Source organism: Chenopodium album, chromosome 10 (assembly GCF_948465745.1).
Source record: "Chenopodium album chromosome 10, dcCheAlbu1.1, whole genome shotgun sequence".
Classification (NCBI taxonomy): domain Eukaryota; kingdom Viridiplantae; phylum Streptophyta; class Magnoliopsida; order Caryophyllales; family Amaranthaceae; genus Chenopodium; species Chenopodium album.
In genome coordinates this window covers 61,032,403-61,099,783 of record NC_137843.1, presented here as the reverse complement: position 1 = coordinate 61,099,783, position 67,381 = coordinate 61,032,403, and the positions used below count along the sequence as shown (strand labels likewise).

Genomic DNA, 67,381 nt, shown 5'->3' with positions numbered 1-67,381 from the left:
GAGACTTGTGACTATGGGGTGTGGGCATGTGGGTAAAGGGGGTGCGAGTTGAGGTATAAAGTTGTTGTTTGGAGACAGCTTGAAATAAACTACGTACTCTTTATAATGAAGTTAATGTAAATGGAGGCATTATGTTGATGGTAGTTATTGATAGTGAATTTGGGATGCTAAGGTAGAGCTCGGAATCAAGATTTAGTTTGTATTGTAGCATGTTTTTCAAGGTGAGATTCAAGTGACCATGGAAATAATTATATCTTCTCCGTGATAAAATGGAAAGGAGATTGTTTTAAGTGAGGTTCAAGTCCTCTTGGGCTCAATGTGTTGCTAAATATGTGATAGATCTATTGGCTCTTATAGGAATACCAAAATGATCCACCCATTTTGGCCCCAAGAGGACCTGGGCACAAATCAAAAATTACATCAAGGGTCTGACCAATATAACAAATGTCCTAAGAACCTGCCTAAGGCAAAATGATTGTTAAGGTCCATATAGTTTAATAAGTGTTCTTCAAAAGATATAAACATATAACTAATTGACGTCAATTGTAATTGCACTCTTAAGCTAACAAAATGTGACACCTTAATTACTACACAACTAGCTTAAGATTAAAAGGGGTTTTCTTGGATACGCACATACTTGATGTTAGTATAACTAATTGACATAAGATAGCTAAAACTTCAAAAGCTTAATATAACTAATTGATGTTAATTGTAATTTGACTCTTAAGCTAACAAAATGTGACACCTTAATTACTACTCAACTAGCTTAAGATTCAAAGGGGTTTTCTTGGATACACACATATATACTTGAAGACAGCTCACATGCTTACTTGTGTAGGTTACCGACTCATTGCAATTAGCTTAATAAGGTCTTTTTTTGCTCCATGAGAAGTGAACCTCATTTGAGGTGACTAATTTTAGACAAAAACCTATCTTATCAATAGAGGCTTTTTGTGGAGTGTGCAAATTAGGGTTCAAAAGTCAAAGAAAGGGTTTGTTCACATTTACTTAATTTCAGTTCCAATCAGTTTAATTCAGTTTTGAATTTCTCTCTCTTATAAAATATTCATTTCAGCTCATTTCAATTTAGTTCAGCTCCAATCAGTTCATTTCAGTTCAGTAAATGTAAACAGGCCCGAAGAATAGGGGAATGATTAGATTCTTTATGCACACAAAGAAGCACGCAAGATAAAAGTCAGTGAGGGTTTTACTAGTGTGAATATTACATAAACGTATCAATATTGAGTGTGTTTGTTTGCAAGTAGTAAAAATGCTTTAGGAGATAAAATGGGATGATTATTATTTAGGTATTTTCACTAGATAAGTTCTTTCTCTTGTTTGTATTTTAAATGAATGCTATTTTTATTTAAGGGGGTGGGAGCCCGGGACTAGTGAAGTTGTGCTATGGCACATTTTACACCACTCAATAATCTTAATTGAGTTTGGGCAGGAGGATGTCTTAGAATAATTAAGGATGTAATAGGTTTAGACTTTTTCAGTCATGAAATTCAAAGGCACTACTTGATATGGGCTCCCATCCATTTCATTTTAGATTGTTGTAGCAGGCGACCATGACTTTATGAGGCAATGATAAATATCAAAAATAGGGGTTAGCTTTATTATTACTAGTAGATGTTTAGGATGAGGTTCAAGTGATCGTGGAAGTGACCTTGTCTTCGTGACTTCCTTCCTCACTATGGTGGAATATTGGAATGGAGGGGAGATTGTCATGGGCTAAGCCCAATGCGTGGTAAGATATGATAATTTCATGGCTTTTGTGAATGGGTCTTATATTGTAACTTTACTTGTCTTGTGATAATTCTAATTCTACTTTGGGCCTTAAGCTTTTGCTTCCAAAAGAAAATGGTTTTTGTGGAGTACTAGAGTGTGTGAATTAAAGCCCAAAAGTCAAAGAAACGATACAAAGACAAGGGAGGTTAATTAGTTTTTTTACACACACAAAGAAACATGCAAAAGAGAGAGTTAATGAAGGTTTCATGCTTCAATAATGCATCCATCACGTAAGCAAACACTATTGTGTTTGAGGGGCTAAGAAATGAAAATGTTCTCCCTCGTTGAATTTTTCAACGAGTGTTCTATGTTTGGAGTTAATGGAGGTTAGTGAATCGACTCATGCTACAACTTATATTATCACACTCAGTTATATTACTAGAACTTGGGAAGGAAGGTGTTATATGATTAATAATTGATTAGATATAAATATTAATAATTTAATGTCGGGTATGTGTATGGTGTACCATTTTAGAATATGCTAGTTTCCAACATAAGAACAACCTAACTATTCTCATTAAATGATAAAAAGAGAACGTTTTTTTTAAAGGGGATAACCTTCAAAGAATAGAAGGGTAATTATGGCCATAATTGATCACAAAACTCATTATCTAATTTACCTTGTGAAAGCACTATTGGAAATTAATTATCTTAAACTAGAGATAACTCTTGCATAATCAACGAATAAATCTTTCAATAGCTGTTGTGCAATCATTTTATAAGACGAAGTAATTTACTTACAAGCCTCTATCAATCAATCAATCAATAACATAATATTAAAACAGACACTAGGAATGACACATGTCACTTCCTGGTGTTGTTCTTTTACCTCCAAAATGTTTTTTTTTTTTTTTCACTTCCTTAAAAAAATATTCATTTCTTTATATAGTTGAGATTTTCTTCCAAAAAAAAAAAAATTATTCACCAAATCATATAATTTTGATTTATTTTCTAAAAAAAAATATTCACATATTTTCCATATCTTTTATTTTGTATAAAATATTATTCTATATCTTTTACTCTTTATTTTTTTTTTATTGGTGTTAACCTTGTTCACCCTTTGGGCAATTCGAATTTGGGGGCTTACTTCTGAATATAAATAAAGATTCAAACTTTTTAAATATCATTTAAAAATATGAGGACTATTTTTTGGTATATTATAAATTAATATTATAATTCGTAATAAAAAAAATGTAAATATTGTGCGTGGCACGGGTCTTAATCTAGTGTTAAAATAAAAGGAAGTCACTACATGGAAACAAAAAAAAATGTGCGCCTAGATTATTTGATTTTTTTATGGCAAGTTTACCGTAAACGAGATTTCAATCACATGTTAGATTAGGTATCTATTTCCATAGAATTCTTATTTTGAATGCGTATTAATAAAGCTCATTATTGCACAAAATGGAAGCGACACCCACTTAATGGAAATAGTTGATTTAAAAAAAAGTTTTAAATACTCAATGACTCACCCATATTTTACTAGTTTTAAATACTCAATGACTCACCCATATTTTACTCCTCTAACTAAACAAATAAGTGCAAAAGCTCTCAACTTCTTGAATTTTGGTGTTGACCTAAAAACGTTTGGTTTTCCCTCTAGAGTGCGACTCTTGGGAGGGCTTTTCTAGGTTTCCTAGTTCTTCCTTCTTTGAAGGTGTGATCTCGATTTTTCGAGGCTGTGTGCAATGGCGAATGACGGGATTGTCCCGAATGTCATTCATGAGGTAATTAGTCCGAGCGATGATGAGGAGGGAGTTGACTGGGTGGTGGAGGGCGAGGAGGAAGAGGAAGCTAGAGTCTCTCTTGGGATAGTGGGAAGAATATGGACTGAAAGACATGTCAATTCCAAAGCTCTGATTGACCAAATGAATCGCATTTGGAACCCTAAGCATGGAATGGAGGCAAACTGCATTGAGAAAAACCTTTACATATTCCAATTCCACCATTGGAAGGACAAGTGGAATGTTATGGAGGGCCAACCTTGGCACTTCGACAGACACGTTTTAATCTTGAATGATGTTGAAGGTAATTGTAAACCTTCTGAAGTCTCTTTATTTTTTGTTCCCTTTTGGGTTAGGGTCTATGATTTACCGTTTATGGGGAGGGGTAATTTGACGAATGCTAAGACTATTGGCGATAAACTGGGTACTTTCTTAGCAATGGACCAATCTGGTGATGCGGGTATTAATAAATCGCTGTGAATCAAAGTCAATATTGATGTGCGTTTGCCACTGAAAAGTAAGATTGGCTTGAAGCTGAGGGGTGGAGTGAAGGATTATGTGAACATCAAGTATGAAAAGTTACCTCTGTTCTGCTACGTGTGTGGATTATTGGGGCACGGGGAAAAGGATTGTGAGGATAGTAATGTTGCTGCTCCGATTGTTAGAAAATTCAGTGATGAATTGCGTGTGTCTTCTCCTTGGAAGGTTTTGAAATCGAAGGAGGGTGGAGGAGGTCGAGGTGAGGGTAATGTAGGGTTTTATAGGTACTACGCAGCGGAAATAACATGAATCATATTCATATAGTACCTAATCCAAGGATCTAATGCATAACACATAAAGCACAAATAATCGTACCTTTGAAGCGTGATTCCACGTGCGATCGAGCAAGAACAAAGGGAGATAAAGAACCCCAAGCGTGATTCCTCTACTTGGTCCACGGGCACAAGTTAAACCTCCACTAATGCTAGTTAGTCGTGATTGAACGCTTCAATCAACCTTCAACGGAGAAGAGAGACACGAGCTAACCACAAACCACCACGACGAACACCACGAGCCACCATGAGGGGCGCCGCACGTACGGACGTGAAGGGGAGAGAAGAGGGCCGTGTGTGAGGAGAGTGTTTTAGGGTTTTTGGGATTGGTTGCCTTGATGTCAAAATTCACAGTGTGTGAATTATGACTACTTACTAACAAACCCTAGGCATGGTTCTTATTTATAGATCTCATCTCTAAATAAGAGCCCATGTCAAAAGCCCAAAACCCTTATCCAAAACACACTACTCTAGCCCAACACTCTACATGGTATGTCATAATCTCATGAGGCCCATTAATGGGCCTCTTACTTGTTTAACCCAATACCCTTATGTGTGACCTCATAGGATCCATTCTATAAGGCTTTGGGCTATTTAACTAACCCAAAGATCAATTATCATATCTAGCACCAGATATTGACGACCCTATAGAATGAACTTATTATCTCCATAATAGTGATCCTTGATATATCTAGTAATTGCACTTATCGAAGACATAATTCCTTCAATCTCCCACTTGTCTGAGACAAGTGCGCAATATTCAAATTCCTTAAGTCATTTTGTGTCGATTTGATAATATGATTGCATCTTATGTAATCTATATTAATCTACAAATCATTTCTTGAAATCCGAGTTAGAATTACAAAACAAATGGTTACTATGTAACACATTTGAGCACGGCCATGCATTTTCTGAATTCTCCCTCTTCAAGAGGCCAAAACATGACACATTCCTAATTTAATAGGTAGACTCTATCCAATCTTGTGGCAACCAAAGCTCCCACTCAATTCATGAAGTGACCGGGAAACATCCTTTATAATCCCCATTTACGGCAAGACGTTTGAATGTACCACAGTCAAAACAATCATTGAATAGAATCAGTGTTCCACTCATGTCAAAGGAATCCACTAATATATCCGGAAGTTTTATACTTGAACTTCAAAGTAGGTCTATAGTTCGATCCTGCATCATTCATGCATATCCATGTGATTGACCGAGCCTTATCACTATGCTCCTATAGCCCATGAAACCGAGCTATCCAATCAATCTTACATGCTAGTCCATTCATTGAAATCATTTATGTCCACTTTAATGATTTCGAACTAGGAACTTAAATAATATGTGGATTTTGTTCACCTGTGGGGTTTCATACACCAGGTCTCTATCTGATAGATAACCTGATGAGCCCATCAATCCATAATTATTTTTGGACATTTTATTTAATATTGAAACCACGATTAAATAAGATTGAAACTTTGTTTCAATTGATAAACATAATTCTGCAAGCTAATGTATTTACTTTTGTAATATACTTTCTCAAAACATACACAACTAAAATTACATAACTTGCTTCAATCCAAGAACCTTAGCATGACTTTCATACCTTGGTCATGGAAGGGGTTTTGTAAGTAGAGTTCATGAGACATTCTCATAAACATGAACTTTGCAATTTCTAAATCTTATAATCATTTTCATCTCCATACACTAATAATTTTCCTTCGCCCTTTCGCAAGGAACTTTGGAATTTCTAATTTGTATTCCAACGTTACATTGGATTTCGATTGAAATCTATCATCACTTGTTCTTTAAAACACGTGAATCAAATGGATAAGTATAGTCCATGACATGCATGATGCGTCCTTTGCAAATTGCATAAGGATCATCACTCAAAGTCTTAATTTCATCAACCTTTCTTAAAGTATTGAATCATTAAGCAATGTGCCATGTTACATGGGATTGAAACTCTTTTCAATATAATGTTGAACCCTATAAGAATCTTATCATTATAAGTTTCTTAACCAAACTCAAACATGCTTCGAGACCTGTCTATATAGATCTTGAATCCCAAATGTACTCATCTTCTTCTTCAAGGTTTTCATACAAAATGCAATAGCCATTACTTGATCCTTCATTAATTGCTCTTTGTACTGGGCCAAGAAGACTTCATAGCTCCCACTAAACATCTTGTACATACAAGACCTTTTCTTCATTTTACAAGAACATCAAACGATTTGATTAACTCACAAAATTAAGAACATTAACTCCCTGATGCTAACTTCAATCCAATATGGATCTTTTATGCATCCCTAGGATTATTGGATCTTCAACTTTTGATTGTATCACATACAAATCTTATTTCATGAACAATTTCAAGAAAGTGTTTTGAAATCCATCTACCAAATCTCATAAGGTAGAAATCACTAAAGTATCTTTAATAGATCTTTGCAACATGACTAATGTAAAGGTTTCATCGTAATCATAGTCATACTATGAATTTGTTGAATCCTTTAACAAGTCTTTGCTTTAGTTAGAAAACATTTTTCTTTCTTGTCTGCTTTGCTTATATTGGGTTTCACCCAATTTAGGCAAATTATTCAAGTGTCATACACTTGCTTACAGACTTAGAATCTATTTCAGATTTCCTGGTTTTAAACCACTTGGAGTCATAACTTGTCAAATCATCTTTATTACCTGCATAATCATAATGTTCCAAAATAAATATTTTAGAACTCTTAGTCAATATGAAATCATATTTCTTTGGCTAAGTTTTACATATGCTAGTCATCATTGTGGGTTTTTATGCAACAATTGAAACTCATACAACAACTTTGTTTAGTTTTCAATGAGAAACGACAATAGAGGATGTGCACTTGGAATGTACTACCTTCGACACATGGTTATTAATCCCATTACACTTAATGAGACCACGCGTTGTCATTTGTATCATGAGGTGAATCATGCTCATATTGTTGCTGTTATTCGATAACTTCTCAAATTTCTTCGAGATTTTCGAAATCACTTTTCTTGAACTCTTTCAAGGCTCTCAAACTTTTCGAGATTCTTATACTCCCACTTGCCTTTTGAGGAGGCATATTTAGCATAGGGTGAACCAACCAAGGTTTTGAACCATGTTTGTTTGTTGCTTTTCTCGAACTCTTTTGAGATTTACACTACTCCCACTTGACCTTTTGGAACAATTTCCATAAGGGCACCTATTTGAGCAACAAACATTTTGTGCTAAGTATGGTTTGTGTAGTAGTACCCCGTGCTCTATATAGGAATCGAACGTGCATCAAACGGTTTAATACATGTTTTATTCCTTTCTTTGTAGAAAGACTTAATAAGAACTTTTCTTATCCATATCACATATGAAGCCTTTGCTACATTTGATTTGGCGTATGTAGTTTTTGTTTAGTTTTGTAGCTTATCTTAAAAGTATATCCCTTGAACAATGGTTGGAAGATAGGTAATTTACATCCATTATCAAAATATATCTCATATAGATTGATAGCTTCCTTCATAAACACTTCACAAGGTTTTTCTTTCGGATTTTGTTGTAAAACGATTTTATAACTTTTGGATGTTTTTCAATGTTTTGGCTTAAATTCTCATTATTACGATCATATCGCAATATTTTGAATGTGTTGCCAAGTACATGTCTTGACTTAAATTTTCACAATTACAATCATATTGTAATGTAATCATTTTCTTATCAAGTTGATACTGAACTTCATACTGAACATTTTGAACTTTTCAAAATTTTCACTTCCATGCTTCAACTAAGCATAAGTAGTGATCGTATCACAAATGAAGTTTCGTTGTCGTCTCTAACCTTTGAACCTTTGGTTTTCTTACATCGATATGTATTCGACCTTAAGTTCTCATCATCATTTCTCTAAATGGTGACTTAGTCATAATTTCAAATTAGAATGATAATTACATATATCAATAGATTCATAATCTAATGATATTGAAAGTCCATCCTTTTGGATCTTCCGCATGCAATTTTCATTTTCATTCGAATTAATTGACATATTAGAGACAATTTATATATATAGAAATTGTTTAATTATTTCTATCATATAGAATTTTAAACCTATTTAGCAATTCAAAACACATTATGACTCAAAGAAGCATAGAATAACATTTATTCCACGTTTTTGAATCTTCGATGCTTAGTCAATACTAACATTGAATGGTGTTTTGATAATGGCAAGAATGAATAACATTTATTAAATTCTAGCCAATACTAAGGTAAGGTGAAATATAGATTCTACTTGTAAGTTGCAACTTTTGCTTCCAAACTTGTAGATTCTACTTGTGAAGTAGCAACATTTGCTTCTAAACTTGTAGATTTATTCCTCCTTTAGCTAATTTCTTCCTTTAGTTCAACCAAATTGTGCAATGAGTGATCTAAACAAGACATCATATGTCCAAGAAGTAGCAATATGCTAAATCAATTTCTATAATATAATTCTTAAATTGGAACATTTCCATTCTTTTACCTTCCAACTATATGAGGTAGTATCTAATCAATTGGAATAGATCCATTTAATTAGAAACATTTGTTGTTCATAACAACTTTTAGCATGTAAGTAGTTCTAGGTTTGAGAAGTAGCAACTTGTTTACAATTCTTGGCCTATAACTTCTTAATGCAATCCTCATATATTCCTAAACCCTTCCATTTGAGCCACTTAGAACATTTCTCTTAGGTTCAAAATGATACCTTGCTCAACTACTTTAAGCATTTTTCATGATTTTGCTAAGTCTATTCTATCATTATTTATATTTGAGTTTAATCAAGTATTAAACTCTATATAAAATAGATGAAGAATATTGTCATTTGATCAACTTTTGATCATAGATATTTCCAATCACTTTCTCATATTCAATCATATTGAAGATAAGAGATTTTATTGGATTTCTATACTTGTCTTTTGGAGGATTTGTACCTCCCATCTCATTATATCCCTTGAAACATTTTTCAAAATGAAGATGTGTTGGTATTTTACTCAAACATTTTGAATATAACCAACCTTAGACATGTGACATGAATTTCTAAAACTTGCCTTTTAGAACAATCTTAGCAAAATTGGAATATAGGTTTATGGATTATCTTTTAAACCTTTTGAGAACGATTCTCAACTTTATTTTCAATCGAGGAGATTATATATAATAATAAAATTAGAACGACATGTTACTAATAAGTAAACGCAAAATTCAATTATGTTTATTAAATTTAAAGTACCATAAGCGAATTAAATTGGTAACTTTAAAGCACTCTATTCAATTTAAGTGATCCCAACTTGAATTAAGTGATTCCAAGATCCTTTATTCGTGCAATAATTAACCAGAGTGAAGCTCCGCATCAACCATTACATTTTCAAGGTGAGTAAACTCTTTACTGATTACAACTCTTGTAATTCTTGGTTGAATAATTAACCATCGCATGTTTAATTATTACTCTTAGCTTCAAGGTTCTAAACGATTTAGGTAACCTTGTTGAATATAACCAATTAAAAGTGTAGATATGCGGTTCTACCCCCACTTCCCCAAGATATATTATGATGCTCTGCTGAGTGCTGACCCATCACAAACGATCAAGGTTTTCATCGGGTTTCTAATTGGAAAAGCTGCATCAATATTACTGGGATCTAGATTTATTATGTTGTGATTAAATAGTGAACTGTAGCGCATCATCACAAAACATCAATAAAATCTAACATGCATAAAATACTGAATGCATAAATAAGACATAGCATGGCCCCTAATCCTAAGAAAACTAATAAAGCAAATGCTCCCACTTGAATCATCATGGATCACATCCACCTTGCTCCTTTGGGCCTTCACTTCATGGGCTTCTTGGATTAACTGCAACCTGTAATTCTACTCTATTCTATCTACTACTTAAATAAAATAAAATTACAAAATACTTTATCGGTACGTAGACCGTACTAAGATTACAAAAATACATCACGATGCGCAGATCATATTTAGCAATCTACTGGGCCATACTAGTCATTATATAGCAATAAACAACATCATATATTATAAAATTGCCACATAATAAATCACTCATCATGCTTTCCTAAACTATAACATCTGATGATCATAATTAAGGAAACATGGCATCTAAATATCTCATATTTTAATTAATGTAATTCGATAATATCATATATTATTCATGATCATCAATAAAATATCATATATTCTAAATTAGTCATGAGATAGAATCAAATCTTATTTTAATCTTAAAAAGATAAATCATATTTATCCTCAAAGATTATCCTAACAATGTTAGGAAATTCTATCCTAATTACTAGCCAATCACAATATTTTAAATCAATTATATCCAAAATAATTATGGGATAATCACATTATTTAAATCAATCTTTATCCTTTTGGAATATGCTCGGAATATTCTAAAAAATGCTATCCAAAATTAACAACTTTAATTAAGGATAATTATCAAAAACTAACTTTTGAAATTTGATTTTATCCCAAAATAAAATCAGATTTTATTTTGAAATTATCTTTAAAATAAAATAATTTTAATAAAAACATTTTTTTTTTTTTTTTAAAATGAATCTGCTGCCACGTCAGCCAAGGGAAGCCCAGCCAACGCAGCAGCTGGAATCAGCAACCCGCAACCGCAGCCAGGAGCAAAGCCCAGCCACGGCGCAAGCAGCGGCTCTGACCGGAACATTTCCAGTCCACCAGCTGCCGGAGCCACCTTCTGCGCCTAAATTTATCGCCGTCGCTCGAGGGCTGCCGTGGCAGCTAGGCCGAAGCCCAGCCACTAGCAGAGCTGTACTAGCAGCAGCAAGCGGCAGTGCAACAGTTGCACTTTCGCTGCTGCCGCCTGTCCTCCGCCCACCATCACGCACCCTTTCCGACCTACTGGCAGCCGCCGTGGCCCACCTGACGGTGGTTCGACCACCCAGCCACGGCTGCCCCCTCCCAAGTTTGAATCCCCTTTTTTTTTTTTTTTTTTTTTTGAGAGTTTTAATTTAATTAAACAACTTTTGCAAAATTAAAATAATTAGGTCTTTTGAATTAAAACATAACATTTATGCCCAATTCAATTTTGAAATTAAATTCACAATTCAATTTCAAATCTAGGGTTCTTCACAAAATTAATTCAAATTTAATTTAACTTTTAAATCAAATTATTGATTATACAAAAAATCATATTTTTAGTATCAAATCAAACTAATTAAATTTATGAAGCATAAATTTTCGAAAAACATCAAAATTAAGCACACAAAATCAAAATTTTAGAGCTTTATTCCGATTAAAAACTTCGAAAATACTAGGGCTTATTTCGGATTTTGCTAGAACAATTGAGCAATTAAATCATATTTAATCATATTCCAAAAATTAAATCTCCATTTAATATAAAGAATGAACCATAATTAATTATTCTCCCTCCTAATTGAATTAAAATTGTGGATTATCAAAGAATTATTGGCAATATGCGTAAATGCAATAGGCTAACTGATACCACTGTAGGGTTTTATAGGTACTACGCAGCGGAAATAACATGAATCATATTCATATAGTACCTAATCCAAGGATCTAATGCATAACACATAAAGCACAAATAATCGTACCTTTGAAGCGTGATTCCACGTGCGATCGAGCAAGAACAAAGGGAGATAAAGAACCCCAAGCGTGATTCCTCTACTTGGTCCACGGGCACAAGTTAAACCTCCACTAATGCTAGTTAGTCGTGATTGAACGCTTCAATCAACCTTCAACGGAGAAGAGAGACACGAGCTAACCACAAACCACCACGACGAACACCACGAGCCACCATGAGGGGCGCCGCACGTACGGACGTGAAGGGGAGAGAAGAGGGCCGTGTGTGAGGAGAGTGTTTTAGGGTTTTTGGGATTGGTTGCCTTGATGTCAAAATTCACAGTGTGTGAATTATGACTACTTACTAACAAACCCTAGGCATGGTTCTTATTTATAGATCTCATCTCTAAATAAGAGCCCATGTCAAAAGCCCAAAACCCTTATCCAAAACACACTACTCTAGCCCAACACTCTACATGGTATGTCATAATCTCATGAGGCCCATTAATGGGCCTCTTACTTGTTTAACCCAATACCCTTATGTGTGACCTCATAGGATCCATTCTATAAGGCTTTGGGCTATTTAACTAACCCAAAGATCAATTATCATATCTAGCACCAGATATTGACGACCCTATAGAATGAACTTATTATCTCCATAATAGTGATCCTTGATATATCTAGTAATTGCACTTATCGAAGACATAATTCCTTCAGGTAAATGTGCAAAGCAACTCTTTGTTGCAAAGAAATCTCGATTTGAAGCAGGGAAGAATAAGGAAGTTGTTACCAGTGTTGCTGATGAGCTGAGTAGTGTGGTTATTTCTGATTCTGTGGCTAAGGAAATTATCACTGCTGAACAAATTTCCCCTGGCTTGATGCCCAATGCTAATGCTATTTCTGCGAACATTGTGCTTGCCAGTGTTGTTGGTGCGAGTGTGGTGAATGGTGCCCCTGCTGCAACTACTACAGGGTCTGAAAGTGTCAAAAGGAAGCTGAGAAAGGTTAAATTGCTGCATGGAGTTGAGGGGATGCATATGGAGAGGGATGACTGGGAAAATATTACGGGGTTAAAAAGGAAAGATGATAGCAGGGAGCTGGGAGAAGGAACAGAGTGGGGGGTGGATATGAGCAAGAAGGTTAGGGTGAATGAGGAGGTGAGTTTGATTTCTTCGATTCTTAAAGTAGCGGAGGTTGGCGATGACCAACCCCGCGAACAACAATGAAAATCATAAGTTGGAACTGCCGGGGATTGGGCAATCCTCGGACAGTTCGTACTCTCCAAAATTGGTGTTGGAGAGAGCGCCCAAACATAGTGTTGGTTATGGAAACAATGATTGATGCTAGGAGGTTGGAGTTGATTAGAAATAGATGCGGGTTCACGAATGGGATTTGTTTGAGTAGTGATGGTAATTCGGGGGGTATTGGGCTGTGATGGAAAGACATAAATGCACATGTGTTGTCTTACTCGATTCATCATATTGCGGTTGAAGTGAGGGATGCTAACAATGTTGCTAAATGGGCTGCAATTGGGGTGTACGGGTGGCCCGAGAATGGTAATAAACACCTTACTTTTGAGCTTGTTAAGAGTCTTAGGGACTCGATTTTGGTTCCTATGGTTGTGTTTGGAGATTTTAATGAAATATTATGCGAAGAAGAAAAGAGTGGTGGTGCAAGAAGAAGTGAACGAAAGATGGATTTATTTAGGGAGATGATGGAATTGTGTAGTTTTGATGATTTGGGATATTCTGGAAATGGTTTCACTTGGCAGCGTGGGACTGATCCCAATATGATTATCAGGGAGCGCTTAGACAGATTTATTGCAAGTGATGATTGGTGTGAGCTGTTTCAAACTAGGTGTGTCAAGCACTTTCCTTTTACCATCTCTGATCATGCGGCCATCATGCTCCATACTGATTTTGATAAAAAAAAGGAAGAAGGGCAAGAAAAGGTTCCACTTCGAAGCGATGTGGCTGTCTCATGAAAAATTTCAAACTACTGTGAAGAGTGCTTGGGACAGCAATGTTGGTCTTGATATTTGCTCTAAAATTAGTGGATGCGCTGCAATGCTTAATAGGTGGGCGTGTGATACTTTTGCGGATGTTAAAAAGAAAATTGTGGCTAAGGAGGGGGAACTCAAAAGCTGGCAGCAACGTGTTCCTGATGGGGAGATGCTTGCTAGATGTAAACAGTTGGTGTCTGAGCTCGATGATTTGCACAGAATTGATGAGTCTTACTGGCATGCTCGTGCCCGCGTTAATGAACTCAAAGATGGTCATAGGAATACTTCCTATTTCCACCATAAGGCCAGCCATCGTCAGAGAAGAAATAACATTGCAATGCTTGAGGATACTAATGGTGTACTGTGTGATGATGAGGGGAAGTTGGCTGCCATTATTGAGAGTTACTTTGCTGACATTTTTACTTCCTCTTTGCCTGCCAATTTTGGGGAGGCTCTTGCTGGGTTGAATAGGATGGTGACTGAGGATATGAATGAGGCGTTAAATGCTGAACCGTCTGCTGAGGAAATTCACCGTGCTCTCTTCCAAATGCATCCGAACAAAGCCCCTGGGATCGATGGTATGCATGCTCTTTTTTACCAAAAATGTTGGCACATTGTCGGGAATGATGTTGTTGCTTTTATTGCTAAGTGGTGGAGAGATGGTGGTGATCTTAGAGATGTGAACAAAACGTGTATTGTCCTCATCCCAAAGTGTGCGGAGCCGAAACGTATGACGGAATTTCGGCCGATTAGCTTGTGTAATGTCATTTATAAAATTATTTCCAAGCTCATGGAAAATAGGCTCAAGATTCTTCTTCCGGGGCTCATTTCACAACATCAGAGTGCCTTTGTTCCGGGGAGGTTGATCACCGACAATGCTATAGTGGCTTTTGAGATTTTCCATGCCATGAAGAAAAGGGGGGAAGGGAAGAGAGGTACGATGGCCCTCAAGTTGGATATGAGCAAGGCGTACGATCGAGTTGAGTGGTCTTTTCTTGAGAGTGTTTTGGAGAGATTGGGTTTCCATGCTAATTGGACTCGCCGGATAATGCAATGTCTTTCTTCAGTTAGTTACTCTTTCAAGTGGAATGGTCAGGTTTCGGGAAATGTGGTTCCAACTCGTGGGCTTCGCCAAGGTGATCCAATATCACCTTATTTGTTTCTCCTTTGTACGGAGGCTTTCTCGTCCCTATTAGTTAAAGCAGCCAACGAGAGTCTTATCCATGGTGCTTTGGTGTGTCGGGGTGCCCCAAGAATCTCCCACTTGTTTTTTGCGGATGATAGTATTTTATTCGCTAGAGCGACACTTCAGGAATGCTCCAAAATTGCTGAGATCATCGGCATCTATGAGCGAGTTTCGGGACAAAAAATTAATTTTGAGAAATCTGAGGTGTCTTTTAGTAAAAATGTGGAGTGCAGTAGAAGACAGGAAATTTTGACGATCTTTGGGGTGAAGCAAGTTGCAAGGCACGAGAAGTATCTTGGTCTCCCTACCATGATTGGTAGATCCAAAAAAGCGGTGTTTTTGTGTATTAAGGAAAGAATATGGAAGAAGATGCAAGGATGGAAGGAAAGACTCCTTTCGCAAGCCGGTAAAGAGGTTCTCATTAAGGCGGTGACCCAAGCAATCCCGACATATATGATGGATCTCTTCCGTATCCCCGATGGTATCATTAAGGAAATTAATAGTATCATTGCAAGATTTTGGTGGGGGCAAATGGTACGGAACGTAAGCTTCATTGGGTTAGTTGGGAGAAGTTGTGTCGTCCTAAGTCTCTTGGGGGGATGGGCTTTCGCGATTTGGGGATTTTTAATCAAGCCTTATTAGCCAAGCAGGGGTGGCGGTTGCTGTGTCATCCCGATACTATGGTGTACCAGGTTCTAAAAGCTAGATATTTTAAAAATGGTGATTTCATTTCGGCTAATAGAGGCTATGATCCGAGTTATGTATGGAGGAGTATTTGGGGTGCAAAGACCCTTATTTTGGATGGTCTTAAATGGAGAGTTGGTGATGGGAAGGATATTAGTGTGTGGGATGATGCTTGGCTTCCGGGTGAGAGTGTGTTTCGGGTTCCTACTCCCAATATTGAGAGCCCTGCTGACCTTAAGGTTGCTGCTCTGATTGATAGTGTAAATGGGGAGTGGTGTGATACGGCTCTTTCTCTGCACCTTACAAATGATGATGCTGCTGCTGCTCGTAGTCTGCCATTGAGTGTTAGGAACGTTAAGGATGCTCGTTTCTGGGGCCCTACTGTTGATGGTATTTATACAACCAAATTTGGTTATTGGCTTGGAATGTTGGGGAACACTAGAAAGTGGGAGTTACAGAATGGGGGGGGGGGGTTATTAAAGATGTGTGGAAAGTGATTTGGGGTGTTGGTGGGCCACCAAAGCTGCGTGTTTTCTTGTGGAGAGCCTGTTCTGGGTCACTTGCTACTCTGGAGCGTTTACATAGGAGGCATATTCGAGATTCTGGCTGGTGTGGGCTGTGCAATTGTGCTGAGGAGAGTATTATTCATGCTGTCTTTTCTTGCTCGAATGTTAGAGGCATCTGGGATCATTCCCCTTTCCGTGATCTGCTACTTGATGCTCCTTGCGCTTCTTTTGCTGATAGATTGTTGTGGCTGCACTCTAAGGTTAGTAGTGAGGATTTTTTGTTACTGGTGTCCTTGGCTTGGGGTGCGTGGTCGTACAGAAACTCTGTTGTTTTTAATGAACCATGGAAGAACCGTGATATTGGTGTGATGGGGTTTGTGAAGTTGGTGCCTGATTTTAAAAAATATGTGGGAAAAGTTTCGGGAAGAGGGAGCTGTTGTTCAGCTGTTGGGTCTCGAAGCTCCTGGTTGCCTCCTGCTCATGGTGCTTTTCCTGTGAACTCTGATGCTGCCATTTTTGAGGGGAGGGGGGTTGGTCTGGGAGTTGTTATCAGAGATGAGTATGGGATTGTGTTGGCTGCTAAGGTGCGACGATTGAGCGTTGACCTCCCTGTCAAGCTTGCTGAAGGGTTGGCTGCTAGAATGGGTGTTTTATTGGCGAAGGAGCTGGGGCTTCAGGCTGTGGAGTTGGAATGCGATGCACTGACAGTTGCTAGTGCGATTCAATTGGATTCTCATGGCAGAACTCCGTTTGATCTGGTTCTTGAGGACATTAGGAATATTGGCACTACTTTCTCTTCTTTCTCTTGTTTTCATGTTCGGAGGGGGGGCAATTGTGTGGCTCATCTTGCTGCTAGAATTAATCCTTATAATGGTTTTGAACAGACCTTTGTTGATGCTGTTCCGCAAGGCCTAATTGCCTTGGCGGAGATCGATTCTCCTGCTTAATTCTAATTAGGCTCGCTGAGCTTTGCCCTTTCAAAAAAAAAAAAAACTAAACAAATAAGTGCAAAACTGCAAATGATTACCCAAGGAACAAGGATGATAAGAAGATGTCGTAATACAAGTTATTGGAGGCTTATGACTTTAGTCATGGGCGGTCATAAAAAAAAAAAAAAGTAGACTACGTGTGTTTGCACTCCCTCATAAACTTGTTGATTTATTTATTTATTTATTTTTACTTTTTATAAAACAAATTTTCCTTTTTTGAGATTATACTTTGTTGTTGTTGATAAAAAAAGACCTAAACCACTCGCTTATAGGATAACTCTCTAACCATATTCTCATGACTAATTTGAATGAGTTAAGGTGATTTGTATCATAAGTCGTGAAATTGACCTCTCTTATACATGACATTTAAAAATGTCAAACCTCAAATTAAGTATTTGATTCCAAGCCTAGAAAAATTTCATTTAGCCAACATTTTTGTAGAACAATTTAGCCAACATTAATCGTTATTGACAAATAGAACATTTATAATGAGCAATATTTCTAAAACGTAAAAGTAATGTTCACAAAATAAACGGACTCAATTCAAGTGGCCGGCGCAGGCCACACGAGGGCTAGTATCATCCCTTGTTTTCCCATTTTTTATTTTATATCATTAAAAACCTAAACTCTAGGTAATCTTACAATTTCCGAATTAAAAAATCAAAAAAATAAATAAAATATTAAATATATTAAAGGGTAGTAATCCCCTGTATACACTTCTACCTCCTCAACTCATCACATATCAATCACACCAACCCAATAAACATTTAACACGTCTAATAATAATTACAATGCAACATTCCAAGAATACCCTTATATCAAAATCTTACTTGATAAGCTGACGTGGCAACATCTTACGGTAACCCTTACCTTGTACCGCATTACAGAGTATCCCACTGACCCTAATCTGGTATTAACCTTTGATCAATAAGATCTAGCCACATCATCACATACCTTTTTTTCTCACCGCTTTGATTTTGCACCGACTACGTACGCCAACCTAACAGATGCCACGTGTCTTATATTACCGGTTATAGCCGGTTCATTTTCCTGTTTACTGGTGCAGCCGGTTGCTTCGGCTCTCTTACTTTCCTAGTAGCTATATAAAATTGGTTTGTATTCCATTTTCATTTTCTCTCTCCTCCCCAAAATTTCAGCTTCAGTTTTCTCTTTTTTTAATAAAAATTATTTCATTTCTTAATTTTCCGGAGGCTTCAGCTTTTCTCTTAGCTCGCCGTTTTCAAAGGTTTGTTCTTTCTCCTTCTCTCTTCAAATTCAGCACTATTTTTCAGTGATCAGTGCAATTTTTTTTGGTATAATTGTTTCCATTTCTTAATTTATCTTGACCATTTCCTTTTTTGGCTTTATTTTTCCCCATTTTTTATGTGATTAAAGTTTGATTTTTGTGTAATCTAGTCATCTGGGTGTTAAATCTTTGTTGATTTGAGTTGTTAATTTAATTAAAGTGATAAATTTGTTTGGTGGGGTTATGGTAATTTGAGTTCTTGGTTCCATTTTTGGAAATATATGAGTTTAATTTAAAGATTTAAAGTATGTATTTTTTGGGTTTTTAAATTTTTAATTGATGTTGGATTTGATGGATTTTGTTAGAAAATTATGTGATTTAATGTCTATTGTGTGTTTTTATGGTAAAACAAGGTGTGTTCTTAATGTGGTTAGCTTTTTTATTTTTTTGTTTTTGTTTTTTTAGTGGGTAGTAATTAGGGTTTTCCTAGTTGATAACTTAACTCTTTAACTTCAATAATCATGGATAGGTTTTATATTATATGGTTGTTTTGTTGAGAAATGATGTGGGTTCCGAAGGTTTAAAAGAGCAGGCTTGGAGTTTAGAAGTTGGTTTAATTATGGATAGAATTTTATGTTATATGGTTGATAATTCAACTAATGACTAGGCTAGGATAACAGTTTTTAAATATTGAATTTGATTGCTGGTTCACTAGGTTATGCTTCTGCTGATTGTAGCTTTGGTTTGTGTTTTCACTAGAGTATAAGGCTGTCAAGGAAAACAAACAAATCACTGTACGACCGAGCGACTTGGGTAATATAGAGCTTTTGGATTGGGTAGTTTTTGTTATAGTGTTGGGAATTGATAATATAATCTGTTCTAATATTGTATTTGCGAGGTTTACTGTGAGGGCTCTATTATGGGTTTCTGTATGTAGCTCTACTTGAGGAAATTGGGTATAGTTTTTGGTGAAAAGAGGGGAAATCAGGCCTGGCTTTGGAGAGCTATTTGGATTCCAGTCATCAAGGGTCGGTGCCGCTCATGGCACCTTCTCGGGTGGCTGGAGGACTGTCTCAATCTTCAGCAAGTTCTGGTATTTTTTTCCAAGGAGATTCACAGTCTCAGAATGTAATTAACTCTCACTTGAGTTCGTCTTTTGGGAACACTGCCAATTCAATTTCTGGAACAGGGCGCTCGAACCTAGGCCCACTTTCTGGCGACGTGAATCAGACGGTTTTGAACAGTGTGGCTAATTCAGGGCCAAGTGTTGGAGCTAGTTCTTTGGTCACTGATGCGAACTCAGCCTTCTCAGGAGGTCCCCATTTGCAAAGAAGTGCCAGTATCAACACAGAATCCTACTTACGATTGCCTGCTTCACCGATGTCATTTACTTCCAATAATATTAGTGTTTCTGGCTCCTCTGTAATAGATGGGCCAACAACAGGGCAACAGGGTTCTCATCACGACCCTAATTCTCAACAAGCTATGCAGAATCAACATCAGTTTCCACAAGGGGCTTCTGGTGCTTCATCGTTGCCAACTTCTCAAACAGGCCAACTCGCACATTCTTTGGGGTCAAGGATTCCTAATTCATTCATCCAAGATCCTGCTAATGTATCCCACCTGCAGAAAAAACCGCGGTTGGATATCAAGCAAGAAGATTATTTGCAACAGCAAGTCTTGCAACAGTTTCTGCAGAGACCGGATCCAATGCAGTTGCAAAGCCATAACCCACAGTTGCAAGCTATCCTTCAGCAGCAGAGGCTACGACAGCAGCAACAATTTTTGCAGGCTATGCCACCAATGCAGCGTGTTCAGTTACAGCAACAGCAACAGATGAGACAGCAACTTCAACAAAACGTGCAACAACAAATGGTTTCTATGAAGAATCCCCAAGACACTGGAGGCGTATGTGCCCGTCGTCTGATGCAATACCTTTATCATCAGCGGCAACGACCACAAGTGAGTTGTTACTTGTATCTTAGTGCTGCTAAATTTTTGCTTGTCTTCTGAACTGTACTGTCACTGCTGCTGATTGTAGTCTGTACACGTTGCTCTTTTTAACTTATGTTATTTGTGATGGTCTGTTTGGATCTGAAAATTATCACTGTCATGTGAGGCATTCTCATTATAGCATGTCGTTTTCTTCATCTTACTAGCAGTGTCACCTCTTCTGGCCATACTCATCTTTCTGTGTTAACAGGAAAATACGATTGCTTATTGGAGAAAATTTGTGGCAGAATACTACGCTCCCCGTGCTAAGAAACGGTGGTGCTTGTCTCTGTATGAAAATGTTGGACAAAATGCATTAGGGGTTTTCCCACAAGCTGCTATGGTTAGTTATGAAATCTTCTTAACTGGAGCGACTGTTTAGTTCTGCTATTGTTTTTAATATATTGATCTTTCTGAGTTAGCAGTTTGATTCCCCCCCCCCCCCCCCCCCCCCCCCCCCTCCCTCTCTCTTCCCTCAACCTGGTGATATGTTGGCCAGTTTTCTTATATTTGCTGTTTGCATGACTTAGGATGCTTGGCACTGTGACATATGTGGCTCCAAGTCTGGAAGGGGGTTTGGTAAGTTTGTGTTCTGCATATACATTTTATTGTTTTGTGTTGTTTTAAAATCTTTTTGTATCATGGATAAATATCTGGAATAAGCAAATTATGTAACTGTTACTTGCAGGTGAATTATACTGCCTTTAGTATATTCTTGTTGGAGACGTATTATTGTGACCTTCAATTAACTCTAAAATAGCCTAGTTTATTTATGAGAATTGAAAACTTATCGAATCTGAGATAGTTTTTCTCCATATATTTATAGGTATTAAATGTGTTCCATGTTAGTTTCATTTGCTAGATTCTGATAGCATGGCCATGGTTGATTCTAGATAACAAAATATTTTGGAGTGCATGCTACTTTGTGCTCTGTTACGACATCTCCGAGACTTGGTCAATGATTGAATATACCCTACACTTTACTTTAAAGACTGAGAAGAGATGATTTCTTTTATTTATTTATTTATTTATTTATTTATTTATTTTCTTAGCTATTCTAGATTTTGTTATTGTTTGCTCTCTCATCATCTTACATGGAACCAATATTAAATGTAGATTTTTTGCTAAACAATTGTGATTTACTAAATTTCTAGCGACTCAAGTGTGAGGCTCCTCATCTGTCGCGTACTGGTTATATTCTGTATAGCGAATTCTGAAGGGTATACTATTAAGATTGACACAAAAATGGTCTAGAAGCAAGGTTGTACCGCAGGTAGCTGTCTATTTGATGCAGGCTAATTGAGAGGGTGCAAATATGGAGTATTATTGGTCCAAATATGGGATTAAGCTTGCTGCTGTGTTTATATATTTATCCTATATAATGTGCCTCAACGCACAATTTCATTTGCTCAAGTTGGTTAGGGCGATTAAGAAAGATGCTATATATGGTTTTGCTTCTAACATCTTATTATTCTCCCGTGTGTTAACAGAAGCAACATATGAAGTACTCCCACGGCTCAATGAAATTAAATTTGGCAGTGGCGTGATAGACGAGCTTTTGTTTGTTGATGTGCCCCGTGAACGTAGGTTTGGTAATGGAATAATGATGTTGGAATATGGAAAAGCTGTTCAGGAGAGTGTGTATGAGCAACTTCGTGTTGTTCGTGAGGGTCAACTAAGAATCATATTCACCCAGGAATTGAAGGTAATGTTTGGTATTGTAATGTGATATATTCAATTCCAGTACCTTTACCTTTCTACTTCTTGCACATTTACCTTCTTTGATTCACAGATCTTATCATGGGACTTCTGTGCCCGTCGCCACGAGGAGCTACTTCTTAGGAGGCTTTTTGCCCCTCAGGTACTTATTTTTTTTTTTTCCAATTCTTATTTCAAGTCTTAACAATCTTTACACCTTCAATTTTGGAATATATCTGGATAAACTTTGCTCATCCTGTTTAAGTTAATGAAGAGTTGAAGACAATTTAAATGATGTTTTCCTCTCCACCCCATTTTCTCTTATTATTTAATTTTTTTTTTCTATATATTCATCACACTTCTACTCTTAATCTCCATAATCTTACATTTTGGGATGGAGTGTGTATTATTAAACATATTCAAGTTCTCTGCGTAGTGAATCTTTGTTTGATTATTAGTTTTTTTTTTTTTTTTTTTTTTGGTCTTGATGCTCAATGTATAATAAAGAAGCTATATGCTTATTTATCAGGTGAATCAGCTGCTTCAGGTTGCGCAAAAATGTCAAAGCACACTTGCTGACAGTGGATCTGAAGGAGTTTCTTCACAAGATTTACAAACGAACAGTAATATGTGAGTTTATTAATCTTTAGCAAGAGGTTAACAACGGTCACAATTGGTATATTTTGCTGAAAAGTGCAGTATGGAGTGCCTTGTTTACTACTCCGTATCTTTCATTGTAAAGACTAAGGAATGTGTTATATATACATGGTAGTTATATTACCATTACATTTTCATACAGTTAATATCACATAGTTCAGCTGTCGATCCTGTAGTAAATCATAAAGATTCTTGGAGATAAATGCCGTGTAATTTTATGGTATTAATTTTTTCATTTCAACCAAACTCTAATATGGGTAATAAAGTGAAAATCTGAAATCAATTTTCTGCTGTAGGGTTGTAACAGCTGGTCGCCAACTTGCTAAGAGTTTGGAGTTGCACTCACTCAATGACTTGGGATTCTCAAAAAGATATGTTAGGTGTTTGCAGGTGTGTTTTTGTTCACCTTGTTAACACTGATGATGAATTCTTTCTGATAATGTATATTGCTATATCTGATAGTATCTGATATACTCTTGCCACAGATTGCCGAGGTTGTCAATAGCATGAAAGACCTTGTAGATTTTTGCCGGGACAATAAAGTCGGTCCTATAGGTAATTACTTATACATGCTGTTGGAATATGGTCATATACTTGAGGGGTATATCCATTTTCTTATTTTTTAATGCAAATGCATGTCAACAAAGTCCACTGTCTGCTTGACAATAAAGTAGAGCCTCTTTGCACCTGATCCTCAAAAGCAGATGAATTTTTAGTTTTAAGAAGTGTATGAATCTCTGTGGACGTAGTTAATTAATCTCGTTTTATAAGAGACGCATTGCATTTACAACACTTGTGCTGCATTAGTGAGCTTGTCATGCTCCACTCATTAGGCTCTATGTCACTGTTCAACAAATTTGTGGAAATCAATGCAATATATATTCACCTTGTATCTCTGTCTCGGGCAGCAGGGTTATGCTATTTACCTTGCCTACTCCCTCTCTCTTTTTCTAATTATTTCTTTTATTATTTTTAATCCATTAAAAGCATCTTATCTTGTCAATAATTACACCTAGGAAGTTCACTTCTACAAGGTTTCTTTTATTGGCCATTTTGTTTCCTTTATTGTAATCGTTCATGTTTTCCATAAGCACCATACCTGAATGTATCTATAGTTCTCTCCTTGAGTTTCAGAGTTCAATTAGCTTGGCAAGATGATTATGCTCTTCAAGCGCATATGTGAAAAACCCTGCCTGAAATGGGACTGAAAGTGATGATTCAAATATGTGAACTAATATAGATTGTTAAACTTTAGCTACTCCCTCCGTGTTTTAAAAAGTGTTACACTTACCAAATGCGGCTGTGTTTAAACAAGTGTTGCACTTTTTTTTTGTTTTGGCAAAAAACTACATTTTAATATTAAATCTCTCTCCTCTCATGGTCCCTACCTAAACCCACTACTACTTTTTAATTTTATTTTTATTATTTCTCGCTTCTCACATTCATTACTTTTCAATAAACTATTAATCCCACTATCTTTCTTTTATAATTTTTTAATACTCCAATTACCCCACTTACCTCTTATTTTATTTAAGTCAATTAAATTGGCTAAAACTATGTGCCGGTCAAAGTGTAACACTTATTAAAACACGGAGGGAGTATGTTTCTTTGATCCCATAGGTCATACCTGTTTGGATGCCTGGTCTTTACTTGACACTGACACTTTGATTTGTGACCTAAACCATATTCAAGTTCATAAATTTGTGAGGCCTGAATCTTAGTTCGTAAATGTGTGTGTGTGTGTGGTCAGAGCGTTGAACATATGATGCTACTAGTAAAGATTCTTACAGGAATACAGTTGGGTTTTAGGAAGTGGCTTTTGTTGCTTAGATTGATTTTAGGTTGTGTGTTAGACATCTCTTCCTTCCTTTTTATATCGTACGGCTCCTTATGACGATTCATGGTAGCCGACCCAAAATCATTTTGGGACTAAGGCTTTGTTGTTGTTGTTAGACATCTCTTCCTATTGGTAGTTTAGTCTAAAGAATTTTTGAAAGCTTGGTACACCCTGTGTAATCTGCATGACTTGTTTTAATTTTTAGCTCATCTGATTCTTGTATTTCGTTTTTATTGTATTTCTGAATTCGTTCTTGTTGTCTCATATGCAGAGGGTTTGAAAAGTTATCCCCGACATGGCTCTGCATCGAAGCTGCAGATGCAGAGGATTCAGGAAATGGAGCAGCTAGCTGGTCTTCAAGGTCTGCCCACTGATAGAAACACTATCAATAAACTAATGGCAATGCAGCAGTCTGGGATGAATAGCCCTAACATGGGCAACAACCCTAATATGGGCAACAACCCTAATATGCTTGCCAGTAACCGAGGCACATTAAGTGGGCAGGCAGCTGCTGCCTTGGCACTGACCAACTACCAGAATATAATGATGAGACAGAACTCCATCAACTCAAATCCGAACTCACTTCAGCAGGAAGCATCTTCTTCTCATAATAACCAAAGTCTATCTTCCTCTTTTCAAGGGGCTTCTAGTGCCCTTCCAGGATCAATGCAGACTTCGCCAGTAGGTGGATTTTCAAATCCGCAATTGGGTGCCCAGCAACAGCAGCGCACTGTGAGTGGTAATGGCTTATCTCAACAGAATCAGCAGCCGTCACCTGGCAATCAGGCTTTGCAGCAGCATATGCTTCAGCAGTTACTGCAGGATATGTCCGGAAATAATGCAGCAGGACAACAAAAAAACATTGGTGGGCAAACTATGAATGCAAGTGCTGCTGCAAATGGGTTAGGATATGGAGGCAATGGTACACCATCAACACCAGCTGCGTCGAGTAATGTGCCTGGAGGTGGGGGGCCTACTCTAAGCAAGAACAACAGTTTTAAAGCTGCTAACAGTGATTCATCAGCAGTTGGAGGTGGTTCCAATGGTGGATTTAATCAGAAAGCGTCAGAAATGCCGCAAAATCTGCATTTTACAGATGACATGGTTCCAGATTTGCCTCATGATTTTGCAGATAATGGATTTTTTGGCAGTGACCTTGATGATAATATGGGCTATGGATGGAAGGCATGAGATTGTTGATGGAGAGGGCAGACGACTAACTGGTCAATTCTCTTTTAGCATCCTTATCATAGGTGCTCAGGAAACATTGTACAGGATATTGAGATCTCAAATTCACTCCTCTTTTTTTGGGGTTTTAAGTTCATGAGTTCTTTGAAAAAAAATATCTAGCTTCTCAGTAGGTTTACAGCCATCATCGTCTTTGTTTTTTTTTCCTTCTGATTTGAGTCTTGGAAGTGTAATTTATCAGACAAAACGTAATGCTTAAGTAATGTGGTAGCTACACAGTTTAGTTGGCTTTCTGAAAGCTTTGTGCATTTGCACTGTCATTTGTCTAGAGCTTGAATTGTTGCTTTCAGAGTGCAGTTTGTCTTTGAGATTATTAATCAACATGGACAACGATGAAGGGCACCTGTGCTGTAAATAATAATCAAAATGCAGACCACATAAAAATGATGTTACCCTGAAAACAATGTCAATTCATTTTTACTGATTCTTGTGATACATGGGAAAAACAATACAGACTTATATTTGCACAATGACAAAAGTATAAAAATGAGGATATTTTTCATCCTGAAAAGTTTTGACCAATTGAGTAGCTTGTCATTTTGAAGCAAAATAGCAAATTTAAACCATCAATAGAGGAAAATATTGTATTTTTGGAGCCCCTATAACTTATAAGATTCAGGAAGTCTTAACATTAGGACTATCATATTTCTGTCTCACTAACTTCTTAGTTAGTACTCTGTATGCTATTACACTAAACTCTTTCAACCAAAGACATTATAATGGTTAGACTTCATACTTCAATGACAGGTTAAGAATTTAGTCTTAGGAGCAGCGACAGCATATACTAACAAATTATACACTCGTGGCTTCCCATTTTCAACAATGAGGTTTCGATTAGTATAGACAGGGGCAGCAATACAACTTTAATTCTCAGATTGCACTTCAAGCAGTTGATCAGAAAGTAGATTGCCCTGAAATGAAGCACCATTTAACAGCGCACAGCTTTTGCACTTAATGCAATGGGCATTTTAGATTTAAATTTCTCAGCTTCAGACTCTTTTCCTACTTGCGTCAAAACCCCAACAATGCAAGCATAATGCTCTGCTAATGGTTGTATTCCATAATTATCATGCATATCCTCCAGTATCTTCCAAGCCTTGTCTATATCACCTAAATATGCGCAAGCAGTCAATATGGCAGTGAGGGTAACAGGATCAGGTTGAGTCCCATGATCCAACATGTCATCAAAAAGATTAAGGGCATGATTAGCATCTCCATTGGTTGCATGAGCTGCAATTATCGCTGTCCAAACCATTACACTCCTATGCCATGATTGATCAAATACATACCGAGCTCCTTGAAGAAATCCAGCTTTTCCATACACATCGATCAAACCAGTTACCACATATATATTGTCCTCGAGATCATTTCTAATAGCATAGGCATGTACTTCTTTGCCTGTGTTTGGATTGCAGAAGTGGGATAATGCAGAAAGAACACTTGCTACTGTCACAGAATTAGGTTTGAAACCTAAATCCTGCATTTCCCTCGTTAAATCAATGGATATCTCATGAAAATTGTTCTGTGCCAAACCAGAAATCACACCGTTCCATGTACTCAAACTCGGGCTTTCCATCCTCCTGAATAAATCCATTGCTTTCTCCACAAAACCGTGAGCCAAATAGCCAGAAATCAAACAGCCATATGTAACCTCATCTCGCTCACTCATCTTATCAAACAACTCTTTAGCATAATCCAAGCTACCACATTTTGCATACATCCCTATAATTGAATTACAGACCAATGTATCAATTTTAACATTTTTATCTACCACGAATTTATGTACTTCTATCCCTTGAACAAGATCCCTCTTTTGAGCACAAGCCTGTAGTACACTTGCCACGGTCACGCCATCCGGGCTCAAATTCTTATCATCCAACAATAACTTATAAAGATTCAAACATTCCTCAAAACACCCACCTTGAGAATACCCTGAAATCATGGAATTCCATGACACTAAATCTCTCTTCCTCATCAAATCAAACACTTTTCTTGCCATACCCAATTCATCACACCTTGCATAATACGTGATCAAAGGATTAACAACAAACAAATCCAATTCAAACCCACGTCGCAACGCATAACAAAGGATCTCCCTAGCCAAGTTTCCATCCGAAAACAAGCTCGACAACGCCTTCAAGACACAAGTAAGAGTAAAATTATCAGGTTTCACTGAAACACTAGAATTTCTTACAAAAGAAGAAAACAGCCTCAATGTTTCTACTGGCTTATCATCACATGAATAAGCTATGAACATAGCATTATAAGACCAAATATTTCTCTGGGGAATTTCATCAAACACCTTGCGTGCATGAACAACGTGCCCTGTTTTCGCATAAAAATTGATGAGTTTTGAACCCAGAAAATTATCAACACTAAAGTCGAAGAGAACAATACGAGCATGAAGTAGTTTCCCCTGTAATATGAGACGATGGTTTGCACAATATTGAAGAAGATGGCCATAATCGCCATTAGTAAGGTTATATGGGTCGTTGAACAAGTTCTTTAAAGCAAGTTGAATGGGGCTAAATTGTTTGGAGATAGAAAAATTGTGGGTATTTAATGGTCTTCTTAAGATCTTCATACATTCTGCAATATACTTGAAATTTGCTGTAATGAATGGTTTATACTCTGCATTCCTCTGAAGATATGTTGGGTTTGGGGTTTGTCAATGATATGGAGTAAGGTATTGTTGTGTGTTACTTCACTTGTGTAACATTTTCTTGGGAAATAAGGCAATTGTGTTCATTATGTTTTCGAGTACACTTAGTTATACACATGTTGACTTGCGTATATATTATATGTCTGCACTGCATATGTTGTTCAAGAACACGATATTTCTCATGGTTGTCAACATATGTTTAGATTGTGCAATAATAATTTAAGTAATGTATTTGATTTTCATTTAAGAGATTTAGAGTGAAAAAATTTGTAACATGTTTGCAGTTAGTCATTCAAAATTATCTAAATGTTTGCCCAAGATGACATCGATTGTAACCCTAGCATCACTAGCCAATAGAGGCTGAAAATGGATTTAAATCAATTTATTACTCCCTTCGTCCCTTAATACAAAACCTCATTTTCTTTTTGGGTAAACCAAAATACAATGCCTCTTTCTATTTAAAGGTTGTGTTTTTTGACATTATTACCCTCTTTTTGATGAGTTGTCATCTTTATTCTTTTACTTTTTTTTGTACTTTTAACATCAATTCCCAACACTTTCTCTCTCTATCTCTTTAATTATTCCCAACTGCTTTTTTTTCCTCTCTATCTCTCTCTAACCCCACATGCACATTTGTACTTTTAATCATTAGTTTTAAAGAATTTTTCAACTTTCTTAATTCCCGTGCAAAAACCAAAAAAGGTTTTGTATTAAGGGACGGAGGGAGTATTAGTTAATTAGAGTTCATTATCAATTGTTTGATTGGATAACAATGCTTAACTCCTTATTTTGTAAAATTACACATTCAAATATCCTTTTGTATAGACATTTTCCAATTCAAATTTAGGTAATGTTACACCATTATATTCTCAAATTACCCATCTTGGCACTCACAAATGACAACCAATGCAAATCAAAACCAACTCATTCATTTCTTAAAATACTACTCGTATCTAATTTGATCTATATTAAGCATATCAAAATATAGCTAATAAAACTCTATATATACTCCATGCAACATAAAATCAACCAGAAACTTCATCAAATTCAATAAATAAATTCATTTAAAAATTGAATAAATAAAGATGAAGGGGGTTAACAACCAAAGCATGATTAAGATGGTTTGTTTTGCATTGATGATTGGGATGATGCTCTTAGCAAGCAATAACATGGTAATGGCAGAAGGAAGACTTCTAGGAGGGATTGCATTGAAGGTAAAACAAAGACTTGGGGATCTTCATTTACCCGGTCTTGAGACGTGTGGATTTGACACCATGTATCCATGTCCACCAATTCAAAAGGATTGATAAGCAAGAATGCATCGATTCAGGATGTTCCCGCAACTTGGATACAAACTTATAATCTAATGAATATGTAAGAATGTTGTTAATCATATTGTTGCATTTATATAAAGGTGGCGGTTTAATTTTTTTAAGGACACGTTCTCCTACATCCATACTTGTCATATTGACAATATTAAATATTGATTGAAATAACATCGTTCATATTATCATATACGGAGTATTTATTATTAATAAACCACTTTCGCATTACTACTTGTACAATATACAAAATAGAGGATGATGAATTCGAACCTGTGAGGCTATGACTTATTGTACTTTGTACATGCACCTCATTGGTACTTTCACATCGTTTTTATTGTACAAGGAGTCATAGCTTTCACATTTGTTTTGTCAAAAAATCATACAAATCATGGGACTTGGTTGGAATGTCAAAGCCTCAAAGGCTAGACTAAGTAATACTGCGTATAGAACTAATGTTGAATAAAAAAATGTGAGGAAAAAGTGAAAAACAGATAGATGCTTAAATCCCATGGTATCACATATTATGGGGTGAGCTTTGTGTTAATATGTAAATTGGTAATACAAAAACTAGTCGTAGTAAAGATATTGTCGCCAATAAGGCCAGTTAGTCGCGATGAATTACAAAGCATATGTGCTTAGTGCTTTAGCTTCTACATGTTGTTTTAATAAGCCAAGCATGGTTTAAAAATCACGATTCACAATTAATCATTTTGTGCTTGATTTCAACCAGTACTTTAGGTTCAATGCAACCCTTGAATTTTCAGACTTTGTGCTACTGACTGGGCTGCTGATGTTGTTGTCACCTTCTTTACGGCGACTCTGGAGTTGAGGCTTTTCAAGCAGTATAGCTGTTGTTTTGCCCTCGCTCTTGTGACATTTGCAGCCTTGGGCTTAGCTTTGGGACGCATACCACTTCTGACAATCCATTCGTTAGACCCTTCACCAATTGATCAAAGTCGCTTCACAAGACCCACGGCTTCTTCTGTGAAACAAAATCATTTTAACTGAGATACGAGGGTGCAACCAAGAAAAGTTTCAACTTGTATAATAATAATAATAAGATAACATTAACAATCTATCCTAACATAATTTTGTATACTTTGTATAAACTCAAAGAGGCGTTTCTTGACGTGCTCATCGTTGGGCAGAAAGTATCCATATACATACGTCCATTTCAAGAGTTGCCAACAATCGACAACCTAAGAAAACCACCAGAACATACATAACTTTAGCTTGAATAATGAGCAACCCCCTCACATGTAAGTGTTTATTTTGAAAGTTCATCTATCTGAATGTACAAATAATTTACTTGTAGTAGTGCTTGAACAAGAAAGTCAAGTTGTTTTGGAGAAAAGCTGTGTACGCCACACAAAACTTGAAGCTGAGAAAATCACAAAGTATATGATTATTAGCAACCGCGAAAACAAGTATATATATAGATACATGGCCTGCTAAGAATACTTACCTGCATATCTTGAAACAACATTAAGTCTGCAAGTGCAGATTCTCTATACTACAAGAAAGTGATCTAAATTCAATGGCGATATTAAAATTATTGAATAAAATGTCCTAAATGAGCTAGTATTTTTATTCTAATACCGAAATACAGATCTCCCATTCTTTGTAATAATGATTGTATTTCACAAGGGATTTCCTAGCAAACTCTTTAACATAATAATCCTGAAAAAAACAGCAATATCAAAGGATATTACATATGCTAAACATTACTGTGATATGCATATTCAGAAAGTGCAAAAACTTACTTCATTAAGGCTACAAATTTCGGATCTTTTTTTACTCCAACAATCACCACCACAAAGACTGAAAACATTACCATTCAAAATTCATAAGAAAGAAAGAACTTGATGCGGATCAAGCATCAAGAATTTAGGAGTCTAGATTTATAGATAGACAAATTTTCAGTTAATATAGATAGACAAGGGCCTTAACATGCAAAGTAGATACCTGCAGAACTCAAAATTGCACAAGGTGCATTTTACATACAACCCGAAAATTTGTTCATTGAAATTGCACCTTGGACATGGCGTTGTATATGCTAACTTCCTACAAGCAAAACATTAATATATATCATGATATGCAAACTCGAGGAAACAGAATTACAATTATCACTCATAATGTTATGCAATAAGTCCATCATACCGATTCTCTGACTAATGAGCTCCCTCTGACATCCATAGAGTAAGTGTGCTACAATCAACAGGAGCATGAGCTTCTTCACTACATAATAATAATCGATTTTGTATAGTGTTGCTATTAAGTTTTGAACAAACGGTGTTGCATATATCAAGAAAGGTCTTACGTTCCAGCAGAAACAATGTGAACACCGGCAGGTAACATTGCCTTCTCCACCATTCGAAGAAAACACAACATAGTTGCAACCAGGAGCGGGACACCATTTAGCCTAAGATACATAACATACATTATAAAGGATTAAATCATTGGAACATGCATAACATAGCATCAAAAAATTGAGAAGACCTGAATATGAAATGAGTTAACAGTTTACAATACCTTACGACTGCTAGTGATATAAGATCTAAGAAAGTGATTTTCAAACTTGTTCTTATCATCCTTAGATGATATTAGTTCTATCGAGTAGAGACCCAAAGCAGCATCACACGATGGGTTTGGGCATCGCAATGTCAAACATCGAGGACCATCATCGATTGCTTCACTTATGTATCCTTAAAGCATGACAGAAGAGTATGTGACTAGTGAGACGAGCGAATGAGCACCCCTTAATGCATAACAAAGCTCGTACAACTTAATGGTCTTTGAAACACAAAATTGAAGAAAATTTAGAAGTTTCACAGCTAGATGGATCATTTTCACTAAGGCAAAAGTCCGACGAAATTTATCCTGACCTTCCCAGCAGGGCCCGCAAATTTGATGACCACAAGAAACAGAAAACAGAAATTCTCTTGGAAAGTTTGCTAGACAAATTCTGCAACCAATCTGCAAATAGATAAAAATTGTACTTTGCACATCTCCTTTGATGAATGATTATCATTTTGATTAAATAAGATGGTCAATAGATTAAGAACAAATCATGTTGGAGTAGCTTACTTCAGTTGCATCAGCTGGAGTTTCGACAACTGGTTTCGCAAACAGACCAACCGCCTTGCGGACCTCCTCCTCACATGCCAGCCATTCCTCGTTAGTTCGATTCAGACTCCTTAAAAATGCACCAAAAGTTCAGAATTAATCATATACAAATTCATAGCCTTGTAATAAAAAGTGCCTAAAGTTAGTTTGTATATTGTAATTGCTTAAGAGAGGTAAGCCTTTCCTAGAAGGTAGGCCTCCTCACTCGATCCGGTGGGTAAGGTTGAAGCTTAGTAACTACCTATGCACATTTTCAATGATAGAAACAGTAATTCTTGCTCATTTACCATTTAAAATGTTGTAGAAGAATTGCAGCTTTATTTCTTGGCAACAAAAGGACAGCAGCCACCTTAGTAATTTTAAATTCCAAGCGTCGATGGACATCATCTTTGCTCACTAGAGTGTAATTCATCTAGACAATGCACAAAAGATTGCAATATCAAACAACAAGCTTATAATCTTTACAACTTCACATATAATCTTGTACCTTTTATACCTATCAAGTTAATAAAGCTGCAAATCTAAGCTAAAGTTCAAAAAAAAAAAAATTGACCTTGGCATGATTCTCATTTTGGATTGAAGGGAAAGATGATAATTTGTCATCTTCTTGATCACCCATTTCAAAATCTTGATCAATTGTAGCATCTTTGTCTTCTTTGCCAGTGTTGAGCTCACGATCAAGCACCTCGATGTATTCCCAACCATCTTCAATATTGCCTCTTAATTTCAAAAATATTAAAAAAAGGAAATGTAATCAGAACTTAAACTCATAGTACAGAAACAGAGGAAAAACAGAGTATAGAAACAGAGGAAAAACAGAGTATATAAACGAAAAATACAGAGAAAAATAGCAAAATTCACTGAAAATGAAGAAGAAAAAAGTGAAAAAAAATCACTATAATTGCCTTGGTGAAGATTAAATGAAGATAATCTGGAGAAAAGTTTACAAAGGGAATTGGGTTTACAAGAAAAATGGTGGGTGAATTGAGACATTGATATTCTGTTTGGTAACAGAGAAGAAGCAGAGGAATTAGATACTTGTGTAGTATCAATCGACAGAGAAAGAAAGAGATCATATCCAAGTTTACTTTAAGCTTCCTGCTTTATTTTTTAGGCAGTTGTTATTATATTTTGTTTTGGAGCTTCTGAGTTGGACTACACTAAACTAGTTTTGTAGTAGAAAGCTACTTTGTTTTTCTTCTCCTTTTTATTTCACAAGCAAAGGTAGACAAGTAACAAGTAACGACTCAAAAAGTAAGTTTGTGGTTGATTCATTGGATTTGTCCTCCTTGTGAAAATATAACAATAAAAAGTACGAGTACAGTATTGTACAATTATTCGTTGATTATGCATTGTATTGAGACATACACTACGGAGTACAATATATTAACTGGTACATAGATTAGTAATATGATATTACATGATGCATAGACACTTAAGTATTTTTCATGATACATTTATGTAAACCAAAAAGAAAATTAAGTTAGGAAAATCTTGGATCGGATTGGTTTAACCAAGTGTGCATTCAATGATCTATGCAAGAAAAGGCTACATGATGTCATGCAGGACTAATAGACTTATCGCATCAACTCAGCAAAGTTAAAACAAGAACTCAGTACTACTAAAAAGATGAATGCTTAATGATCAATCAAAGAATTGAAGAAGAGTCAATTCTAGGACTACTTTCTATCCAGATAAGTGTTATTGTCAAATTTACATTTCATATATCTGTATCTTGATATTCAAGACTGCAAAATCAAACTTCTAATTACCAAAAAAGCGAAAGCTTAGGGATTAAGTTCTGTACAACCAAACCATAGCCAATGTACAATACAAAATCTCTAAAAGACTTGTCAAAAGGAAGACTAGGAAACCAAACAAATGATCAACTAGTGCTTCTAACTGTTTTTTCTACTGCAGATGTTTGGAACATCTTGAACATTGTTGGACTAAGCGTGGTTTAAGAATTACTTTCAGACAAGGATAAAGATTGAAGTTCAGGTTCTGGCACAACCCAAGAATCATCAGACTTTACGCTGCTAGCTGGGCTGCTGATGTCAGTGTCACCTTCCACTTTCAGGATTTTGGAGCTCGGGCTTGCAGTTGGACTAATCTGGCCGAAGCTGTATGCCCCTCGAGCTCGTGACAACTTCAGTCTTGGGATTGACCTCTCGCTTGCATTTGGACTTGTTTGGAAGCTGCTGCTTTTTCCTAGATTGTGTGACATCTTCATCCTTGGGCTAAACTCTGGTATACTTCCTACTTCTGACAGTCCATCCATTAGACCCTCCGCCAGTAGATCAAAGTAGTTTCTTATCACCCTGGTTTTCAAATCAGGTTAGACCAGATCACAAAAATACCGTCCCAAAACTAATCATCAAGCACCAGCACCAACAACAAGCACGAAAATTGGACCAGATGAATACAAGATTACCATGAAAAAGAAGATAATCTAAATGAAAAACAAATACGTAGTACTTCGTATCATAATACCTGGTCAGCTTAATGGTCCTGCTCCGGAATTCCAAATACTTTCCAACAAAAACATCTCCGTGAAGGAGAGCCTCAAGTTCCACCTCAACATGGTTATGGAGTCGATTAGCAAAAAATATTGCTTCGTCTGCAAAATTAACGGTTCAAACAGTTGAGAAAGGTTTTGACAGGTACAACATACTATAGGGACAAGGAATGTCATTGCGAACAGAAATTGGTATACTTTGCATGAACTCATGGAGTTGCTTCTTGGCGTGCTCATCATCACGCAAATAATATCCATATACGTATGTCCATTTCAAAAGTTGCCAACATTCAACAACCTAAAAAAGCATAAGAATGAGGAACATAACCTTGAATTAAACTTAGTAGCAGTGTTGCATGGTTGAAAACATATCACAGTAGTCAGTAGCTATTGAATAACTAACCTGTTCTAGTGCTTCAACGATAAAGTTGACCTCTTTTGAAGAAAGGCTATAATTGAAGCACAGAATGTCATGCTGAGAGGGAAAATAAACGTATACAGCGTTATTAGTTACCAAAAGATATAAAGATGATTTGTTTTCGGCTTCAACAAGTATATATAGGTTCATGACATGCTAGCAATACTAACCTGCAAGTCTTGAAACACCTTCAGGTCTGATAGCACATTTGCCCTAGACTGCAAGGCCGAGATCAGTGGCAATCAGAATATACTCATATAAATATTGATATCATTTTAATTTAATTTGTCGTTTCAAAGGTAGTGAAAGGAAATAATATGTCACATACCGATTCACAGGTAGTCCATCCTTCAAAATGATGATAGTATCTATCAAGGGATTTCTTAAGGTGGCTTATATTATCCTGAAAAAACCAACCAACCATAATTGAGAAGTTGATATATCTGAAACAATGCTAGCAAATGCATATTAAGGAAGTCCAAAACTTACTCCATTGGCATGACATGGATTGTGCCAAAGGGTTTGACCTTCATGTTTACCATTAGACCATTCTTCACCACAAAAACTGAAAGCATGACAGTATTTAAATGTTATTAGTATACAATAAGTTCAGCAAGATATTCTATTCATTCAATTATTTGTAGACAAGGGAATTGATATGCAACATTACCTGCAGAATCTATGCTCGCAAACAGCACAGTAAACATCTGTAGAGAACTGTGTTTTCTCGTAGGAGGAATTACATTTCGGACATGCCACTGTATTTTCTAACACCCTATGGAAAAATCTCAGCAACTGAAAACTATATACAAGATAATTTATAAGCAGCATTAAAATGTTACGAAAGACTATCATCATACCAAATCTCTGATTGACGAGAGCCCTCTGACATCCATTCAGTTGCAGTGTCACAATCAACAGGTGCATGAGCTTCCCGAGAGCACTGCATAATCATCATCCATAACTAAGTAATCTGTTTTTGCGCGTATTATTTGCACTAATATTGTACTATGATTTAGCTATTAACTAAATGAGGATTTATAAATAAAAAAACATCTTACTCTCCAGCAAAAACTATGTAAACACCGACAAGTAGCCATTCCTTCTTCAGCATAAGAAGAGAATACAGCAGAATCGCAATCAGGAGCAGGACACCATTTTGCCTAAGAAACATCACAAAGGGTTGGATTACAGCAACACAATAATCTTGAGGATAGAAAAAAAAAATGACGTTTCCTAATTTACAAATGAAAGTTACAATTTACCACACCTCACGGATGCCAGCAATGTAAGAATCAAGAGCAGATTTTTCAAATTTGATTTTAACATCCTCAGATGATAGAAATTCAATCAAGGGAAAACCCACAGCAGCATCGCAAGATAACTCAGGACAATGCAATTTGAAACATCGAGGATCATCAAAACTTGTATCTCTAATGTTGCCTGTGAATAGTTTATACAAGCAAATGAACAACTTTAGACACAGCTTAATAAGCTAGCACAACTAGCATAGTTGATTGAGCAAAAGCAACTTAGCGCGATAGAATAGCATAGTTGATTGAGCAAAAGCAACTTAGCGCGATAGAATACAAATAATCAAAGAGGATTGAGATGATTTTCTGACCTTCCCAGCAAGAACGGCATATTTGATGACCACAGGAAACAGAAAACACCGAATCTCTTGGAAATTCTGCACGACATAATCTGCAAGCAATCTGTAAAGAGCAAAGTCCTACTTATTACCAATTATGAAAAAAACATATATGGTCTGACGATATAACTATATAATAAGTATGAACATATCAGGTTGATGGAAGTGCTTACTACAACTGCATCAGTTGGGGTTTCGACAACAGGACTCACGAATAGACCAACTGCCTTGCGTACCTTCTTTTCATATGCAAACCATTCTTCAGTGGCTCGATTGACATCCCTTCAAATATGCACATAGTTAGTACTCAAGGAATCAAGGGTATAATTATTTGAAATCAAGGCAACCGATCATTACCATTTAAAATGTTGCAGAAGAATTGCAGCTTCATTTCTTGGCAATAAAAGGACAGTAGAGACTGTTGTTATTCTATCTTCCAGGCATCGACGAATTTCAGCCTTGCTCATTGTTGTACATTTAATCTAAACAATACAGAAAAGAATGCAACAACATGTTAAGGGAGCATTATCCATTAATCCAAATCATAACTAGCTGATGTTTCAAAATCTGAAAGAAAGCATTTTATACACTAAACATCTAGTATAAACTCTAGAGAAATCGCCATCAAAATAAAAAAGACTTAATGTGGATACCAAAAATATAAGCTAAGCTCTAGGCAAATTATATCGAAAGGGACAAATTTAGATTTTGTACTCTTAGTACTCCATAAATGTTACACTTCCCATTGTGTTACGTCCTTATCTACTATTTTGATGTAAAGGGTCTGATATAATTTTCATGTGTCGAATATGATATTCCCAAAGGTCGAAATTGAAAACCTAAGTACCATGAATACAGACATACAGTAGTTTCAATTTCGAAAATGTTTTCTTTTGATACCTAACTAGCCTAAGTGTTTCGAGTGATAACACGAACCCGGCTTAATTTCTTATTATTGATCAAGCTTTTTAAAACCACTTACATTACTAATTATGGCTGAATTGTTCAATAATTTCCTATAGACAATCAATTATTAAAAGTTATCTATCTTAATATCAGTACCCATTCAAAAGCACACATAATGACAAAAGTACATAACCAAACATTTAAAATGACCTTTTTTTTTTTATTTTTTTTTTATTTTTTTACCATTCTTCACTAATCAACAATATCAAACATACAAAAGGGATAAACCAAAAATTATAAAATATACTGTAATTTATAAAATATAATATAGAACATACAAATATGATCATAGAAATTTCAACCAATCCAAAAATATATATGTAACAAAAATTATAATGATGACCTTATATTTCGCATGAATTTGGGAATTTTCTTGATCACCCATCTCGGATCCTACCCCAATGACCGAGATATCATCACTTTCATCGCCGGAGCTGAGTTCACGATCGAGAATTTCGATGTATTCCCAATCATCTTCAATTGTTCGCCCTAATTTTTTTTTCCAGAAAAAGAAAATTTAACATGATTTCCAAATAAATAAATAAATAAAAAAAAAACCCAGATGATCAAACAGAGAATTTATAAAAACGATGACAGAAAAACCCAAGAAATAAAGTATTTTCTTTTCTTAATTAATAATATTGAAAAAAAACTAAAAACAGAGTATAGAAACAGAGGAAAAGTGAGAAAGATTGAAAATTACTTACCTTGACGACGATCGAGGGAAACTAAATTAGAGAAGAGATGAGAAAGTGCATCAGAAGAGAACTTTTTGCAAAAATTAGGCATTGTTTTATGTTTTGATTATTAATTTGATTGAATGGATGAGTATTTTTGGGTGTAAAAACAGAGAATTTAGAGAAGAAACAGAGGAGGTTTAAAGGAAATAAAGAGGAAGTGAAGAGAGAAAATGGGGGAAGAATGAGAGGAAAAATGAAGTGAATTGCGAAAAAAGATTGGATATTAAGTAAACTGAGAGGCCCACTTTCTGATTGACTGGCGTTTACTTTTGAATTTTTCTTCGTAAATGTTTAGCTTAACCTAATTTTTTTTTTTTTAAAAATTTGGTTTTCATTTAATTAATTCTTGAGGGTTCAATTAGTATTTTTTCCGTGAAAGGATTCAAATAGTTGCATATTAGAGGTTGAATGATGAGATTAAAAGAGTATAGTTTGTGTTTCGGATAAAACAATGGGACCTTGCCGAAGGTCCTGAGAGGTGGTGAAGATTGGGCTCGGTCCGAATGATGTTGGGTCGAGAGTTTCCTGCACAGCAAACACACGTAAACTGGCCTCGGGAGTTGTGCCGAGGAAGGCCCCTCCGATGCCGAAGTCAGTACAATGTGTAGAGAAATAGCTATGCAAGAGAATTAATTGCTAATGAATGATAAATGGTGCAATTGAAGGTTTTATACCTTAGCATAAAGAGGAGAAATGGGCTTGGAGTCACATGGGCTGACCATGTTGACTGGGCCGTTGACTTGACTTTGACTTGGCAGGATTGGAGGCTTGGGCCTTGACCTTGGCTGGTAATTGAATCATTTATGGATCAGGCCCAATTAGGCTTTATTGGACCCAAACAACTTACCCCCCAGACCCGATTTGGAAGAATGACGGGTCGGGTTTGGATTTAATAAAAATGGAGGGAAGTAAATGATTTAATTAAATAAAAAAGATTTAAAATTTTGAACAGTTATTAACGAAATAACTGTAATTTGGATAATTAGTGGGAAGTTGGACGGATAATGGGCAGTTAATTGGAGGAAAGTGTTTAACGGTTACTTAGTGAGGCATTTAAGAGAAATTAAGTGCACGGACCTTTAAACTTCCCATTTCTGGAAAATATAAGGCCGATTTTCGCACTCTCTCTCCTCATTTCTTCACAAATTCACATTCGAACTCACGAAAAACCCCTAATTCCGCTTCAAAACTTCGCTCAATTCCCGAGATTAAGAACTTGAAACCGAAATTCGTTGCTCCGAACTTGTAGACCGGCAATTCCGCTTCAGATCAAGGTAATTTTCTTTGATTTCTCTTCGATTTTTCTTGAATTTTGAAAGCACTCTCCTTCTTTCGACTTTTCCTTCGAAAATCCGACAATGGTTAGAGGTAGAGCGCATCAACCCCGACGACCTGGTCAGGCTCGGGATCCGAGGGACCGAGTCAACACTTGGAATGGGGAAAGAGTCGGGGCTGACCCTGAAGGGGGTATCCGAGCAACCCCTTTATCTTCGACGCCTCCCCAAGGAACGGGAGAGGCTGGTGTCTCTGAGTAGGAGGAAGTTCTAGCCGCCGCACCGTGCAGCTTGCTCCCTGGATACAATGAGTGGCAGAATCCCGAAGCCATTTCGGCTATGATGTGGAACATTCCTTATCCGTGGTGGGTCCAGAACGCTGAGGCCTACCACTTCGCCGAACAACTCGAGTTGCACTACGGCATTCTGGAGGCGGATGGGTATTGGTGCCGAATGCCCACGGCCACAGACATGATTCATCGTCCACCTCCTGGATATGTGGGGGTGTACACTAGGCAACTGCAATACGGGCTACGATTCCCCTTAAATCCCTTCATCAGGGATCTGCTAAGAAAGTACAGGATCTCCCTGTGCCAGTTAATGCCTGTCAGCATCCGAAGGGTGATGACGTATCTTTGGGTGTGCCGGTTCTTCGGTCATGAGCTGAATCTGCACTGTTTTAAAAAGCTGCACAAGCTCGTGCCGAACACTCAGAGCAGGTATGGTCAGCACGGCTCTGGCTGGTGGAGGATTGAGAATCACCCACAGTATTTAACCATGTGGCCGAACAATTCCTCGGATAAGCACTGGAGAGGTCAATGGGTCTGGGTTAGGGCACCCGCAAACCCCGAACATCCTTACTTCTTCGGCGCTCCGCGCTACCTATCCGAGCCCGACCCAGACATGCTGGACCTGGGTCCCGAAGAGCCCGATGCTGCTACCCATCCCAGTTATCAAAAAGCTTTCATCTTCGGGAAGAAGGAAAATCCTGGAGGGATTGGCCGGCTGAAGCACATACCGGAGACTTGGCTCCCTGACTCCCACTACGCTTTCCAAGAGAATATGTTAGCGGCTGTCGGCCTCAGCCGAAAGTTTAGAGACGGTAAGCACCTTCGGCTGGGGCCGAGGACTAACATTTCTTTGCTTTGATTTTGTTTTGCACTTATTTTAGTGCTTTTCGGCGTCCACTTCATTGCACTGATTTATTCTTTTTACTTTTCAAAGATAAACGAGAGCAACTCAGGGATTGAATACAATCGTCTGGGGGTAAATGCCGAAAGGGTTATATTAGACCGAGCCCCGGCGATCACTGATCCAAAGGACCGTCCGTTGCACCTGCATTCGACGGGCCTTCAGATTGAGGCTGCTGCAGACTATCTGAAGCAAAAGCCTTGGTGGGCTAAGCGGGACCCTCTGAGATGTTTGCTACCTGAAGAAGAGGAGGCCGCTCGGACAGCCGAAAAAGTTACTAGGGCAATTGAAGCCTTAGAAGGAGGCGAAGGGACCTCCCGAGCTGTCGAAGAGGAAGTAGCAGCAGACGAGGCTCGGCTGAGCACCTCGGTAATTTTTTCAGCATTTAGCAAGTTTGTTTTGTCTTTTTCTTTTTCTCTTTTTTTTTTTTTATTATTATTATTACTCAAACCCTTCTTGCCCCCTACTTCTGCAGCCTGAGGAAGAGAGCAGAAGGAGAGAGGGAAAGGCTCCTGTACGCCCCGAAGATCTTTCTAAGTCTTCGGATTCTGAGGACATGGATGAGCAACCTCTTATCCAAAGGAAGATGAGAAGAACGGGTCCAGCTGTAGTGGGCCCGGATGATTTCGAGCTGAGGTCGATGCCCAGCGTAGTTATAAGGGAACCTGTCGCAGATAGGGGCAGGGTTCCTAGAGGTTCAAGGGGTCCTCCACCCCCAGTTCAGCCACCACCACCAATCCCGTCTCCCCCAAAGACCCCTCCACCTCCCCAAATCCAAGAAATGGAGGTGGACCAGAAGACTCCTGTTCCAAAGGATGGGGTCCAGGAGGAGGTGCTGAACCAGGAAAGTGTTGCTAAGCTCCCTGGTGATGAAGTTGAAGAGGTGGCTGCAGCTGAAAAAGCGGCCGAAACCACTATTGATGAGGGCTTCACTGCTGAAATTCAGTATAAAGTCGATGCTTTTTTGAACCAGCCTGAAGGAGAGGCTGAAATGATTAACTTGGAGGACGCTGCTGAAGAGACGAGGGAGCAGAACGCTGAAGTCCCTTCGTCCTCAATTCCTTCATTTCATACCTTCAGGTCTGAAGACATGGGATTCCACGCCCCCTTCATCAATGTTCCGAACAGTGTCCGAGAAACAATTTGGGGCAGCCGAGAAGAAGCTGCAGCCTTCTTCGGCGACTTTGCTGGCATGTCCGAAGTGGAACGGGCAAGGGAGTGGTCGCTCAAGGCTACTGCTGGAATGGGGGAGTCCAGCAGAAGGGTCCCTGACCCTGCAGTAGACAACCAACGACTGCTGATGCAGGTACTTGCTTATTTTTATTTATTTCTTGCAACTTTAGCTCTTCAGTTAAGTTTTTTTTTTTTTTAACTTATTTGTGCCCTGGTTGCCAGGTCGTGCACAATAAGACTCTCACTGTAGAGCTGATAGACAATCTCCAGAACAAGCTGGAGATTGCCCAAGCTGAGGCAACGCTGGCCGAGATAAAAGTCAAGGCAGCCGAGGAGAAGCAAGTCGAGGCCCAGAGATACGAGAAGCAGGCTGCCGAGGCTCTCCAGGACTTCTGCAAGGCCATGCAGAATGAAATCTTCCCCACTCTGCTTGAAGGGGAGAAGCTCATAAATGAATACGGGGCCGTTGACATCCCCGGCTTTAGGGTTGTTGTTGAGCGCCGAATTGCTGAGGAGGTCAACACAAGGGTGGCCCTTCAGACCCAAGAGCTGCAGTCAAGGGTAGAGGTCCTGGAGGCCAAGGAGAAGACTGCCGAAGAGGTAATTAAGGCCAAGGATGATCAGATCTCTCAGGCCAATGCTGCTGCTGAGGCTTAAAATCAGAAGCTTCAAGATCTGGAGAATCGGCTGAAGGCTAAAGAGGATGATTTGACCCAGGCTAACATTACAATTGGCTTAGTCCGGACCAGCTGAACAACACCAATGATGCTACCAACAGAGTTCAGCTGGAACTGGACGAGGCCAAGCAGAAACTGGCGGATCAGCAGGAGGCTTCTCAAAAAATCCTGGAGGAAGTCCAAAAGAAGCTGGCCGATGCTGAGGCTCAGCTCGCTGAGAGGGTGTACACCGCGGCTTAGTACTCGAAGGCTTTCAACAACGGGTACAAGGTGGCCCGAAGACTGGCCCTTCATGCAGCTCTTGAGCTGGACTGGTACCAATGTGAAATTTGGGTTGAAGACCCCAAAGATCCTCATATGGAGTTCGCCAGCTAGGTTGAGATAGATCTGGAGATCCGTCTCCAAGCTGAGGAAATGGAGGATGCTGAAGCTGAGGAAGCTGAGAATAAAGAGAACGAAGCTCAAGCTCAAGTTCAACCCGCTTCTTCAGCAGCCGGAACTGATGCCACCTTGGAGCCCAGCGTTGCTAGGAGACCTGATCCTTCAGCTGAAGCCTAGGGACTCGGGCAGTCGTCTTCAGAATCTTGCGGATCAACCTGTGCTTAACCTCTGAATTGCCGCTTCTGAATTTTTTGCCTCTATTTTGCTTCAGCTTGCCTTGGTGTACAAACATTTTAGTTTTTTTCCTTGTACGTACTTCGGCAGCTGTAATTTTCCGCTTGTGGGCGGCTACCGATATTTATTTTTATGTTATGAAACACTTAGCTTTGTCCGAGCTTTTTACTCGTGTTATGAATTTGTTGTTTTTCTTCTTACTGCTTTGCCTTGAACTTGCGCATTAATTTGATGAATTTCTGAAAAATTTGCTAATTAAAAAGGCCTTCTGAAAAACAATGGGACCTTGCCGAAGGTCCTGAGAGGTGGTGAAGATTGGGCTCGGTCCGAATGATGCTAGGCCGAGGGTTTCCTGCACAGCAAACACACATAAACTGGCCTCGGGGGTTGTGTCGAGGAAGGCCCCTTCGATGCCGAAATCAGTACAATGTGTAGAGAAATAGCTATGCAAGAGAATTAATTGCTTGAGGCTATATGTGAATGAATGATAAATGGTGCAATTGAAGGTTTTTATACCTTAGCATAATGAGGAGAAATGGGCTTGGAGTCACATGGGCTGACCATGTTGACTGGGCCGCTGACTTGACTTTGACTTGGCAGGATTGGAGGCTTGGGCCTTGACCTTGGCTGGTAATTGAATCATTTATGGATCAGGCCCAATTAGGCTTTATTGGACCCAAACAGTTCGCATATCAGAGGTTGAATAAAGAGTATGGTGTTAAGGATACCTCACACCTTTAAAATTTGAGATTACATAAAATATAAAATAATTTTTTTTTTTTTTTTTTTTTTTTGCAATACCCAAATGAAATCCCGTGCAATGCACGATTGTGAAATATATTTGACAATAATGTTACAAAATATAAAGTATATAAAAGATATGCAGAAATATTTCATTTGGGTATTGCCAAAAAAAAAAAAAAAAAAAAAAGCAAAGAAGGCGGGAAAATATTTCACAAGATAATGACAAGTGTCATTGATTATTCGCTTTTAGTATAAGTTATTAATTAATAATTAATTAATAGATAGATAGATGATTATATGGACTATTGAGTGATGAGGGCAAATTCAGCTAAGCTAGTTTCTCAACTTTTTTTTTTTTGGGAACAATATCTCATCTTATAGCATAAGAAAATCAATTCAACCAAAGTCGGACTAAAATGATCTTGTCTGAAATTCAAAACTCTTAATCATGATCACACCGGTTAAAATTAAATTTAACTAGTTTCAACAAATAACAAAAACAATATTTGATTTTTAAAATATGGTTTAATTACAGGTTCTAAATGCATGAGATAAACTTCCAAGCTAAGAGTAATTATGAGCTTCTTATAAAAATAAGGCTAATTCCAGTAGATATCAACAAAGTTACTTGGAAATTAGTAGCTTAATTAGCTTAGCTTAGCTTAGCTTTCACCAGAATTACAAAAGTAGATTACTTCAATAATATCATTAGCTTAAATAACTCTCTTCATGACTTCATGTACGACAATAATCTTTTTTCACTTTCTTTCCTAGAATTTCTTTTAGTCCGTCCTTTTTTCTTTCGATTAGACACTATTTAGACATATTCACATTCAATTGATCTCTCTTTCAAAAAGGTACGTACTCCACAATCATATATTAATAATATTTGTTAAGTAGTTGATTATGCTTTTTATTCACTAATCACTACTGTAATTACTTTTCAGCATTTTCTATTTCCCTGTATGTCCAACACATCATGCACTATACTTAATCCCGGATCTTTTATAACGCTATTAGCCTATTAGGTGCATTCTAAAATATTTTATCTACTTGTTCGGTCTATTGGTCATTTCAAAAGTTTAAATGAGCAAATAAAAAACCATTACATGTTTAATGTTTTGTACTTACTCTTATTTTTTAAGTGTTCTAATTTGATCGAAATATTTTACTAATAGACGCATACGGTTATTTATGTGAATGAATATATATCCAAATCAAGTAATAAGTTCAATACCTATGAGATCTTGCCCAGACGCCTAATATGTATCCATAACAATTAGCAAGTTAAAAAATGATCCAACATTTATAGTACTCTTGGAATTTTGGAAGCCACACAAGTTTTGGCTGCGAACATTTTGTTTGCTATAAATTTATAATAACCATTTTTGAAGGGAAGAAATCTGAAGTAAAATGAAGGGATGAAAAGTGAAAGATTTATTTACTTATCTATTTTTATTTTTTTTGTTATTTGGTCTAATGAAAAAAAAATGAAAGATAAAGAAAGGAACTTTAATTGACAACTTTTAATTTTTACCATCCTATCAATTCTTTTAATTTTGGAAGGAAAAGAGCCCGGATATTTGTGAAGGGTTTCATTTCCCTTTGTTCCTTAATTCTGCTTTAAATGTCATCTCATTAACGGAACAAAACATGAAAACCTAATACTTCGTACAAAGTCTTTTCATTTCTTATATATCCCTTTGCCAAATTCCCTTAACAAAAAAGGGCCTTACAAAGATGCCTACTTGATGCTCTTTGCCCACCCTTCAAGTACCCAGGTCTAAAACTTTCTAATTTCTTATATACACCGTATTAAATGTAACTATGAACCGAGACAAAGTTTATGTTATAAAAGGTTTTTTCTAATTACTTAAAACACTAAAATGTACCTGAGACATTCACAAGTTAGTTCGGTTGTACTTGTATTTAATTCAAGTACAACCAAGTCTATATTAGACATGCGAATTAGAAAATAAATTTCTTTAGATAGATGCGTATCACTTTATAGTAAAGCACAGCCCAAAACAACATAGCTTCCACAATATCAAAGATAATAATGAAGTTTCCAAACTTGCAACCTAGTCTTGTTGCAATTCACCAACACAAATAAATAGTCTTCCAGAAATTATTCTTCTAGGAATTATGGTATGAAATCATCACAATTCCAAGCAAATTAAAGAAAGGTTTGGCCATGTAATTGTTTTGCCAACACAAAAGAGAAATAGATCTAATGATAACACATATCACAAAGGAAACCAACAGGACCATTCTTTGGAAACTGACAATGCTCACAATTCTTGTGGACTGGCTGTTCAGGAGTCTCTTCAATACTAGCAGCTGTTGTAGTAATAATTCCTTGTTCCAGACTCTTAATGCCCATCAGATCGCGAAGAGTCTTCAGATCCTTAATCCTGTTCTCTATGATCCACACCATGTTGTCAAAGTAGTTTCGAGCCACACTGCATGAGTCAAGTCACAATATGTTAATAACTCTGAATGTAACAAAAAATCTGAATTAGAATATATTCATGTAGATGATTGAACTAGGCTAATAAGCATGTAATTACCCTGTCTTCAAACACAGGCGATCACGAATCTCTGAGAACTGAGGTGGCAGTTTTTCCATATTGAGTACTGCTGTCAGCTGAGCTTCAACCTGATAAAGCTGTACCACAACAAATTCAGCATGCCCTGCAGAAGATTATCTAAGATGATTAAACTAAAGGAAGTAAAACTTATTTTGTAGTTGATATTATATCAGAAATAAGCAGCATACTCATAATAAACTGTATGAGGTTTCTTCTGTTCGTTTCAAAGGGTGGTATGTAGTACTCAGCAACATGAGTCCACTTAATGACTCGCTTACAATCTGCAATCTGTTTGCAAGAGAAAAGGAAAAAGAAAGAAGGTAAATGTCATATTATGATTTCTCCATTGTAATGTTTCTTAATAATAGTACTGGGATTCACCTGCATCCATGCATCATTATAAAAGCTAAGTTCTGCTTCAGTTAGGCCTGTTTTTTCAGCTATTGCTTTGAGCTGCAAATTTTATAAAGATGAGACTTCATATCTATCAAAATTTTGAGGAAATAGTTATTTTTATCAAGAAAATGCTTATATATTTTGTGTTGAATCAAAATCTGTAATACTTGAGTGTTGATTACATGGAATAATGCAACATTAAATGTACAAAATCATACTTAAAATGTTAAATTTCAGAAAAAGAGTAATAGTGGACAACAATTTTCGCAAGCTAATGAAAGTACAACATACAAAATTTGTAAAGTCTCACCTGGCCATTTTTTAGCTTATAAAGCTCTTGCCTAGCCGCTTCTAAGTGCTGCAAGGAGAGCCAAAGAATACAGGGTTACTCTCTGAACACTGCCAGTTTACTTCTAAACTAAGTTTAAGCTGAAGAAAAGACTTCAAGAAATGGTATATGCGCTATAGTTAGTTAATTACCATTTCAGTAGCCATCCAATGATTGTAGCTATTATTATACTTTTTAAGGCTATCCTGGGCTATCCGTGCTTTCTCTTCTCTATCATCATTCTATAAGATCAGGAAGGATAAAATGGCTCTTAATAACAGCCTGTTATAAAAATAAGTAATCTCTAGCTAAAAGTTCTTCAGTGAGGAATGAAAAGAGCACTCACCTCTACTTTCTGTTTCCCCTTAGAGCATGTGTGTTTGAACTCGTCACCATTCCATGAACCATTATCCAGCCAAGATGCACGGCACAGCCTGAAAGTAATATTAACATAATGAATGCATGATGGAGAAAAATATAGATCAAAGGAATCAAATATGTGATATAAATGTCAAGAATTTACTTGCAAAAGTGATATTCACACGATGGGCATTGCATATGCTTATGAGATCCAGACATTTCAAAGGAATACCAGCAGCTTGGGCACCCATTCATGTTTGTGATTGACTTACTGTAAAACAGAAGTTTATCATAAACTCATCAGACAAAGGAAAAATTGCAGGTAAACTACAATATCATCGACAGATGCGACAAAGCACCTACAATAAGTACTATACTTGATATTACTATAAACATAGAATCAATTGTGTTCCAAGGAATGAGATCAGGATTAGTAACATCAAGAATAATTGCAGCGTTCAGTTCATGTATTCTTTAACTGAAACTGATTGTTACTCTACTGACTAACAAAGATTTTACTGATCAAAGTATCAAACAGATTTAAGCTGATTCAACAGTGTATTTGTTTTATGGAATTACTGATCATCAAAAACGCCGTATTACAGAATATTGTTTGAATTAGCTGAAGAAAAGAGGCCCTTAAATTCCAAGAGTCACAGGGATGATATCATACAAGTTTTCACTCTGCACGACGCATTCCATAGTCCAGTTACAATAAGTTGAACAGGCAATCGGCTGGTGAGCTTCCTTGGAACACTGTAAAAAGGAAAACTCTGTAACTAACACAACCAAACTCTGCTCTTCAGAGATTACTAAGAATCAAGTCTATCGATAAGGGCATTAATCGATACACATGTTTCTTTCCCTGTTTAACTATATATTCCATGAATAAATCTTCTATAGTTTACTAGAAAACAGTGAAAAAAAACTAAAGTCTCACCTTCCAGCAGAAGGTATGGGTGCACTTACAAGTCACCTTGGGGTGGTTATCACCGATAAGAAGAATCAAAGCATACTTACATCCAGGACGGGGACACCAATTAGCCTTTACATGTTTCATTGAAGCGATTAGAAACACACAATCACACAATTTTTTTTTACAAAAAAACTATCAGACATTCAGACATAAGGGTCTCAGGATCTTTCTGACAGCAAAATAAATCATGAAATGAACCAAAGAGGATGCATGTTTAAGATTATTTAAGCAGCACAGAAATCTAATGGACCTTTAAGTTGTACTCGATATAGGATTTCATAAATACATGTGCATATTTCTCCTTGTCATCTTTAGAAGCCAGCATGTTAATCATATCTTGACCAACGGCAGCTCTGCAAGAAGTATCAGGACATCGTAACAATAGGGGTGGCACAGGGTCTTCGAGTGACTTCTCAATATAACCTACACGAGAAAAGGAAACACAAGTTGATGGAATATGTTTAAGATCACTATAAATTGAAAAAATCAGCTGATGCCTTCATGCCTTGGACCTAAGGATTATAATGATAGAAATACACATGAAAATTATCATCATAGAAATTTATGTTATTATTAGATTTATGTAAATATAATCGTGAATTAATTTTGCTAATATATGTATTGCATCAGAACTGACCTGCCCAGCAAGTATTACAGAATAAATGCCCACAAGCAGGACCAGCAACCAGCTCCGGAGGAAATTTTCCCAAGCAAATCCCACAAGTAAGCTGTCCAACAAAACTCAAGCTCGTTAGGAGGTTTTCAACAATGACAACCTTACATAGACTCTGGAAATTTTGACACACTGATATAGTCTATAACACATAATATACAGGTTAAGTAAACATTTTTACATCAAAAAGTAACTTACATCCTTTGTATTAGATGATCCAGCTCCATCAAAGGAAACGTCTATAAGACCAAGTTTATCACGGAGCTTCTGCCCATCTGAAAACCATTTATCAGGTATAATGCTAACATTCCTGTTCAATCAGAAGATATCAGTGATTTTTCCTCAATTCTGATCTAACTCCCCCCCCCCCCCCCCCCCCCAAAAAAAAAAAAAAAAAATACAAAAAATAACACAGAATGAATCAGTATAAGCAGTATGCTATGTTGAAATGAGAAATTGCCTTTTAGAATAAGCAAGTAAGCTGTAACACTGGACTATAAAAATTGCCTCCACTGCTTTAAAATATAAGTGAAATTGGCCAAGTCTAATTATATTAAAGCTGTAAGAAATTAGAGAGAATAAACCATTATAATAGGACTTTACCAGCTATAATGAAGCAGCAGGATAGCAGCTTCAGCCCTTGGAATCGAAAGTATGTCACAAATACTCGCGATGGCAAGTTCTTGACGTTCATGAATTTCAGCTTGGCTCAAGACTTCATAAGGTTTCTGAGCATCATAATAAAAATGATTACAGTTAGAATTATAAATCTAAGAAACCAAAGATCAGAGAAAGTTGTCCTGTTCTAAACCACAATATCTTTTTGTCAATGAAATTTAGTTTGATTCTCCTAGGTAATCTTCCATGCTAAAATTAGACTAATCACTATTAGTTGAAGCAGTACGTGATAGCGTGTATGAAGCACGTGCATCCACGCGTATATTAATTAGGGAAACAAATCATTTACCATTGATACTTAATTTGAAATTTGTTAAACTATTTCAAAGATTAAGTCACATAATTTAACACCTAATCCAAACTGATCATTCCATATACTGTGTATTACTACACACATAAATGTACATCAACTTAACCTGTAGTCCTGTACTCCTGTTAACATTTTTGACTCACAAAATCACAATTGTTGCTGTTGTTGCACCTTGCACCATGTTACTAAAAGCTATTTATTCGAAAAAGGATATTGTTTAAACTATACTCCGCGTTTCATTTACAAGTTCACAGGACTGTTATGCTACTACCAAGCCACAGAACAACATGATAAAAGACTTCCATGAGTGATTATCATGTTATAAATCTTATAATCATTCATCCTAGCCTTTCCTTTACTAAATATGCTAATCCTAAGTCCATAAGCATCTATTATACTCGAACTGTGTAATTCCAAATTTAAGACACACTAATATAAACCTCTTCACCATTACTCAAAAAAAAAAAAAAAAAAAAAAAAAAAAAACTATATAGTCTTGATCAGATTCAAGAAGGAACCTAAAGGGTCTAGACAACATACACTAAAAGACTCGATTTTTGGTACTCGTGTGATATAGAGTATATAAACCGATCCTGAGCTTCAACTGGTTGAGTTTTATGTCTAAGTGTTGAACATGGCCAATTTATGTAAATTCCCCACTAATTTGATAAAAAAAAAAAAACTTGTCTAATTTATTCCTTTCCCCCAAATTGCAAACCCTAGATCTAAATCTTTTTTTTTTTTTTTTTTTTTTTTTTTTGACGGGAAGATCTAAATCTAAAAGAGCAAAAGTTGTTTAAGTCCAATCTCTAGACACTCAAAATTATTAATTCTACCACAGAAACAAATATTTATAGTCTTGATCCCCCAATTTAAAGTGTCAAACATGGCCATATAATGCAAATTTCCCCATTCAATTCAAAATTGTCAAAGTTATTACTTACCTCGAAATGCAAATCCTAGATCCAAAAGCGTCAAAGATGCTCAAAAGGTGTAAGAAAAATCTCTAAACACACTCTCAAAAAGACATACCCCGTCACAAAAATAAGATGTTGTTAGAGATCAATACGGAAAATATATTCATGTTGGTCGATGGTTTTGATCAAGAAATATAATTTCTAAATTCTTCTAATTCTCTTAATATTGTCATGGTATCAAGAGCAGGTTAAATCTTGGGGCCATTCACAAAAATTTCCCCCCTGCCGGTGGGTTAGAAAACTAAACTCACCGGCGGGATTCATAAATTTTACCCAAAAATTCCGCTGTGCAATTTTTTTTTCTTTTTTTTGTGAGTTTATTCGAGCATGATTTTGCTCATTTGGATATGAGTTTGGTTTTACTCAGAAAAACCAATAAGAGATTTGAGTATGGTTTACTCTGAAAGACCAATAATAGATTTGAGTGTGGTTTACTCTGAAAAACCAATAAGAAATTTGAGTGTGGTTTACTCTGAAAGACCAATGAGAAATTTGAGTGTGGTTTACTCTGAAAGACCAATAAGAAATTTGAGTGTGGTTTACTCTGAAAAACCAATATTTGATTGGAGCTCGGTTTTGCTCTGGAAAAACCAAAAATTGTTATATTTGCAGGTTCGAAAAGAATGACATTCCTGTTTGATTGATGACAGATGAGTTCGAAAAGATGAACGTTCTCATCATTGAAGAAAAGGAAAAAAAAATTGAAGGCGACATCACAAGAAGTGTGCATCTCGGCTTCAACAATTTGAAGAATTTCCAATCGCAACGTTCGTGTTACTGCCGTTACGATTGCGGGAGGGTGTTAGAGATAATATCGGAAAATATATGTGTGATATATTTTCCGTATTGATCTTATTAGGAGAATAATATATTTAGGTTTATTATATGTTAAGATATTATTTAAGTATATCTTTTAGGAAGATTGTTTCCTATCTTATGTTCTTAGGTTTTGTATAAATACTCAACCTATTGATGAATAATAAACAAGCAATACAAAAGCCATTATATTCTATTTCTCTCTAATTTGTCAGATGTAGTCTCGATCTACGCTATTAAGGGTCCAATACTATGCGACTCGATTTTGACTAATCTTGTAGACAAGGTCGTAGAGGTGTCAAAAACCTACAGTCTAATTCGACTTGAAATCAACCCGAAAAAAAAGTTAACCTCAGATATCGACTTGTTGAACACAACCCGACTTTAAAAGAGACCTGATTTGACACGACCCGACCCGACTTTAATAAACCCGACCCAAACACCTAAATTGACACCTCTAGACGTGGGTATTTTATGTCGCAAGTGTCGTACACAGTTATTTAGGACTCAAATATAAACTCAAGTATTTATTTATTTATTTATTTGTGTGTCGTAAGGGCTTATTTGTTTTTGTTTTTGTTTTTTGTATTTAATTTTTCAGATTATTTTTTTAAACTAATAAAAAGAAAACCAGAAAAAATTGTTTTGACATTTTTGTTATTAGTTTTAAAAGTAATTATGATTTTAATTAATTTGACTAATTTTTATTTTGTTAAATATATATAACTTTCAAATTAAAATAAAAAAATCAAAAACCACAGTGATGTCGAACGTGATTTTTCATTTATTGTTGACAGATGTCAAAATCATGATAATTATAATGAGTTTGACTAATTTTGACTCTTATGTTATGATTTTTAAAAACCAAAAAATTGAAATTACAAACATATCATACAAGCCTCAAGGGCCCTTAATTGTGAATTTCCAACTTTTTAGTAATCCATACAAAATTGTGAAAGGGTGCATTTTTCTTTGAAATGGGAATTGATTTGATTAAACATTGTGTAACAGAAAAATGAGGCAAAATTTAATACATCAATGTTGATAAGATGTCATAGAAAAAAAAAATAATAAAAAAAAAAATAAAAAAAAATAAAAAACCATAAATAAATTTGTTAATCAACATTCAATTTTCTATGCATTAAAAATAAGATGTATCAACAAATTAAAACTATTTGTTAAAACATAAAAAGCATGATTTTCTATGAAGTGTGTCATTGTATGAAGGATGCAATAATAAAATAGATTAATGCACATAACAAAATTTTAATGATTTTTGCTAGTTATTGAATAAGAAGGGTGTAGTTTAATTTATACCTTAATAGTACCATCCTTATTTTCTGTCTCTTCCAAGTCGCTAAGCATAACATCAGCATCAGTAAGCCCATCATAATCAGTATCAGAAGAAGAAGATGAGTCACACAACATTTCAACATCTCGTGGCTCATTTTCTTCTTCAAGAATGTTGTTGTTTGTGTTTTTTGGTGAAGCCATTAGATTAATTTGATTAAAAGAAAATATTGTTTTAATAAGAAGCTTAATTTTAGAGACAATTAGAAGAGAAGGATGAGAGGTATTAGGCTAGAGAAATGACACTCTTTTTATAGAGAGGAGAAGGGATTGGGTGGGGGAGAGGAGGTAGTAGGGTGGAAAATGTGGAGGGAGTTAAAGAAATTAAAAAAACGTTACTCCCTCTATCCAATAATAATTGTCCGTATATTAGTCTATTACTCCCTCTGTAACTAAGTAATTGATACATTTGACTTTATTTCACTGTTCATATATCAACCTTGACCATACCTTATCAGCAACGTATTAAAAACAAATTCTATCATAAAATATATTGTTAAATAGTTATTAATATAAGGTTTCATAATATCAACTTATTTTAAATTTTTATTTATTAATATTTAATCATATAATAAAGGTCAAACTAATGTATTGGCATGCATATGTCAAGTTTAACTATGCCAATTGTTATACTTATTGATATTTAATGAAAATAAAGGTCAAAGTTTTGCATTGACATACATGTCAGGAGAAATGTTGTGTGCAAATAAAAAAGACGTAGGGAGTATTTGTTGAATGCATTTGACTTTCATTTGATGCTAAATGTATCAATTATTTTGAAACAAATGGATTATAAAACAATTAATTGAGGACAAAATGAGTGATAATTGACCTTCACTTAAGGAAAGAAATTACAATAACTTTTAACAGTTATGATTTTAAGAATTAAACCATAGAAAATCTCTTCATAATTGACTTGATCCTGTCACATGATATAGTTTAACCTAGTTTTGGTAACATATCACAGAGGATGTAGGTAACATTTAATGAAATCTCATTCTGAGGCTGTCAAAAATGAGAAATCTTTTATGATACTCAATAATCTCAATAGGTTTATTAAAACTACCTAGAAAAAAAATTAATAATGTACTAGTTTTTAATTCTATTTTTTATATGGGCTTAAAATCAGGCTTGATTTAGTGACCTTAAAACTCTACATATTAGTATAATCACAATAGATTACAATCCATTACATATATCAAATGAGATATCAATTTTTTTTTAGCAAGACAAGATAAGGAATAGATGGGATGTTGGGTTCACTTCCTAAATCAAAGCCCAAACTAAGAAAACAATTATACTCCTATCTTGGATTGAGCTAAACCCATATAGATTCCAAATTCCTTTTTTATTTTACCAAACTTTAATTTAAATGTTGAAATTTCTAATTATAATTATTCAATTATGGCCTTGTTTGATACTACTAAATGACTTTTTGATATTTTTTTAAAAAAGATATTTTGATAGTCTTAAGTTCGACATTTTTTTCACGTGGTCAAGTAGAATGGGTTAATAATAGCATTTTTGATTGACTGAAAAATTGATTTTAAGATAAATATTAATATTAATAGTAAAAGAAAATAGTCAAATTAGCTTTTGATTTTGAATTTTGCAATGATAATAAAATACTCGTATTATTTTATCTGCGATGATTACTTTAATTAAAAACAGCGATTGATAATAATCACTCCGTAGCTATATCTTGCAGTAATTCATACAAAGTAATTATGGTGTATTAGTAATAAATACAGATTATTGTATTTATTATGTATTATTAATGTAATACTCGTATTGATCACTACTCCTTATTAAATTGTTAGGAGCAATAGTAACAATTTAATACGGAGTAATGTATTTATATATTTATAAAGAGTACGTGATCATAAACTTCGTATTATAAATGCTAATGTCCTTAAAGATCATTTTGCATAATTAAGTCAATAGCCAATAACGAATTCACTAGAAAATAAACTTTATTATAAATTTATAAGCAGATTAAACACTCAATGGTCAGACAACCAATAAGCAAAAAATGCTTTTACCTTTCTCCCCCCAAAAAATATGTTCATCTTTAGAGGAATATCATACATACTGACATACTGTATACAGCTTTTAACTTTACCAAGTCCCATTGATATTTTATGTACCAATTCAATATAGTGTTCCTTGCCTAAGTCTCCCTTATGACCTTTTATGTATGCATCATAGTTAGCAAATCATGTTGAACAATTAACATCCTAGACACCCAACAACATGTCTTCGTCGTCTACGAGCAATAAGAGAGATTAAGCTAAGGAGCTCAGATGGAAAGACCTTTGAAGTGGAAGAAGTAGCAGCAATGCAATCAGAGACCATAAAATCCATGATAGAAGTTGTTTCGGTTTCAGAGGTAAATGGTAAGACATTGTCATTAGTCATTGACTACTTCAACAAGTGCCTTGATAACCCGAGTGCTGTAGAAAACAATGATGATCCTCTCATAGAATGGGCACTTCATCTCTTCCGAGTTGATCAGGCTGCTTTCTTTGATCTCATTCTGGTATGTATGTGGTTTCGAGATCAAAATTCTGTTGGTAAATTATGTTGCCAGATTCGTATATAGGAAAACTTACATTAAATGTCATTGTATTTGAAGAAAAATATTACTGTCAAATTTTGACATCAAAAGACAAAAACAGCAGTTATTTAGAATTGAGGTAAAGAGTTGTGATAAATATGGTAGCCTGTTATAGTGTTACAAATTCTAACTTGTTCATTGAAACATCTATTAGGCCGCGCATAATCTGAAAATCAAAGGCTTGGAAGATTTGACAAGCAAGGTGGTGGCAGGTATTATAAGAGGAAAGTCCCTTGAAGAGATCAAGCAGACATTCAATTTAAACAATCCTATTCATCAGGAAACCTCATTAGGAGGAAGATGATAATACAGTGGATATCTAAAGAAAAAATTGTAGGGATTTTTTTTGTATTTGCCTTTGGAGTTTTGATACTGCTAGTCTGCTACTTTATATTGTATTTTGTTCTTGTACTCTGTAAATGGTTACTTGTATATCATGTCAGGTGGAGTTACTTGATAAATTTGATCTCTAAGCTCAAGTTGTAAGAAGAAAAAAAAAAACAGCAAGTAATCTCTAGTACTCACTCTGTACTAAAATCAGTTTTGGCACTGGTAGAGGTAAAGAACACCATCAGAAGCATAAACACAAATATATATCAATGCGGGGAAAATATTGCTATGCGTCTTATTGTTTGTAACATGAACTGCACATGTTAAATCAGATATATGTTCATGTATATTATGTCCTGCACTAGTGTTTATTGTTAGGACAGTGTCTCCGTGTCAAACTTTGTCACATCACTTGACATGAGCCACAATGATTAAGAGTAGTACTGGGATGGATGACCTCCAGAGAAGTCCTCGTGTTGGTTCATGTAACCGACCCCACTTATGGGATTAAGGTGTTCAAGCAGAAGAAGAAGAAGAAGAAGAAGAAGAAGAAGACTGTCTCCATGCCAAAAATGTTGAGCTTCGGCATTTCTAACAGAGCATACCCGGCTGTAAACGGTAGAAGCTGAAGATTATTTGATCAGGCATCTCTAAAGAGTGCTGAAGATTATTTGATCAGTAATCTCTAAAGAGTAGAAGCTCATCTTACATTCTGAAGCTTGGGCAATATTTTCTATTCTGACCTATCTATGTTCCTGGAAAATGGAGGGAGCAAAATACAGGTCTGCCCTCATGTACAACAAATCATTCAATTTTTTTCTTTTGAATGTTTAATATAGAGTTTTACATAGTATTATATAAGCCAGCATCTGTAATACTGAAAAAATAATATCAAGCTATAAACCTATAGCATACATATGACATTATGACAAAACTAACAAATGAATAGTTCTATCACTCCCAGTTTCCAACAGATTTCTATCATCTACAAAACCTCCGGCCTTAGACTAAGAGTGAACTATAAAAGCTGAGACTGCTGCATACGGTCTGCTAATTCACTAGGGTATATAACTACAGAGTCCAAGCAAAGCCCCCCTTTGGTGTGTGTACAATCAATTTGAGCCAAGGAGAACTTGATCTTCATAGGAGTATGGTGATTCTCAACTGTAAAATCCCCGGCATGGTAATTAAGCCAGTTCCCAGCTGGCTTTAAGTAACACTGGGAGACGGCATCCTGGCCATTTGAGCCTGACAATTTAAACCTAACTGGCTTTCTGTCCCAGCCATGCACTCCCTCTGTGTTGCAAATTCGTCGACCAAATCTTTTGGAGGGTTTGCCTAACTGAAGTCTGAAAAACAGGCTGTATGTACCAGCAGGGAAATTGAACTCCAGTTCCCCTCCCACCTCCAACCACCATACTTGCTTTAGGTATGCAATCGCTTGGAATCTACACACGACACAAGAAATTCTCAATCAGTAGTTATAGTTTTTCCTTTTTTCTGAATCCTAAGCCACTCAAGAGGATATGTATCTATGCATCAAGATCAACATTAACCCCAATGCCTCTAAAGACACCCCTCCAAGGTGGGCAACGCAAGGGGTAAGGCATATGCTGCCTTATAAGCTCACCCCAGCTTTGATAAAAACTCAAAGAGACTAAATGCAATTTACCATTACATCTATATGCAATGGTTGTCCGCTATTACTCCCAATTCCCATTAGTCCCATATCCTACTAGCTACCAGATGATAATAATATTAGATGGTATTTGTTATACATGAAGAGAAACACGTGTTTGGGGACGGACTTTCTTTATCATGAATTAAATGAAATGTAAAACTAGATATAAGATACAAATCTAATTCTATTACTGCCGTTATTAGTCGTCTACCAAACAAGCTCATACGCTTTTTTTTTTTTTTTTTTTCAGATGTTAGAATTAATTTACTAATTGAAGGAACAGGGGTCAACGCCTAAGTTTAGCTTGCAAGCAATGTAATCATGAAAAGTCTAAGATATTTAAGGATCTAATTGCGTAAGAAGATGAAGAAAACACAAGCTAATACGTATATATACATGAAGAAAACTACACAAGGCAGCCAATGGTAATCAAAGAACAGCGTGTATTGGTGATCAAATTGACAGTTAAATCGCTAAACACGTTAATTAATAAAAAAAAAAAAATTGAAAGAAAATCAGCAATTATTAGATGCCTACAACATGACTACAATGCTTCCTTTGTTAATGCAGTTGTGGGACCTGATACTTACTTAAACTAATAAGGTTGCAAGATCAGGAAGCAGACCAATTCCCAAAGCTAAATAACCAAGAAAAGTCCAATTTAGTTGATCTACTATCATATATATTACTAATTTACTATACATGTGTGATCTCATATAGGTTGATATTGTAACTTATTTTGATGACATTGACTTTCAAACATGGATTAAGTTAAGCAAGAAAATTAGAGCTTCAGATCTAGTATGTAAGCTGCAAATAAATCATATAGTATTCATATAATCATAAATTAATTTAGTTCATATTTTCTTTCAATATAAACAGATGATCACACAAAACATGAAAATTGTCAAATGCATACCAAGTAATAATAATGCCTACAGAACTCACTAATAAAGTCTCATATTACAAACTATTTATGCACTGCACAAAATCACAAATTAAATCAGCTTCGAAAGGGAAAAAAACAGTTATAAGAATGGATTAGAAAGGTAAATTTTGTAAATTTTAACTATGAGCATCAAACTACACCCTACATCATTTTGTTGTTCTGTTGATACAATTCTGTTTTTGCATCCCTTTTATTCCTTTCATTGGCTACGAGTAGCACTTATAACTGTCACTAATTTCATGTTTCCCGTTCATACAACCACTATGATTTCATACAAATAATTTTGGTCCATGAATTAAGGAAATATCTTTTCTTGCACACTCAGAGCCAGCCAAAAAGTTCAAATCTTGAATACGACCCTTAAAACTTTTTGTGCACGCTCACGTCATAGTTCATATAATATGAGCTTAGCTTGTAGCCTCTTGTATTTGTTTTAATTTGCTTCACAAGAAAAGATTTATGGACATTTATTCATGATTTTTGTAAATACAGCTAACATTATTTTCAAAGTTTGATAAATCGATCAACACTCGTATGGATACAGAAAAATATCACATCGCATGTGTTAGATTTCGGGAAAACTCCTTGGGTTGGAGTGTGTACCATTGAATAATATATATAGTGTTACAATACTAGTCCTAATCTTGTTAGGAAACCTAGTACGATAAGAATACAAACTATATCACAAATATATACAAATATATCCTACTCTGCGACAAATATTATAATATCCTATAATATCTATCACACCCCCGCAGTCGTAGCGGGAGGAGGGCGAACGCTAAGACTGGACCTAAATTCCAGAAATAAATCTCGTGGTAGGCCTTTGGTGAAAATGTCTGCAAACTGATATCTAGTAGGAACATGCAAAACCCGAACTTGTCCCAAAGCGACCTTTTCTCGAACAAAATGAATATCCATCTCCACATGTTTGGTGCGTTGGTGTTGTACCGGGTTGCCAGAAAGGTAGATAGCACTGACATTATCACAATAAACAATAGTAGCCTGCCGTAGAGGACAATGTAACTCAAGTAAAAGATTACGAAGCCAACATGCCTCTGAGACAACATTCGCGACGCCTCGATATTCTGCTTCTGCACTCGACTTAGACAAAGTATGCTGACGCTTAGATGACCAAGACACGAGGTTGTCCCCAAGGAAACAACAATAGCCCGATGTGGAACGTCGGGTATCGGGACAACCTCCCCAGTCAGCGTCAGTGTAAGTAATAAGTCGATGAGAAACAGTCGGATATAAATGTAAGCCGTGATCAATGGTACCCTGAACATAACGCAGAATGCGTTTCAATGCCTCAAAGTGAGGTTCCCGAGGATCATGCATAAAAAGACACACCTGTTGTACCGCATAGGCAATATCTGGCCTAGTGAAAGTGAGGTACTGAAGAGCACCTGCTAAACTACGATACAAAGTCGGATCCCGAAATGGTGGTCCTGCATCTGCACTAAGTTTTGACTTAGTGTCAACTGGAGTAGCTGCAGGCTTGCATGAGCCCATACCTGCACGCTCTAAAATCTCATGTGCATACTTTTCCTGTGAAAGTAGCAAATAAGAGGGAGTACGGGTTACCGCTATCCCTAAAAAATAACTCAACGGACCCAAATCAGTCATAGGGAACTCAGTTTGTAACTGAGATATGATCCCTGCACGCAACTTGTCAGAAGAGGTAGTTAATATAATATCATCAACATATAGAAGCAAATATGCCATATCATCACCCTGTCGAAAAATAAATAGAGAGTTGTCACTCTGAGAGATGACAAAACCCAATTTGATGAGAAAATTTGCAAAGCGTTGGTACCAAGCTCTGGGAGCTTGTTTCAAACCATAGAGAGCCTTGCGGAGTCGACAAACATGAGTGGGTGCTTTCTGATCAATAAAACCCGGAGGTTGGCGCATATAAACAGTTTCCTGCAAGTCACCATGTAAAAATGCATTTTTGACATCTAATTGATGTATCGACCACTTTTTAGCCATAGCTAAACTGAGAACAGTACGAATAGTGGCCGGTTTAACTACCGGACTGAAAGTCTCATCACAATCCACACCAATTTCCTGCGACCTGCCATCACATACAAGACGAGCTTTGTGCCTTTCAAGGTCACCATTAGACTTGTATTTATGTTTAAATAGCCACATGCAATTAACAACATTCACCCCCGCAGGCCTAGGCACCAATTCCCATGTCCCTGTCTTAATTAAAGCACCATATTCATCATTCATCGCCACATTCCAATTATGGTCATTTAAAGCTTGTTTATAGGACTTTGGAAGGGGTGATTTATGAAGAGTGGGACCCGAAGGTTGAACTGTAAGGTTACAATATTTCGGGTTGGGTTTAAAAATACCCCGTTGACTACGGGTGACCCGGGGCGAGGGAGGTGGTGGCCGAGTTGGTTGTATGGGAGGAACGCCACGCATCGGTGGCGGAGAGTAGGCTGCTGTGGCTGGGCCGGGGTTGCTGGCCGTGGGAGGTGAGGGCAGTGGGGTCCGCGGGCTACTCGCGGCTGGGACTGGGCTGCCGCAGCCAGCCTGCGGAGTAGCCTGCTGGACAGGCGTGTGTCTGGGCTGGTGGGCAGGTGACACGAGGCTGGGCTGCTGGGCAGGTGGGCCGTGTGTGGGATGTTGGATAGGGGAGATTTGTGGGCTGACAGGATTGGCAGTTGGGCCTTGTGTGTTTGGGTTGGTTTGTTGCGGGCTATGGAGTAAGGGGTGCAACAAATGGGGTGAAGGTGTATCATCATCACTTAAAAAATCATAATCCTTACTTCGGAATTGAGCGAGATTTCGGAAAGGAAAAGTCGCTTCATCAAAGGTGACATGTCGGGAAATGATTATTTTATTTGTGGTGAGATCAAGACATCTATACCCTCTATGGTCAATAGGATAGCCCAAGAAAACACATGGTGTAGACCGAGGAGCTAGTTTATGTGGAGCTGTTGCGGATAAATTAGGAAAACATAGACACCCAAAGATACGAATGTGATCATACGAAGGAGTTTTTCCAAACAAGGCAAAAGCAGGAGTATTGTTTTTAAGAGCTTTTGTGGGCAAAATATTTAGGAGATAAGTGGCCGTTTCAAGAGCATAAAACCAATACGAAGGGGGAAGAGACGCATGAAAAAGAATAGTACGCTTAATATTATTAAGAGTACGAATCATACGCTCGGCTTTGCCATTTTGTGAAGAAGTGTGTGGACAAGAAAAACGAAAAAGCATCCCATGGTCAATACATTTCTGCTTAAAGGGGTCATTATCAAATTCCCTACCATGATCACATTGAAAGCTTTTAATTTGACGTTCAAATTGGGTTTCAACATATTTTCGGAAATTGATAAAAGAGTGAAAAGCTTGAGATTTGTATTTTAACGGAATGGTCCACACAAAATGAGTATGATCATCTAATAAAACTAAATAATATTTGTGACCTTGAGTACTACGAATAGGAGAAGTCCATAAATCGGCATGTATAATATCAAAAGCACAAACTGTAGTATTATTAGAATTATCAAAGGGAAGTTGAGTGTGTTTTCCTAATTGACATGAATTGCAAAAATGGGAGACATGCTCCTTATTACAATAAATATGATTTTTAGACTTAAGAAAGCTAAAAACTTGAGCCCCAGGATGTCCTAAACGACTATGCCAAGTAGAAGGGGAAACGGCATTGAGGGTAGTAGCAAGGCAGGTTGATGGAGTGGACTTGGTGGTTCTGACTGGATATAAATCTCCCGAACTATCACATCTCGTTATTAGCCTCCCCGTATGAAGATCCTTCACAGAAAAACCAAAAGGATCAAACTCAATAGACACATAGTTATCAGTAGTAAATTTACGAACTGAAATAAGGTTCTTAATGAGTTGGGGTGCTAGGAGGACATCACGAAGGATAAGAGGTGTGTTAGGATGGGGAAGGGAGCCATGACCATAACCAGTTACTGGAATACGATGACCATTACCAACTAAAATATGATTTTTAGTGCTTAAATTAAACAGGGGTAAGAGATTACCAGCGTTATTTGTCATATGAGATGTGGCACCCGAATCCACGTACCACTGATTGTCGGGATTTGGAAGTGTCATTGTGGAAAATGAAGAAGCCAAGTCTGTTGGAGTCATGGGCTGCCCATATTGGGCCGTATAGGCCTGCTGAGGTCTAGGCTGTCCAAGAATGGACTGTTGGTGCTGCTGAACAGGAAAAGGTGCTGGCGGCCTGGCCCATGTTGCCTGCTGGGCCCATTGCTGGAAGCTCGCCCATAACTGTTGCTGCGTTGGGCCTGACGGATTAGGTGGGGTGGTCTGGGCTTGGGCCGATTGCTGCTGCTGTGTCTGGCCACGGCCCCTGCCCTTTCCCTTGGGTTTTCCACCCCGGCCTTTACTGTTGCTGCCACGTCCTCCGCCACCACCACCCCGGCCTTGCTGTTGCGGTGGTTGCTGCTGGGCGGCTGCCGCGGTGGTGGTGGTGGTGTTGGTTGTTTGCGTGAGAAACGCTTGCCCGGAGTTGTCCTTTGCCGATTTTCGAGACTCCTCTAACAAAATTCTTGATCTTGCTTCATCAAATCCGGGTAGAGGTCGAATTTGATCGAGTGATGGACTGAGCCACTCCATCATAGTCCGAGTCAATTAATCCGGCACAAAGACGTAACACCAAGGTTCTCTCGGACACGGGTTGACCAACGTTAGCAAGTTGATCTTTTAATTCCTTCAATTTCTGACAATAAGAAGACACATCTGGAAAATTCTCAACAAACAAATTGTTAAACTGATTCTCAAGATAAATAGCACGAATTTCACCATTGTCTTGAAAAATATTAGCGAGCCTATCCCAAGTTTCTTGTGCCGTAGCATTCTTGTATAACACCGTGCTTCGTAAATCTGCAGAAATTGTGTTATAAATCCACTTTTTCACAATTGAGTCAAGGCGGTTCCACTGCGCCGTGGTGAGGTCCGTAGGACGAGGTGATTTTGGATCTATATGGTCGATAACATTGCAGGAATGACAATGAATCTCAAAGAGTTCTACCCAACTACCATAATTCCCTTTGTCACGATCAAGAATTTCAGGCACCTCATTCTTGATATTGCTAATAGAATTAGCAGGGTGATAGTCGTTGGAAGGTGGAGGAGGAGGTGGGGAAGGTGGTCCATCTTCTTTGGCCATTGTTGATTAAGGAAAAAAAAAACAAAAGGCTGCTACTGGGAACAAACAATCGTCAATCTTGCGGCAAGAAGGACAAAGAAGGTAGCAAAATTTGGTGATGAATAACCACGTGAAAGAAGAGTGTTGCGGAAGAAAGGATCGGATTTTTTTAGAAAATTAAAAATTTTGTGGAACCCTAAAAAAATCTAGGCTGTGATACCATGTTAGATTTCGGGAAAACTCCTTGGGTTGGAGTGTGTACCATTGAATAATATATATAGTGTTACAATACTAGTCCTAATCTTGTTAGGAAACCTAGTACGATAAGAATACAAACTATATCACAAATATATACAAATATATCCTACTCTGCGACAAATATTATAATATCCTATAATATCTATCAGCATGTTTAGGCTATTAATTAATTTGTTATTTAAATTAACCAGAAAACTCCAAATCTGCCTCACATTATCAATCATAGCATTAACTAGTTTAACCTAATACACTATAATTCTTTCTATCTTAAGAAAATGACTTTAAAGTGTTGCCTTCTTGCAACATCACCTGTGTCGGTATATGGTGCCCCAGAATCACCAAGGACGGTAGTCCTCTCCAACACACCGGAGTTGGCTTAATACAATATGCATTTCTCTAACACTAATTCGCGCTTGCTCTAGATCAAGACTAGAGATCTGTACATAAAGCAGTTGTGAATGTGCAACCAGGCTTTTACTAATTAATCTTGCCTATTCATTGATAGGGTTTTGTTTTCATGTTACACTAATTATAGCAACAAAGTAATCAAACATTAATTTAGTAAATTATTATAATCCAAAGTCCATAATTAGAAACTTTCTGTATAAAAATGGAATGAACCAATTAAACAGTGCTAATTATGAAATATTATCGTAATTCGTAAATAATAAATCTAATCAAAAACAAAACAAAATCAAATTCTAACCTGGATTCATGAGTCGAAATATGAGTCCAATATCTACGATCATCTATTCCAGTGATCGTCATTCCTCTCCATGAAATCGCCATGCACATCTTCCCATTATTTTTCTCCAACCATATCTCCTGCACACAGCCACAATCCAACTCAATAAAAAAACTCGTCCGAACTGGATCATTTATTACCTTACTAGTTCAAATTACACTATTAGTCTGAACGAAAGTCGAACTCGACAAAATAATAAAAATAAACAAATGTTTACCTTAGTTCCAGCATCAAATCTGACAGAGCGAGAAAGTCGAGAGAAAATCTCTCTCTTACTAAATCTCTTGGGACTTTCACCAAACAGTTTCCGAACAAGAAACTCGTAATTTGACGGCAACTTAGTCTCCCAAACAAAATCCGATAATGAGGCTTCATAAAAAGCCCAATTGACCTCCGAAAGCCTGCAAATCTCAGGTGGGCTTAACTGGCCCAATATCACCGCCACACAACTTTCCGGCAAGTCACCCAGCCCAATTCTCCCAGTGGACCTCAGCCCAGATTGCCCACTTCCCATCTTATTAAAAGAATAAAAAAAAAATTTAGACAAAAAATAGGTTATGATAATAAGAAATTTAATGGTATAATAAGAGGTAAAAAACGGAGAGAGAGATGGAAGAGAAGTAGCTAACAATGGAGTTTAGCATAGTTTAGAAATAAGCCATTTAGAGAGAGAAAAAAGAAGAAGGGTGCTCAAATCAAGATTGGTTGGAGTGGGGTGACTTTTGAATGTTGGTAATAAGATGGAAATTGGAAAGTGGGATTGGGTCCCACATGGGCACATACTAGGGTCTTTGGAAATGTTATTGGATGCTTGGTTTTTTATAGGCCAATCAATCAAGTAGACTAACTGAAAAACGTGGGAATTTTTTTTACATTTTTTAATAATTTTTTTAATAGTAATGATGATAATTGCTACTCGTACTATTAATTGTGACAACAAAGTTTTTGGTTGAGAGATTAGTGAGTACCTTTTTTTTTATTTAAGAGTTTAACTATATAAAACAAAATTAATAAGGTTATCATGTTCTATTCAGCTTAATTTCAGTTCAATTGAGCTCTAATCAATTCAATTCAATTCACTTTTTAATTTCCTTCTCTTATAAATAATTCATTTCAGTTCAGATCACTTCAGCCTCAATTAGCTCAATTCAGTT

The 67,381-nt window shown here is 36.6% G+C and overlaps 6 protein-coding genes across 15 annotated transcripts; 1 reads left to right on the top strand and 5 right to left on the bottom strand.

Annotated features, from left to right (window-relative positions):
• Window positions 1–18,392: 18,392 nt before the first annotated feature.
• Window positions 18,393–26,216, top strand: LOC145562816 (putative transcriptional regulator SLK2). The gene is made up of 10 exons (XM_081623219.1): window positions 18,393–18,522; window positions 19,282–20,484; window positions 20,726–20,857; window positions 21,045–21,093; window positions 22,005–22,219; window positions 22,307–22,375; window positions 22,742–22,842; window positions 23,166–23,259; window positions 23,355–23,424; window positions 24,978–26,216. Exons 2-10 carry the CDS (start codon window positions 19,564–19,566, stop codon window positions 25,895–25,897), a joined length of 2,571 nt encoding a protein of 856 aa, XP_081479345.1. The 5' UTR covers window positions 18,393–18,522; window positions 19,282–19,563; the 3' UTR covers window positions 25,898–26,216.
• A 516-nt stretch (window positions 26,217–26,732) lies between these two features.
• LOC145564456 (pentatricopeptide repeat-containing protein At2g37310-like) lies at window positions 26,733–28,731 on the bottom strand. Its single transcript, XM_081624765.1, has one exon. The coding sequence runs from the start codon at window positions 28,536–28,538 to the stop codon at window positions 26,883–26,885; it is 1,656 nt and encodes a 551-aa protein (XP_081480891.1). The 5' UTR covers window positions 28,539–28,731; the 3' UTR covers window positions 26,733–26,882.
• Window positions 28,732–30,515: 1,784 nt separating this feature from the next.
• On the bottom strand, window positions 30,516–34,215 carry LOC145564454 (putative E3 ubiquitin-protein ligase ARI8). Of its 10 annotated transcripts, none has more exons than XM_081624760.1 (13): window positions 33,621–34,215; window positions 33,355–33,479; window positions 33,029–33,137; window positions 32,827–32,917; window positions 32,474–32,646; window positions 32,102–32,363; window positions 31,907–32,005; window positions 31,705–31,762; window positions 31,541–31,621; window positions 31,407–31,454; window positions 31,251–31,322; window positions 31,041–31,140; window positions 30,516–30,923 (listed from the first exon to the last, which is right to left on the bottom strand). In XM_081624760.1, exons 1-7 carry the CDS (start codon window positions 33,684–33,686, stop codon window positions 31,998–32,000), a joined length of 834 nt encoding a protein of 277 aa, XP_081480886.1. In that variant the 5' UTR covers window positions 33,687–34,215; the 3' UTR covers window positions 30,516–30,923; window positions 31,041–31,140; window positions 31,251–31,322; window positions 31,407–31,454; window positions 31,541–31,621; window positions 31,705–31,762; window positions 31,907–31,997. The 10 variants fall into 10 exon arrangements, with proteins under 10 accessions (XP_081480886.1, XP_081480887.1, XP_081480885.1 ...); XM_081624761.1 differs by having other exon boundaries at window positions 31,407–31,449; XM_081624759.1 differs by having other exon boundaries at window positions 31,407–31,621.
• Window positions 34,216–34,686: 471 nt separating this feature from the next.
• LOC145564453 (putative E3 ubiquitin-protein ligase ARI10) lies at window positions 34,687–39,569 on the bottom strand. Its single transcript, XM_081624754.1, has 16 exons — window positions 39,328–39,569; window positions 38,964–39,109; window positions 38,012–38,136; window positions 37,828–37,936; window positions 37,628–37,718; window positions 37,274–37,446; window positions 37,065–37,166; window positions 36,864–36,946; window positions 36,674–36,778; window positions 36,493–36,568; window positions 36,332–36,406; window positions 36,174–36,221; window positions 35,989–36,060; window positions 35,784–35,883; window positions 35,561–35,687; window positions 34,687–35,388 (listed from the first exon to the last, which is right to left on the bottom strand). The coding sequence occupies exons 1-16, from the start codon at window positions 39,407–39,409 to the stop codon at window positions 35,028–35,030; spliced, it is 1,875 nt and encodes a 624-aa protein (XP_081480880.1). The 5' UTR covers window positions 39,410–39,569; the 3' UTR covers window positions 34,687–35,027.
• Window positions 39,570–47,772: 8,203 nt separating this feature from the next.
• LOC145565645 (putative E3 ubiquitin-protein ligase ARI7) lies at window positions 47,773–54,633 on the bottom strand. Its single transcript, XM_081625579.1, has 13 exons — window positions 54,457–54,633; window positions 50,962–51,086; window positions 50,557–50,668; window positions 50,323–50,500; window positions 49,972–50,108; window positions 49,650–49,754; window positions 49,383–49,465; window positions 48,873–48,980; window positions 48,696–48,783; window positions 48,502–48,591; window positions 48,332–48,379; window positions 48,007–48,078; window positions 47,773–47,913 (listed from the first exon to the last, which is right to left on the bottom strand). Exons 1-13 carry the CDS (start codon window positions 54,631–54,633, stop codon window positions 47,773–47,775), a joined length of 1,464 nt encoding a protein of 487 aa, XP_081481705.1.
• A 3,571-nt stretch (window positions 54,634–58,204) lies between these two features.
• On the bottom strand, window positions 58,205–67,000 carry LOC145564451 (F-box protein PP2-A11-like). Its single transcript, XM_081624753.1, has 3 exons — window positions 66,445–67,000; window positions 66,189–66,307; window positions 58,205–58,884 (listed from the first exon to the last, which is right to left on the bottom strand). The coding sequence occupies exons 1-3, from the start codon at window positions 66,739–66,741 to the stop codon at window positions 58,455–58,457; spliced, it is 846 nt and encodes a 281-aa protein (XP_081480879.1). The 5' UTR covers window positions 66,742–67,000; the 3' UTR covers window positions 58,205–58,454.
• Between the last annotated feature and the right edge of the window lie 381 nt (window positions 67,001–67,381).

Coding starts and splice junctions, on each gene's coding strand:
- LOC145564454 (XM_081624755.1), bottom strand. CDS start 33,686: ATGGGTGATCAAGAAGATGACAAATTATCATCTTTCCCTTCAATCCAA. Junction 33,480..33,620: donor AAAATGAGAATCATGCCAAG/GTCAATTTTTTT, acceptor TGCATTGTCTAG/ATGAATTACACTCTAGTGAG. Junction 33,138..33,354: donor CTTCTACAACATTTTAAATG/GTAAATGAGCAA, acceptor TGCATTTTTAAG/GAGTCTGAATCGAACTAACG.
- LOC145562816 (XM_081623219.1), top strand. CDS start 19,564: ATGGCACCTTCTCGGGTGGCTGGAGGACTGTCTCAATCTTCAGCAAGT. Junction 22,220..22,306: donor TATTCACCCAGGAATTGAAG/GTAATGTTTGGT, acceptor TTTGATTCACAG/ATCTTATCATGGGACTTCTG. Junction 23,260..23,354: donor GATATGTTAGGTGTTTGCAG/GTGTGTTTTTGT, acceptor CTCTTGCCACAG/ATTGCCGAGGTTGTCAATAG.
- LOC145564451 (XM_081624753.1), bottom strand. CDS start 66,741: ATGGGAAGTGGGCAATCTGGGCTGAGGTCCACTGGGAGAATTGGGCTG. Junction 66,308..66,444: donor GATTTGATGCTGGAACTAAG/GTAAACATTTGT, acceptor GGCTGTGTGCAG/GAGATATGGTTGGAGAAAAA. Junction 58,885..66,188: donor ATTTCGACTCATGAATCCAG/GTTAGAATTTGA, acceptor TGTCGTGTGTAG/ATTCCAAGCGATTGCATACC.
- LOC145564456 (XM_081624765.1), bottom strand. CDS start 28,538: ATGAAGATCTTAAGAAGACCATTAAATACCCACAATTTTTCTATCTCC.
- LOC145565645 (XM_081625579.1), bottom strand. CDS start 54,633: ATGGCTTCACCAAAAAACACAAACAACAACATTCTTGAAGAAGAAAAT. Junction 50,669..50,961: donor CTGCTGCTTCATTATAGCTG/GTAAAGTCCTAT, acceptor CTGATTGAACAG/GAATGTTAGCATTATACCTG. Junction 50,109..50,322: donor CTGTAATACTTGCTGGGCAG/GTCAGTTCTGAT, acceptor TTTCTCGTGTAG/GTTATATTGAGAAGTCACTC.
- LOC145564453 (XM_081624754.1), bottom strand. CDS start 39,409: ATGCCTAATTTTTGCAAAAAGTTCTCTTCTGATGCACTTTCTCATCTC. Junction 36,779..36,863: donor TCTCGTCAATCAGAGATTTG/GTATGATGATAG, acceptor ATTTTTCCATAG/GGTGTTAGAAAATACAGTGG. Junction 36,569..36,673: donor TGCGAGCATAGATTCTGCAG/GTAATGTTGCAT, acceptor TCATGCTTTCAG/TTTTTGTGGTGAAGAATGGT.